We start from the raw sequence: 70,189 nt of genomic DNA, 5'->3' as shown, positions 1-70,189 counted from the left end.
ACCTGAGGGAGGATATACTGGCATTGGAGGGAGTGCAGTGTCGGTTTACTGGATTGGTTCCTGGATGCCAGGGGTTAAATTACCTGAAGAGATCACACAAACTGGGGTTGGATTCCCTGCAATTTGCAAGGTGAAGAGGGCGATTTGATTGCGGGTTGTGAAATATTAAGGTGAAGCGATAGGTTAGAGAGAGAGAGGAAATATTCCCGCTGGTTGGGGAAGGCTAGGACTAGGGGTGCAGTCTAAAAAATTGGAGCCATACCTTTCAGGAAAGAAATTAGGAAGCACCTTTTACACACCAAGGGTGGGGGAAGTTTAGAATTCTGTCCTGCAAAGTGATGTTAGGCCAATTATTAATGTGAAATCTGACATTGAGAGGTTTTTTTGTTCACTAAGGGATATGGGGGCGAATGTGGGTCAATGGAGTCAGGTCACAGGTCAGCCATGATCTCTAGGACGGTGGAGCGGGCTCGAGGGGCTGAATGGCCTCCTTCTGTTCCTGTACTCCCGGGCTCAACTGGACGTCTTGGGCAGCTCACCTTCCCAAGGGCAATTACGGACGGGCAGTCAGTGCCGACATGCCCCGCATCCCGTTAAAGAATACGGAGCAGTTGGTGTGGGAGAGGCCCTTGCTTGTCGAGTGCTACAACGTCCGCCGTCAAAGACAGGGATTTGGCTCTTCCTCCCCTGCCCCCCAACTGCTGAGGCTCCCCCCACCACACACCCACCCCTTCCCAAATCCCAACCTCCCCCCTCCCACCCCAGTTATTTCTCCTCTGCAGGCACATTCCCAAACAGTGAGAGCACCATGAACCAGCCTTTTGCAAACCAGACTGGCTCTACTCTTCCTGTTGACTTAAACCTTGTTTGATTTTTTTTCTGCCTCTGTTTGTTCCTCTCCAGAAGAGGCGCCTGTCACACCCCCACCCCCACCCCCACCACCAGCTCCGTTCCGTTTTCACACGGAGAGTCAGTCCCCACGGTGTTGGTCCGGGTGGGGGGGGTGGGCAGAGATTAGATAGAGAGAGAGAAAGGGAGACAGTCTGGTGATGTCAGGCCTACAAGGTCAGCCGAGTTCAGATTATTTTTTTTTTCATTCCCTTAACCCTTCGACTGAACACCGGCAACCAGGCGACATTGTCCGTCACAGTGGCTTGGCTCGGGCAGTCACATCACCCTCCCCGTAACTCACTGCCCATTTGGCCACCCACCCCCCAACCTGGCTGTGAAAGGAAAGATCTTGCATTTGTATAGCGCCCTTCGCAGCCTGAGGGCTTCAGAGCTTTTTTCGGGTGCCTTCCCTGCTGTAAGTGCTGCAGTTCATTTACATGCAGCGAACGCCCACAAACAGCAATGTGGTGCTGACCCAAATCGCCTGTTTTTTTTTCCAGTGATGCTGGTTAATGGAAAAATATGGGGCCCCGGGACACCGGGGAGAAATCCCCGCCCTGCCCGGTTTTCTTCCAAAAGGGCCCACGGGACCTGTTCCGTTCACCCAAGACCAGGCCTGGGTTCGACGTCTCACCCAAATGATGCCACTTCTGACAGTGCAGCACTCCCTCAGTACTGGCAGTGGGAGCGTCGGCCTGTGTTGTGGGCTCTCGAGGAGTTGGACTTGAGCCCCGGACCTTCTGAAGAGGGTCGGTACTGAGGGAGCGCCGCACTGTCGGAGGGTCAGTACTGAGGGAGTGCCGCACTGTCGGAGGGTCAGTACTGAGGGAGTGTCACACTGTCGGAGGGTCGGTACTGAAGGAGTGCCACACTGTTAGAGGATCAATACTGAGGGACTGTCGCACTGTTGGAAGGTCAGTACTGAGGGAGCGCCGGATTGTCGGAGGGTCAGTACTGAGGGAACGCCACACTATCAGAGGGTCAGTACTGAGGGAGTGCTGCACTGTTGGAGGGTCAGTATTGAGGGAGTGCTGCACTGTTGGAGGGTTAGTACTGAGGAAGCGCCGCACTGTCAGAGGGTCAGTACTGAGGGAGTGCCGCACTGTTGGAGGGTCAGAACTGAGGGAGTGCTGCACTGTTGGAGGGTCAGTACTGAGGGAGCACCACACTGTCGGAGGGTCAGTACTGAGGGAGTGCTGCTCTGTCGGAGGGTCAGTACTGAGGGAGCGCCGCACTGTCGGAGGGTCAGTACTGAGGGAGTGCCGCACTGTCGGAGGGTCAGTACTGAAGGGGTGCCGCACTGTCAGAGGGTCAGTACTGAGGGAGCGCTGCTCTGTCGGAGGGTCAGTACTGAGGGAGTGTCACACTGTCAGCGGGTCAGTACTGAGGGAGTGCTGCACTGTCGGAGGGGTTGTCTTTCAGGATGAGACGTCAAACCGAGGCCCCCTGTCCACCTGTTGGCTGGATCTAAAGGATCCCATGGTGCTCCCTGGTGTCCTGGGGCCAGTATTTATCCCTCAATCCACATCACAAAAAAACGATGATCTGGGTCATTGTCACATTGTTGTTTGTGTGATCTTCCCGTGCGCAAATTGGCTACCGCATTCCTTGCCTGAGAGCAGTGACCACACTTCATTGCCTGTGAAAGGAGGTGTCTGATGGCCGTGAAAGGTGCTATATAAATGAAGGCCTTGCTTTTCTGTTTGAACTATGAAGACCGGAAAGTGGCCTGGTTTGCCTCTCGTGGTTGCCAAGCGTTCAGTCCCGCCTCCAACTGCCCGACCCTTCCCTCAATGGCTGCCTGACATGTCCATCCCCGCCTTTGGCCAATTGGAAAGCCAGTGGACTCTTGGTTACCCAATTGGACGAGGCTTGACCTCATCTGTCCCAGGAGTTCTTGGTTGGTGGGGGGGCGTTCACCATCAAGGCTCGTCCACGGGGAGAGGTCACTGGGGCCGGGGGGAGGCCCCAGATGTGACGTGTGGGATCCCAACCCCTCCCAAATTTAGCCCATTGATGACCTCCAGCTCCTGCTTTAAGCCCAGGAACTCCTGTCACGTCGCCATGCAACCCCCTCATCCCCCGACCTCTCACCTGCCGACAGGTGGGGACAGGAATCTTCGGGCTCAGGGATCCGGAACTAATCGGGGGAAGACTTGCATTCCTCTAGCCCCTTTTGCCACCACGGGGCATCCCCAAAGCGCTTCACAGCCAGTGGCGTACGTTAGAAGTGTCGTAACGTCGGAAACGCGGCAGCCATTTTGTGCACAGCAGGATCCCTCCAACAGTCGTGTGATAGTGACCCAGATCAGATATTCTCAGTGTTGACTGAGGGATAAATATTGGGCCCCAGGGCACAAGCGAGAAGGCCCCATCTGCTCCACTCATGGCTGTGGGATTTTCTACTTCTACCCAAGAGGGCAAATATGGGCCTCGGTTTAATGTCTCATCCTGAAAGAAAGCATCTTCAACGGTGCGGCACTCCCTGGAGCCATCCATCCCTGTCACTTTGTTGCCCCTTCTGAGCAGGGCTCACGGGAAGAGTCTGGGAAGAGTGTCCTGCAGTCAGCATCGCGGTGAAGCAGCCCGGGAAGAGTGTCCTGCAGTCAGCATCGCGGTGAAGCAGCCTGGGAAGAGCGTCTTGCAGTCAGCATCGCGGTGAAGCAGCCCGGGAAGAGTGTCCTGCAGTCAGCATCACGGTGAAGCAGCCCGGGAAGAGCGTCCTGCAGTCAGCATCGCGGTGAAGCTGCCCGGGAAGAATGTCCTGCAGTCAGCATCGTGGTGAAGCAGCCCGGGAAGAGTGTCCTGCAGTCAACATCACGGTGAAGCAGCCTGGGAAGAGTGTCCTGCAGTCAGCATCGCGGTGAAGCAGCCCGGGAAGAGTGTCCTGTAGTCAGCATCGCTGTGAAGCAGTCTGGGAAGAGTGTCCTGCAGTCAGTTCTTGTTGAAAATAACAAGAGTGACAACATAAGGCAGTGTGAGGGAACGGCAGAGATATCAGAGCTAGCAAGAGTGCAGGGGAGCTTCAAAAAGTGACGTTGGCACAAAGGTGAGAGCTGATTGGTGAGTAGAGGGTAAGTGTTTTTCTCCAGTTTTTTTTCCTCCAGTTTAAAATAGATTAAGTTAAGGAAAGGTAAGAGTTCTAGGTTTTATTTAAAGTACATAAATAATTTAACTTTTTTTACTGTATTTGACTTAAAGTAAGGGTTTTTTTTTCAACTAGAGGCATGGCAAGGCAGCTTAGTGTTATGCACCGCCTGCAACATGTGGGAAGTCCTAGACACTCCTTGCGCTCTGCCCGACCACGTGTCTAGGAAGTGCCACCAGCTGCAGCTACTTGAGCTCCGAGTTTCGGAGCTTGAGCGGCAGCTGGAGGCACTGAGGTGCATCCTCGAGGCTGAGAGTTTCGTGGAGAGCACGTTTTTAGATGTGGTCACCCCACAGTTTACATAAGTGCAGACAGAGAGGGAATGGGTGACCACCAGTCAGAAGAAAGGCGTCAGGCAGGTGGTCAGGAAATCCCCAGGGTGCATCTCGCTCGAGAACCGTTTTTCTGTGTTGGAAAATGGTCAGAGTGACGGTTCCTCTGGGGAGTGCAGCCACGCTCATGGCACTGTGAGTGGCTCAGCTGAACGGGAAGGGAGGGGGAAGAAAAAGAGGGAGAGAGCAATTGTAGTAGGAGACTCGACAGTAAGGGGAACAGACAGGCATTTCTGCGGCCATAGACGTGACTCCAGGATGGTATGTTGCCTCCCTGGTGCCAGGGTCAAGGATGTCCGACTGCAGGGCATTCTAAAGGGGGAGGATCATGGACATATCGGTACCAACGACATAGGTAGAAAGAGGGATGAGGTCCTGCAAGCAGAATTTAGGGAACTGGGAAGCAGATTAAAAAACAGGACCTCAAAGGTAGTAATCTCTGGATTACTTCTGGTGCCAGGCGCTAGTGAGTATAGAAATAAGAGGTTAGTCCAGATGAAAGCATGGCTGGAGAGATGGTGCAGGAGGGAGGGCTTTAGATTTCTGGGACATCGGGACCGTTTCTGGGGGTGGTGGGACCTGTACAAGGCGGACGGGACCTGAACCGGAACGGGACCAACATCCTTGTGGGGAGGTTTGCTAGTGCTGTTGGGGAGTGTTTAAACTAACTTGGCAGGGGGGTGGGATCCTGAGAGGAGGTTCAGCAGGGGGAGATGCACAGCCAAAATTAGAAGAGAGAGCAAGTGAGTCTGGAAGGCATAGAAATTATAGGCCAGTTAAGGCACAAGGGCGTTTGGCAAGGTTGGGTGGTATTTATTTTAATGCAAGGAGTCTGACAAATAAGGCAGATGGGTTGAGGGCACAAATTAACACATGGAAGTATGATGTCATTTCTGTCACAGAGACATGGTTGAGAGAGGGGCAGGATTGGCAGCTCAATATTCCAGGATATAGGGTCTTCAGGTGAGACAGGGAAGGAGGTAAAAGAGGAGGGTGTATCGTGATATTGTTCAAGAAATCAATTACAGCAGTAAGGAGGGATGACATCTTAGAAGGCTCCTCAAATGAAGCCATATGGATAGAACTTAAAAACAAAAAAGGAGCAATCACATTGCTGAGAGTGTACTATAGGCCCCCATACAGTTAGAGAGAAATAGAAGAGCAAATATAGAGGCAAATTTCAGAGAAGTGTAAAAATAATAGGTTAGTAATAGTGGGGGATTTAAACTTCCCCAACATTAAATGGGTTAGTCATAGTGTGATAGGTTTAGAGGGAGCGGAATTCTTAAAATGCATCCAGGAGAGCTTTTTAAACCAGGACGTAGAAGGTCCTACAAGAGAGGGGGCAGTCCTGGACTTAATTTTAGGGAATGAAGCCGGGCAAGTGATAGAGTAATCAGTAGGGGAGCATTTTGCAGATAGTGATCATAACTCCTTTAGATTCAAGGTTGTTATGGAAAAGGACAAGGATGGGCCAGAAATCAAAGTTCTAAATTGGGGGAAGGCTGATTTTAATAAGATCAGACATGATTTGGCCAGAGTGGACTGGGAGCAGCTACTTTTAGGTAAATTTGCGTCAGAGCAGTGGGACTCATTCAAGAAGGAAATAGGAAGAGTACATGACCAACCTATTCCAGTAAAGATAAAGGGCGGGACCAACAAACCCAGGGAACCCTGGATGTCACGGGATATACAGGATTGGATAAAGAGAAAAAGGGAGGCTTATGGCAGATACTAAGGGTTCAAAACAGCGGAAGCCCTAGAGGAGTATAGAATGTATAGTGGGGAACTTAAAAAGGAAATGAGGAGAGCAAAAAGGGGGCATGAAAAAACATTGGCAGGTAAAATAAAGGATAATCCAAAGTTATTTTACAAGTACATTAAGAGTAAGAGGATAACTGGGGAAAGATAAGGGCCCATTAAGGACCTTAGTGGTAATTTGTGTGTGGAGTCGGAAGACATAGGTAGGGTTCTAAATTAATACTTTGTGTCGGTGTTCACAAGTGAGAGGGACGACGTGGGTATGGAAATCAGGCAGAAGGACTGTGATATAATTAAAGAAATTCGCATAGAAAGGGAGGAGGTTCTAAGTGGTCTGGCAGGCTTAAAAGTAGATAAACCTCCAGGCCCGGATGAAACATATCCCAGGCTGTTGAGTGAGGCAAGGGAGGAGATAGCAGGGGCGCTGGCAATAATTTTCAATACCTCTCTGGCCACAGGAGAGGTGCCAGAGGCCTGGAGGACAGCCAATGTGGTACTGTCATTCAAGAAGGGGGGGAAGGGATAAATCAGGGAACTACAGGCCAGTCAGTCTAACCTCAGTGGTGGGGAAACTATTGGAAACAATTCTGAGGGACAGAATTAATCTACACTTGGAGAGGCAGGGATTAATCAAGGACAGTCAGCATGGTTTTGTTAAGGAGAGGTCATGTCTGACCAATTTGATTGAATTTTTCGAAGAGGCGACCAGGTGTGTAGATGAGGGCAATGTATTTGACGTAGTCTACTTGGACTTCAGCAAGGCTTTTGATAAGGTCCCACATGGGAGACTGATAATGAAGTTAGGAGCCCATGGGATCCAAGGCAATTTGGCAAATTGGATCCAGAATTGGCTGAGTGGCAGGAAGCAGAGGGTGATGGTCAAGGGGTGTTTTTGTGACTGGATGCCTGTGTACAGTGGGGTTCCACAGGGATCGGTGTTGGGTCCCTTGCTGTTTGTGGTATATATAAATGATTTAGACTTGAATGTAGGAGGGTTCATCAGTAAGTTTGCGGATGACACGAAAATTGGTGGGGTGGTAAATAGTGAGGAGGATAGCCTTAGGTTACAGGATTACAGGAGGATATAGACGGGCTGGTCAGATGGGCTGGTCAGTGGCAAATGGAATTTAATCCGGATAAGTGTGAGGTGATGCACTTGGGCAGGACAAAGAAGGCACAGGAATACACGATGAATGGTAGGACCCTGGGAAGTACCGAGGATCAAAGGGACCTTGGTGTGCATGTCCACTGGTCCCTTAAGGTAGCAGGGCAAGTAGATAAGGTGGTTAAGAAGGCATATGGGATACTTGCCTTTATTAGCCGAGGCATAGAATATAAGAGCAGGGAGGTTATGTTGGAACTGTATAAAACGCTGGTTAGGCCACAGCTAGAGTATTGCGTGCAGTTCTGGAATCCGCGTTATAGGAAGGATGTGATTGCACTAGAGAGAGTGCAGAGGAGATTTACCAGGATGTTGCCAGGGCTGGAGAGTTTTAGTTATGAGGAGAGATTGGACACACTGGGGTTATTTTCCCTGGAGCAGAGGAGATTGAGGGGGGACATGATTGAGGTGTATAAAGTTATGAGGGGCATAGATAGGGTAGACAGGAAGGAACTTTTCCCCTTGGTGGAGGGATCAATAACCAGGGGGCATAGATTTAAGGTAAGGGACAGGAGGTTTAGAGGGGATGTGAGGAAGAATTTTTTCACCCAGAGGGTGGTGGGAATCTGGAACTCACTGCCTGAAAGGGTGGTAGAGGCAGAAACCCTCATAACATTTAAGAAGTATTTGGATGTGCACTTGCGATGCCTTGGCATAGAAGGCTATGGGCCGAGTGCTGGAGAATGGGATTAGGATAGTTAGGTACTTGTTTGACCGGCCCAGGCGCGATGGGCCGAAGGGCCTTTTCTGTGCCGTAGACCTCGATGACTCTATGATGCCTTGTCCAAGGAGGGCAGCACAGGCACGATTGTCCAATCGGAATCGAGGGGGCCGGCCCCTTTCCAATCAGCATGAGGGGGCGGGGCCTGAAGGTGGACATTTTGGCCAAGCAATGGCGGGAGCCAGCGGAGGTGGGAGATCGTGTGATGGGGCCACCTGGAACGCGGTGAATCACGGTTGGCCCTCTTGGGTCAGAGGTTTGCCATCTACTGAAGGAAGGAGGAAATAAAAACGTGTGTTTCTCTGGTGCCTTGAACCATATGAGGATGTCCCAAGGTGCCTCACAGCCAATTGAGTCCATTTTCTTCTCAAAGTGTGTTGAGTGTTGCAAAGGCGGCAGCCATTTTGCGCATAGGAAGCTTCCACAGACGTCTGAGTGTGTTTTCGGAGTCCGGGCATCGCTGACATTTGCTGCCCGTCCTCCTGCCCTCCCTGAAGAGGGGCCGAAACATCTGAATGCCTTGCGAGGCTGCTGAGCAGGGCAAGTAGTCAAGTTCCGGCCACACTCGGGGTGTGGGACTGGAGTCACGTGGCGCACCCGCACCGGGCAACGGGCCCTACAGGGGGCAGCAGTGAACACCAGCTGGGGCTGCCCCCTTTTTGTTTTGGAGGGTGGTCTCTGTCAAAGTTCGATTGGTTCGTGCAAGTGGCTCCCGGAGAGTTAAACTGAACAGAGGGAGAGATGCAATGTGCCAACTGCTTTCATATAAGCAGCACCCTGGCCACTCACCACCCACCCCATTCCCCACCCCCACTCCCCACCCCTCCCCATTCCCCATCCCCATTCCCCACCACCACTCCCCACCCTCACTCCCAGTCCCCTCCCCCCCCATTTCCCACCCCCACTCCCCAACCCCCCATTCCCCACCCCGACTCCCCATCCCCTCTCCCCATCCCCCCCATTCCCCACCCCCCATTCCCCACCACCACTCCCCACCTCCCACTCCCCACCCCCACTCCCAACTGCCATCCCCCATCCCCCACATTCCCCACTCCCACTCCCCACCCCTCCTCCCCACCCCCATCCCCCACTCCCACTCCCCACCCCCACTCCCCAACCCCCATCCCCCATCCCCCACATTCCCCACTCCCACTCCCCACCCCCATTCCCCAACCCCCATTCCCCATCCCCCACATTCCCCATTCCCACTCCCCACACCCACTCCCTACCCCCATTCCCCATCCCCCCTCCCCTACGCCCCCTTCCCCCCCACTCCCCAACCCCCATTCCCCATCCCCCCTCCCCACCCCCCCATTCCCCACCCCCTCATTCCCCATCGCCCCTCACCCACACCTCCATCCCCACTCCCCACGCCCCCATCCCCACTCCCCCATCCCCATTCCCCCATCCCCACTCCCCCATCCCCATTCCCCCATCCCCACTCCCCCACTCCCCCATCCCCACTCCTCAATCCCCCACCCCACTCCTCACGCCCCCTTCACCCCTCCCCATGCCCCAATACCCCGCACCCACCCACCCTTCACCTCCCCCACACCCACGGCCCCATCCCCCCCCACCCACATCCCATTCCCCCTCCCCATGCCCCACCTTTCCCCCACTCACACACCCTCATCCTCCCCCCACCCTTCCCCTGACCCCCCCCACCCCCATTCCCAACCCCCTGACACCCCCCACCGCCTTCACCCCCCCAACCCACATCCCATTCCCTCTCCCCCCTCCCCCCGCTCCCCCTCCCCTCCCCCCCACTCCTCCCCCCCCGGCGCCCTGGAAATGACCAATTGCTGTGAATCGCGGGCAATCTAGGGATTCAGACGTCAGTCGAGTTCGGATGTGTTTCCGCTCCCGCTCAGCTCGCTGAGCACTTCCTTCCTGACTCCTTTTCCTGGTCATTCCTGGCTTTGCCAGCGACTCCAGCCCCACCCCCACAACCCCCCCACCACCAACCCCCACCCCCCTCCCCCACCCCACCCACCCAACCCCGGCCTCCTCCGGCGAGGATACTAAACTAAACACAGGATTTTAATTCGCAAACAACAACAACAGCAACCAGCGCCAGCTGATAGCAGAGAGAGAAAGAAAAGATATGCCTGGGGGGGTGGTGGGTGGATAAGGCCCAGGGTCAGCCTTAAATCCACTGGAGTAAGGAACAGGCCTTTATTTTCAATAAAAGCAACAGACTTATCGCTCCTGGGAACTCCTTCCCTCCAGCTAACGGTTGGATTTCCAACGGGGGCCCGGGCTCGGGGTTGTGGGCGAAGCTGGGGGAGAGAGCCCGGGGCTGCTCGGCCAAGCGGGGCATCGTAGCTGAAGCCCGGTCCCGCCCTCGCCCGTGCCAGCCGCTGGCCTGGGCGAGGGGCTGCGCACCCGCAGCACGGCTCGGCGCCTGGCAGCCAGGGGCGGGTGGTTCCGTGGCGTCGTCGCTGTGGGAACCCAATTTGTGCACAGCAAGATCCCACAGCGGTGTGCTCATGAGCCAGATCGCTCGTTTTTTTTTTTAGTGACGTCAGCTGAGGGATAAATATTGGCTAAGCCATCGGGGAGAACCCCAAACCCGCTCTTCCCCAATCTCGCCCGTGGCGTGGAATCTTTAGAATCCACCTGAGGGGGCAGGCGGGGGCTTTGGTTTAACGTCTCATCCGAAAGGTGGCGCCACTGACAGTGCGGCACTCCCTCAGTACTGACCCTCCGACAGTGCGGCGCTCCCTCAGTACTGACCCTCCGACAGTGCGGCGCTCCCTCAGTACTGACCTTCCAATAGTGCGGCACTCACTCAGTACTGTCCCTCCGACAGTGCGGCGCTCCCTCAGTACTGACCCTCCGACAGTGCGGCACTCCCTCAGTACTGACCCTCCGACAATGCGGCACTCCCTCAGTACTGCCTCTCCGACAGTGCGGTGCTCCCTCAGTACTGACCCTCCGACAGTGCGGCACTCCCTCAGCACTGACCCTCTGACAGTGCGGCACTCCCTCAGCACTGACCCTCTGACAGTGTGGTGCTCCCTCAGTACTGACCCTCCGACAATGCTGCGCTCCCTCAGTACTGACCCTCCAACAGTGCAGCACTCCCTCAGTACTGACCCTCCAACAGTGTGGCGCTCCCTCAGTACTGACCCTCCGACAGTGCAGCGCTCCCTCAGCACTGACCCTCTGACAGTGGGCACTCCCTCAGTACTGACCCTCTGACAGTGCGGTGCTCCCTCAGTACTGACCCTCCAACAGTGCGGTGCTCCCTCAGTGCTGACCCTCCGACAGTGCGGCGCTCCCTCAGCACTGACCCTCCAACAGTGCTGCGCTCCCTCAGTACTGACCCTCCGACAGTGCAGCACTCCCTCAGTACTGACCCTCCAACAGTGTGGCGCTCCCTCAGTACTGACCCTCCGACAGTGCAGCACTCCCTCAGTACTGACCCTCCAACAGTGTGGCGCTCCCTCAGTACTGACCCTCCGACAGTGTGGCACTCCCTCAGTATTGACCCTCCGACAGTGTGGCACTCCCTCAGCACTGACCCTCTGACGGTGCGGCGCTCCCTCAGTACTGACCCTCCGACAGTGCGGCACTCCCTCAGTACTGACTCTCCGACAGTGCAGCGCTCCCTCAGTACTGACCCTCCGACAGTGCAGCACTCCCTCAGTACTGACTCTCCGACAGTGCGGCGTTCCCTCAGTACTGATCCTCCGACAGTGCGGCACTCCCTCAGTACTGACCCTCCGACAGTGCGGCGCTCCCTCAGTACTGACCCTCCGACAGTGCGGCGCTCCCTCAGTACTGACCCTCCGACAGTGTTGCACTCTCTCAGCACTGACCCTCCAACAGTGTGGCGCTCCCTCAGCTTTGACCCTCCGACAGTGCGGCACTCCCTCAGCACTGACCCTCTGACAGTGCGGCGCTCCCTCAGTACTGACCCTCCGACAGTGCGGCGCTCCCTCAGTACTGACCCTCTGACAGTGTGGCGCTCCCTCAGTACTGACCCTCCGACAGTGCTGCACTCTCTCAGCACTGACCCTCCAACAGTGTGGCGTTCCCTCAGCTTTGACCCTCTGACAGTGCGACGCTCCCTCAGTACTGACCCTCCGACAGTGCGGCGCTCCCTCAGTACTGACCCTCCGACAGTGCGGCACTCCCTCAGCACTGACCCTCTGACAGTGCAGCACTCCCTCAATAGAGGCACTGGTAGGGTCAGCCTCGGTTTTGTGCTGGAGCCTCTGGAGGTGCACTCGAACCCATGACCCTCTCAGTCAGAGGCAGCCATGGTATGCACCGAGCCATGCCTGACACAATACTCTATTGAGAAGGCAGCTCAGAGTCAACTCATCAAAGTCCATAGAATGTCTCAAAGTAGTTCCAGATAGACTTGAAAGGATTGGGTTTGTCGATGGGTTCGGTGATGCCTGCACCCCAGGTTACACTAGATAAACACGCCTCGGGCAAAGCAGCAATTTGGGATCCTCCCATCTCTCTAGCAGGCCTGGGTTAGTGAGCTGGTGGGAAAGTCAACCAGCTTTGCTTCACCCGCTTGCAACCGAGGGTGTACTTGTGGGATTGTCAACACTCCCTGGGTGTGCTAGAGAGAGAGGTGAGCTCGTAGCCCATGGTTTAATTAACATTAATGGAGAGAATATTCATGTGAAAATCCCTGACAGCACAACTCGCCACAGAGTGCACGCTGCTGGGGGCAATGGATTGGCGAATCAGTCACTGTGTGTCAAGGAGATTAGGATGCCCCATCCAAAGTGGGTGACTTATACAGAGAGGGTGCATATTATATAGCGAGGGTGTGTGATAGATAGAGAGGTTCGATAATTTACCGAGGCAGAGGGTGCATCTTATATAGAGAGGGTGCATATTATTTAGAGAAGTTGGGTGTTATATAGTGAGAGGGTGCATGTTATTTCGAGAGGGTGTGTGTTTTACGCGAGGGAATATGCCATATATCCATGTTATATAGGCGGGGTGTGTTACATGAAGAGAGGATGTGTGTTATACAGGGGTTTGTGCTGTATAGAGATAGTGTGTATGATATAGAGAGAGAGGGTGTGTGTTATATAGAGAGAGGGTGTGTGTTCTATAGAGAGAGGGTGCGTGTTATATAGGGAGAGGGTGTGTGTTAGAGGGAGGGTGTGTGTTATATAGGGAGGGGGTGTGTTATATAGGGAGAGGGTGTGTGTTAGAGGGAGGGTGTGTGTTATATAGGGAGGGGGTGTGTTATATAGGGAGAGGGTGTGTGTTAGAGGGAGGGTGTGTGTTATATAGAGAAAGAGTGTGTGTTAGAGGGAGGGTGTGTGACATAAAGAGAAAGAGTGTGTGTTGTATGGGGAGAGGGTGTGTGTTATATAGGGAGAGGGTGTGTGTTATATAGGGAGAGGGTGTGTGTTATATAGGGAGAGGGTGTGTGTTATATAGGAAGAGGGTGTGTGTTATATAGGGAGAGGGTGTGTGTTATATAGGGAGTGGGTGTGTGTTTTATCGGGAGAGGGTGTGTGTTAGATGGAGAGAGGGTGCATATTATTCAGGAGGGGTGCGTGTGTGTATATATAATATATATATGTAATCTATTATATGAAAGAGCAGGGTTGCAAAGTGACAGTCTATGATCGAGTCGAAGGGAGAGTTAGACAACAAGAGGGATGATAGTTCAAGGCGAAAAGGAAGTGATAAAAAAGGATGGGTACAGAAGAGGTTTAAATAGCAAATGAGAGGCAGCAACAACTATCTGCATTTATATAGTACCTTTAACATCCCAAGACGCTTCACAAGGGCATAAATCAGACAAAATCTGACCCCAAGCCACATAAGGAGATATTAGGGCCAGGTGACTGAAAGCTCAGTCAAAGAGGTCAGCTTTAAGGAGCATCTTAAAGGAGGAGAGATAGAGAGAGATAGAGAGAGAGAGAGAGAGAGAGAGAGAGAGAGGCGGAGAGGCTTAGGGAGGAAATTCCAGAGCTTAGGGCCCCCAGGCAGCTGAAGGCACGTCCACCAATGGTGGAGCGATGGGAATCGGGGGATGGGCAAGAGGCCGGAATTGGAGGAGCGCAGAGATCTCGGAGGGTTGTAGGGGCTGGAGGATGTTACAAATATAGGGAAGGGTGTAGGGGCTGGAAGAGATTACAAAGATAGGGAGGAGTGTAGGAGCTGGAGGAGGTTACAGAGATAGGGAGGGGTGTAGGGGCTGGAGGAGGTTATAGAGATAGGGAGGGGTGTAGGGGCTGGAGGAGGTTATAGAGATAGGGAGAGGTGTAGGGGCTGGAGGAGGTTACAGAGGTAGGGAGGGGTGTAGGGGCTGGAGGAGGTTACAGAGGTAGGGAGGGGTGTAGGGGCTGGAGGAGGTTACAGAGATAGGGAGGGGTGTAGGGGCTGGAGAAGGTGACAGAGATAGGGAGGGGTGTAGTGGCTGGAGGAGGTTACAGAGATAGAGAGAGGTGTAGGGGCTGGAGGAGTTTACAGAGATAGGGAGGGGTGTAGGGGTTGGAGAAGGTTACAGAGATAGGGAGGGGTGTAGGGGCTGGAGAAGGTTACAGAGATAGGGAGGGGTGTAGGGGCTGGAGGAGGTTACGGAGATAGGGAGGGTGTACGGGCTGGAAGTGATTACAAAGATAGGGAGGGGTGTAGGGGCTGGAGGAGGTTACAGAGATAGGGAGGAGTGTAGGAGCTGGAGGAGGTTACAGAGATAGGGAGGGGTGTAGGGGCTGGAGGAGGTTACAGAGATAGAGTGGGGTGTAGGGGCTGGAGGGGGTTACAGAGATAGGGAGGGGTGTAGTGGCTGGAGGAGGTTATAGAGATAGGGAGGGGTGTAGGGGCTGGAGGAGGTTACAGAGACTGGGAGGGGTGTAGGTGCTGGAGAAGGTTACAGAGATAGGGAGGGGTGTAGGGGCTGGATGAGGTTACAGAGATAGGGAAGGGTGTAGGGGCTGGAGGAGGTTACAGAGATAGGGAGGGGTGTAGGGGCTGGAGGAGGGTTACAGAGATAGGGAGGGGTGTAGGGGCTGGAGGAGGGTTACAGAGATAGGGAGGGGTGTAGGGGCTGGAGGAGGTTACAGAGATAGGGAGGGATGTAGGGGCTGGAGAAGGTTACAGAGATAGGGAGGGGTGTAGGGGCTGGAGGAGGGTTACAGAGATAGGGAGGGGTGTAGGGGTTGGAGGAGGTTACAGAGGTAGGGAGGGGGTGTAGGGGCTGGAGGAGGTTACAGAAATAGGGAGGGCTGTGGGCCATGGAGAGATTTGAAGATGAGAATGTTAAAATTGAGGCGTTGTTGGTCTGGGAACCAGGGAAGGTCAGAGGAGGAGAGAAGTGAGGAGGTCTGTGGGCCTGTGATTGTCAGGGGAGAAGATCAGGTGGACCCCAGGGTGTGAACACTACCACCAGGTCTGGACTAAGAAGGGGTCCCACCCAAGCTTACACATCTTCCACCTACACCAGGTTGTGGGTGCAGCAATCGTCCATTCGGGCTGTCTGTTGTTAAAGAGAGAGTGGGAGTGGTGGTGAATGTCTCAAATCATTCAAACCAACGTTGGAAGTGTGGACTGTGACTGGGGAACAAATAGAAGGCTTTCCTCTGGCTCCCAAACTTTTCGTTGTCTGATTCCATTCTCCTAACTGACGTTAATCGATCCCCAGCCAGTTGACAAGTGAAACTAGAGACTAATCTTTTTCTTGATAATACATTCAGTTATATGTGTCTGCGTCTCACCCCCACGTCACTCTTTTAAAGCAACATTAATCGAAAATAAACTAATCAACAGGGAAACAGCCCCTTAAAGGGACATTGCAGCAAAAGACAAAGAGTTAAAGGAAACGTATTCAGCTAAAATGTTGCTTTTTGGGGGTGGATGAATCACTCCAGCCCCCGCAGTGCCCACCAGTTGTGGAAGGCCTTAAGCATTCCAGCGGACACCGCGTGCTCCCTCTCAAACAACACCCGGGTGTGTACTAGTCATGGGAAAGGGGCAGGCAATCGGTCCGGATGCCCGCTTCGGCTCCCTGCTGCCTGGAGCTGTTAATGGCCGCTTTGGCCAGGCCCCAGCAGCAGGTTCACGAGGAGGTCCTCCTCCCTGCCCGTCTCCCTCCGCACCGGGAGGCAAAGGTCAGGGGCGGACCCCTCCCAAAAAGCCAAAAGGGGGATCCGTGCAAGCATGGACACCTCAAGGTGTCGGGGCTTTGAACCAACGTGAAAGTCCATCCAAATGGGGTTTTGCGGGGGTGGTGGGCTCGGAGGGGGGGGGTCAGCTCCGATGGGTATTTGCCGCGTGGCTTGAGACGTCTCAACACCACGGGTGCAGTCAGGGCCGCGCACCGTGGTTTTGAGGCCACGGGCGATGTTGGCCTGTTCATATGGCGTCACCCGGCCCCCTCCTCCGCCGTCCAGCGCGCCTCCAAATCGGTGCCCCAGCAGCCCCGAGAGCCCTCCTTCCCTCCCGCCAAGCCACGGGGACCCTGCGCAGCCGCCGCGGCCCTCGGACGATTGCCGCCAACTCCTGACGGGCGAGCGCTCGGGCAGCCGCACCCCAGACTTTGATCAGGGTCCTGGCGGAAGGCGGGCAGCTGCTTCAGCGAGGTGCCGAGGCCCCTCAGGCCTATGAGCAGGAGGCTGCAGGGCGTAGCTCAGGCCAGGCACCTGCAGGAAGAAATACATCGCCAGCGCACACCATTGAGGAGGGGGCTCGACGTAGAGATATCACTGCAGGGTCTGGAGACGGAGAGTCACCACTTGGGAGCGAAAGCACACCAGTGCCTGCCCACTCCCTCTCCGAAGCTTCTTACCCCCATGTCACTCTTTTAACTCTTTTTGGAGTCCGCCACATAAACTAAATTAACAAAATGAGGGATAAAATAAACACAGCCCCTAAATTAGGGAAACTGGCAAAAAAAAACAAAGACAAAATTTAAAGGAAACTTGCAAACATCAATCCAAAATGTGATTAAGGGGGTCGATAAAGCACCCCAGCCCCCACGGTGCCCACCGGGCATGGAAGGCCTCAAGCATTCCAGCGGGCATCGCAATCTCCCTCTCAAGGGGCAGGCGGGTGCGAACTAGCCGTGGAAAAGGGTCAGGCAATTGGGCTGGATGACTACCTCAGCTGCCTGCTGCCTGGAGCTGTTAATGGCCGCCTTGGCCAGGCCCCAGCTGCAGGTTCGCGAGGAGAAGCGGGAGATGCAGAACCCCAGCAGCGACCCAGTGTGTCCTTTAGTCCCAGAAGAAGTCACTGAGCCTCTTCTGTATCTTCGTGACAAAGTCCGGGGGGGGGGGGTGCCAGGAAAAAGTGACCAGCCGCTGCCACAGCTTGGCAGCGATCAGCTGGTTAATGACCAGCACTCGACCCCTCCTGTCCAGCGCCCTGGGCGAGTGGCGACTTTGGCCTCCAGCTCTTACCAGTTCGTCGACCAGTATCCCTCAGCAGGACTGAGATAGGCTCCCAGGTAAAGGAGGTGGGGTGGTGCTTCAGGCGAAAGGCCTGAGCTCCGCCAGTAGGGAGTCCATCCACCACTGACAGACCAGGAGTCCGGAACCCAGTTGATCCTAGTGGAGGGCGCGCTGAGTCGATGTGTTGACACTCGCGCACCCTCCGCAGGTCAGCCGGGTCCGTGAACATGAGGAGCACGTCATCGGACGTGCAGATGCAATATAACATGGGAAAATGTGAGGTTCTGCACTTTGCAGGAAGAATAGAGGAGCTGAATATTATTTAAATGGAGAAAGACTGCAGAAAGTTGCAACACAGAGGGATTTGGGGGTCCTCGTGCGTGAATCCCAAAAAGCTAACATACAAGTTCAGCAGGTAATGAGATCGAGAGATTTTTGGTATCTCACAGGGGATATGGGGCAAAGGCTGGAACTCAGATGGAGCTGGTTGACAGCAGCCATGTTCTCATGGAACAGCAGAGCAAGCTCTGAGGGGCTGAATGGCCTCCTCCTGTCCCTATCGTTGCCCTTCAAAGGGGCTCGGCAAGCCACTCGTTGGTATTGCGAAGCCTGTAATCCACATGGGCTCCAAGGAGGTGGCTCACCACATTCTCCACAAGGGGCAGTTAGGGACGGGCAATACACGCTCGCCTCACCAGCGATGCCCAACATCTGGCTAACGGAGGAAAAGAACAGTCCCTGCCTGAATCCCACACTACCCAGCGAAAGGTTGACCACAGTGATCAGGAGCAGGGAGCCTGGCTGAGATTTCTAGCCTTATCACCCAACCCGCCCACACCCACCACCCCACTCAACGCCCTCCACAAACCCCTACACAGCCCAGAAGTACCCCCCCCTCATTGTTCTGGACCTCCCCCTCCCCCACCCCCACCCCCTCCCCAATACCCTTTCGAACCTGAAAACTTTCAACACGCCAAACATCTCAGCGAGCTTTCCCCTCTAATCGAGCAGGCCCCCGATCGCAAGGTAAAAGGGAAATACCGCGGAGGCCGGAAGTCTGAAACAAATGCAGAAAGCGCCGGCGAAACTCCGCCGCTCAGGCAGGGTCCGCGGAGAGGGAAAACGTTTCGGGGTCCGTGTCCCCCTCCGAAGAAGGGCCATCCAGACTCGGAATGTGGGCTCCGTCCCCCTCTCCACGGACGTTGCCGGTCCTGCTACTTTATTCCCATCGTTTTCTGTTATGTTTCAGGCCCCGATTGTCATGCGTCCCCGCACCGCCCCACAGCACACAGAGACAAAGGAATCAGTAGCTTAAAGGCTGAATGGTATTTCCCCTCTTCAACAGACAGCACGTTTGCGGAGGCCCGCTTTTTCCAGAACATTCCTTTATCTTGTTTCCCGGCTCTGTGCAATGTCACGTTTCTTGTAGCTATCGGCCGAGAGGGAGGCCAGATTCGGACGAGTTGCACATCTCTGATAAATCATAAACCTGTCCAATTAGTGTGCTAATTGATCTGGTAAATGATAACAGACAGGGTCAAGGTCCTCGCCCATCAGCCTGCCCTGCAGCTGAGTTGTGTAGCACGGTATACACACTCCCCGTGCAATCCAGAACCCCCACTGATATCAGGCTCTTGGCCGTGGCTGAGTGGGTCACTCCATCTCCCCTCTGAGTCAGAGGGTCCTGGGTTCGAGACGCCACTCCAGAGACTCAAGCCCGTAACTGGGGGAGTGCCGCACTGTCGGAGGGTCAGTACTGAGGGAGTGCTGCACTGTCAGAGGGTCAGTGCTGAGGGAGTGCTGCACTGTCGGAGGGTCAGTACTGAGGGAGTGCAGCAGTATCGGAGGGTCAGTACTGAGGGAGTGACGCACTGTTGGAGGGTCAGTACTGAAGGAGTGCCGCACTGTCGGAGGGTCAGTACTGAGGGAGTGCTGCACTGTCGGAGGGTCAGTACTGAGGGAGCGCTGCACTGTTGGAGGGGCAGTACTGAGGGAGTGCCGCACTGTCAGAGGGTCATTACTAAGGGACTGCAGCACTATCAGAGGATCAATGCTGAGAGAGTGCAGCACTGTCAGAAGGTCAGTACTGAGGGAGTGCCGCACTGTCAGAGGGTCAGTACTGAGGGAGCGCCGCACTGTCAGAAGGTCAGTACTGAGGGAACGCCGCACTGTCGGAGGGTCAGTACTGAGGGAACGCCGCACTGTCGGAGGGTCAGTACTGAGGGAGTGCCGCACTGTCAGAAGGTCAGTACTGAGGGAACGCTGCACTGTCGGAGGGTCAGTACTGAGGGAGTGCCGCACTGTCGGAGGGTCAGTATTGAGGGAGCACCGCACTATCGGAGGATCAGTACTGAGGGTGTGCCGCACTGTCGGAGGGTCTGTATTGAGTGCTGTCCTGTCAGAGGGCGGGGAGTGCGAGTTCGGAGAAAATATCAATGGAGGGAGATCGGCTTTGCTGGTGACCTTTGACCCTAACGTTGGCCAACCTGCCCCCACCCCCCACCCATCCCGAAAGGTCAGGTCATCACCGTGGCGCCCAGCAGACACTGAGTAAACACTGCGGCTGGATCCTTGTCATGGCTTGTCACTGGGTCAAAGCAGTAGACAGGATGTAAGCTTGGGCTGGAGATGAATCTGTTTATAAATTTCCCAAAAAAAAAAATCACCACATTGAGAAAAAAAATTGGCACCAATTTTTCTTAAAGGTCGAACGCCACACTGAGGTCATTCGATGGAGCTTGTTCTGTTACAGGGACCCATCTCCTCCTGCCCGAGGGCATAGTGAACGGCACATTGCTGTGACTATGATGTGCCTGTCCAGGATAACCAAGGGAAGTTGTCCAGATGTTGTTGGGGTGGGGGGTCAGAAAAAATCTCCCACGAAACTTGCATTCACATAGTGCCTTTCACGACTGCCAGACGTCGCAAGGTGTTTCACGGCCACAGCCAATGAAGTGTGGTCACTGTTTGCAATGTAGGAAACAGGGCAGCCAATTTGCGCACAGCAAGCTCCTACGAAGTTTCCGACAGTGCGGCACTCCCTCAGTACTGACCCTCCGACAGTGCGGCACTCCCTCAGTACCGACCCTCTGACAGTGCGGCACTCCCTCAGTACTGACCCTCCGACAGTGCGGCACTCCCTCAGCACTGACCTTCCGACAGTGCGGCACTCCCTCAGCACTGACCCTCCGACAGTGCGGCACTCCCTCAGTACTGACCCTCCGACAGTGCAGCGCTCCCTCAGTACTGACCCTCCAACAGTGCGGCGCTCCCTCAGTACTGACCCTCCGACAGTGCGGCGCTCCCTCAGCACTGACCCTCCGACAGTGCGGCACTCCCTCAGCACTGACCCTCCAACAGTGCGGCACTCCCTCGGTACTGACCCTCCGACAGTGCGGCGCTCCCTCAGTACCGACCCTCCGACAGTGCGGCGCTCCCTCAGTACTGACCCTCTGACAGTGCGGCTCTCCCTCAGTACTGACCCTCCGACAGTGCGGCACTCCCTCAGTACTGACCCTCCGACAGTGCGGCACTCCCTCAATAGTGACCCTCCGACACTCATCCAGGCAAGTGGGGAGTATTCCATCACACTCCTGATTTGTGCCTTGTAGATCCGTGGACAGGCTTTGGGGAGTCAGGAGGTGAGTTACTCTCTGCAGGATTCCCAGCCTCTAACCTGCTCTTGTAGCCACAGTATTTATATGGCTGGTCCAGTTCAGTTTCTGGTCAATGGTAACCCCCAGGTTGTTGGCAGTTTGGGATTCAGCAATGGTAATGCCATTGAATGTCAAGGGGCGATGGTTAGATTCTCTCTTGTTGGAGATGGTCATTGCCTGGCACTTGTGTGGTGCGAATGTGACTTGCCACTTGTCAGCTCAAGCCTGGATATTGTCCAGGTCTTGCTGCATTTGGACATGGACTGCTTCAGTATCTGAGGAGTCGCGAATGGTGCTGAACATTGTGCAATCATCAGCGAACATCCCCACTTCTGACCTTATGACGGAGGGAAGGTCAGTGATAAAGCAGCTGAAGATGAGGAACTCCTGCAGCGATGCCCTGGGACTGAGAAAGTTGATCTTCCAATAACCACAACCATCTTCTCTTATGCCAGGCATGACTCCAACCACTTAACTTGAATGATATATAAAGGGAGACTTGGGTTTCTCTAGCGCCTTTCACAACCTCAGGACATCCCAAAGTGTTTCACAGCCAATGGAGTGCTAGTTCTTGAAGTCTAGTCACTGTTGTAATGTAGGAAATTTGGCAAGCTCCCACAAATGTGACAATGACTCAGATCACCTGTTTTTTTAATCACGTTGGTTGAGGAATAAATATTGGGCCAAGGACACCGGGGAGAACTGCCTCCCTGCTCTACTTCTGTGGGAGAAGAGAGAGAGGCAGGGTGGTTTAGGGAGAGAATTCCAGAGCTTAGGGCCCCCTGGCAGCTGAAGGCACGGCCGCCAATGGTGGAGCGATGAGAATCGGGGGAGGGATGCTCAAGAGGCTGGATTGGAGGAGCTCAGAGAACTCGGAGGGCTGTAGGGGATCTGGAGGAGGTTACAGAGATAGGGAGGGTTGTAGGGGCTCAAGGAGTTTACAGAGATAGGGAGGGTTGTAGGGGCTGGAGGAGGTTACAGAGATAGGGAGGGGTGTAGGGGATCTGGAGGAGGTTACAGAGATAGGGAGGGTTGTAGGGGCTCAAGGAGTTTACAGAGATAGGGAGGGTTGTAGGGGCTGGAGGAGGTTACAGAGATAGGGAGGGGTGTAGGGGATCTGGAGGAGGTTACAGAGATAGGGAGGGTTGTAGGGGCTGGAGGAGGTTACAGAGATAGGGAGGGGTGTAGGGGTTGGAGGAGGTTACAGAGATAGGGAGGGTTGTAGGGGCTCAAGGAGTTTACAGAGATAGGGGGGGTTGTAGGGGCTGGAGGAGGTTACAGAGATAGGGAGGGGTGTAGGGGCTGGAGGAGGTTACAGAGATAGGGAGGGTTTTAGGATGCCAAATTTCAAACTCCAACAACAATTTATACTACAGCAGAAAAGGTGCTGATTGGTTGGCTTGTTGATTCTGATTGGCTGAGGCATTGCCCTGGGGAAAGCAATGGGCAACCATAGGCTCCCCAAGCTCCCGGATAATTCAAAAATGGCACAAGACTTGAACATATTCCTTTTGTTTGCAGAGAATGAGTCCCTGCGGATCCCGAGTTCACTAATAGCTACACTAACGAACAATTTAAGATAATCAGTGGAACTGTAACGTGGCTCCTTTATGCTTACTAGAAGTGACATACATTCGTACACAGGGACCTGTTTTCTGTAAATAAAACGTCACTATCCACTCAAAAAGCTGGTGGGCATCTGGGGAGGGTGGGGTGAGACACAGCTGTCACTCATGCCCTCTGCAGTCGAATAGTTGGGGCAATACTCACTGCCTAGGCAGTGGATGCTGTACCCATAGAAAGGAATCAGCGCCATCAGGACAGGATCGAGCTACACCGGAATTAAAAAGTATTTTGAGAGGGGTCTTTTCCCCAGGAAACAGCACTGCTCAGCACCCAGCGTGTGTCACAGATTGAGCTTCAGGCAGAAAGAAAACCCAGAGCGAGAGCGAAGAAACTGAGAAACATTTGTTAGGTGGAAAAATCTAGACAAACATGTACAGTAAATATGAAGATCAACAACACTTCAGTCAAATCCAGTACTCCGCATGTGTGTGTGTCTCTGTGTGTGTGTGTGTGTGTGTCTCAGTGTCAGCTCCTGTACTCTGCATGTGTGTGTGTCTCTGTGTGTCTCTGTTTGTGTGTCTCAGTGTCAGCTCCTGTACTGTGTGTGTGTGTGTCTCAGTGTCAGCTCCTGTACTCTGCATGTGTGTGTGTCTGTGTCTCAGTGTCAGCTCCTGTACTCTGCATGTGTGTGTGTCTCTGTGTGTGTGTCTCAGTGTCAGCTCCTGTACTCTGCATATGTGTGTGTGCGTCTCAGTGTCAGCTCCTGTACTCTGCATGTGTGTGTGTGTGTGTGTGTTTGTGTGTGTCTCAGTGTCAGCTCCTGTACTCTGCATGTGTGTGTGTGTCTGTTTGTGTGTGTCTCAGTGTCAGCTCCTGTACTCTGCATGTGTGTGTGTGTCTGTGTATGTGTCTCAGTGTCAACTCCTGTACTCTGCATGTGTGTGTGTGTCTGTTTGTGTGTGTCTCAGTGTCAGCTCCTGTACTCTGCATGTGTGTGTGTCTCTGTGTATGTGTCTCAGTGTCAACTCCTGTACTCTGCATGTGTGTGTGTCTCTGTGTATGTGTCTCAGTGTCAACTCCTGTACTCTGCATGTGTGTGTGTCTGTGTCTGTTTGTGTGTGTCTCTGTGTCAGCTCCTGTACTCTGCATGTGTGTGTGTCTCTGTGTATGTGTCTCAGTGTCAACTCCTGTACTCTGCATGTGTGTGTGTATCTGTGTCTGTTTGTGTGTGTCTCTGTGTCAACTCCTGTACTCTGCATGTGTGTGTTTGTCTTGTTTGTGTGTGTCTCAGTGTCAGCTCCTGTACTCTGCACGTGTGCGTGTCTCTGTGTGTGTGTCTCAGTGTCAGCTCCTGTACTCTGCATGTGTGTGTCTCTGTGTGTGTGTCTCAGTGTCAGCTCCTGTACTCTGCATGTGTGTGTGTCTCTGTGTGTGTGTCTCAGTGTCAGCTCCTGTACTCTGCATGGGTGTGTGTCTGTGTGTGTGTGTCTCAGTGTCAGCTCCTGTACTGCGTATGTGTGTGTCTCTGTGTGTGTGTGTCCCAGGGTCAGCTCCTGTACTGCGCATGTGTGTGTGTCTGTGTGTGTGTCTCAGGGTCAGCTCCTGTACTCCGCATGGGTGTGTGTCTGTGTGTGTGTGTCTCAGTGTCAGCTCCTGTACTGCGTATGTGTGTGTGTCTGTGTCCCAGGGTCAGCTCCTGTACTCCGCATGGGTGTGTGTCTGTGTGTGTGTGTCCCAGGGTCAGCTCCTGTACTCCGCATGTGTGTGTGTCTGTGTGTGTGTGTCCCAGGGTCAGCTCCTGTACAGTGCACACAGTGAGTAAGAGGGGAACCATTCACTCCTGTTTAAATGAAAGATCAGGCAACGCGGGCTCACATTTTCCTGGACCATGTCTCCACTCTGAGAGTCGCAGACTGTGGGACCAGCCCGGAGATGCATACGCTTGCTGATTTCACCCTGAAGCTAAATTAATTCCCATGTGTCGACTGGTGCTGCTGAACTGTCTCCCTGGCGTTTACACTATTAAATCCATCTCCCCAGACTGGCTGCAACTCAAAGAGCCGGGAGAGGCTGTCTCTGTGTGTCTGGCGCCGGGCTTGGGGAATCTGATTTAGCAGTGTAAATGCTGGGAGCTGACTCCCAGTCGCAGGTCTCCAGGAATCTGAACTAAATAAGCACCAATAGAAAAGGAGGCTTATGTGTGTCTCTGAGTGTCAGTGTATGTACGGGTGCCTTAGTGCCTGGTTTTTTGTAGTGCATCTCTGCATCTGTTTGTCTCTCTGTGTTGCATGGTGCCTGTTTTTCTCTGACTCTGTCTGTGTGTCTGTGCATGACTTGGTCTCCAATTCTGTGTGCCCCTGTGCATGCATCTCTGCATGTGTTTGTATCTTTGCACGCGTGTCCCTGTGTGTGTGCACGTCTCTGCATGTGTGTCCCCATGTGTGCGTCTGTATCTGTGCATGCGTGTCCCTGTGTGTGCGTTTGTGTCCATGTGTGCATGTCTCTGCATGTGTGTCTCTGCATATGCATGCGACTGCATGTGACTGTATGTGCATCTGTACCTTAATGTGCATGTGTTTTTCAGCATGTGTGCATTTCTGCATCTAATTGAATATGTGCCTTGTGTGTATCTCTGTGTGTGTCATTGTGTGTGTGTATGTGCGTGTGTCTCTGTATGTGTCTCTGCCTGTGTGTATCTGTGTGTGTCACTGTATCTGTGTATCTGCATGTATGTCTTGTGTCTGTCTTTGCATGTGTATCTGTTGCTGTCTGTGTGTATCTGTGTGTGTGTGTGTATGTGTGTATTTGGGTGCGTGTGCGCGCATGTGTCAGTGTGTCAATTTGGGTGTGTCCGTGTGTGTGTCTGTGTGTGTGTGTATTTGGGTGTGTCCATATGTGTGTATGTCTGTGTGTGCATGTGTCAGTGTGTGTATGCCCAAGTGTGTGTGTGTGTGTTTGGGTGTGTCCATATGTATGTGTCAGTGTGCGTGTGTGTGTGTGTGTATGCCTGAGTGTGTGTATGCCTGAGTGTGTGTCTGTATGTGTGTATTTGGGTGTGTCCATGTTTGTGTGTGTGTGTGTGTCTGTATGTGTGTATTTGGGTGTGTCCGTGTGTGTGTGTGTATGTCCATGTGTGCGTGTGTGTGTTTCTTTGTGTGTGTTTGGGTGTGTCCATGTGTGTGTGTGTGTGTCTGTGTGTGTTTATTTGGGGGTGTGTGTGTGTATTTGGGTGTGTGTGTGTGTGTCTGTGTGTGTGTATTTGGGTGTGTGTGTGTGTCTGTGTATTTGGTGTGTGTGTGTGTGTGTGTGTGTGTCTGTACCTGCTTTCCTGTGCGTGGGGAGTTCCTGAGATTCCCCTTATCCTTCCCAAGTTCCTCACTTGGGGTAAGGTGACATCCTTTCTTGTGTGGCCGTCCAAAAGCCCTTTCCGCATGAGGTGAGGAATGCAAATCGCTCCTTTCAAAAAAACGGCACCGATGCCGCAGCGACTGAGACACTGGCCTCTTCCCTACGGCAGCTATTACAAGTTTGCCACACAACATTTTTTTTGGGGGTGGGGGGGAGGAAAGTTTGAGGGAGGCGCTGGCCCTTTAAGAGGCCGTGCTGTCTCCCTGCCCCCGCCTCTGGCTGAGCATTCCTTCCCTGTACACACTCAGTATTTCCAGTCTCCATCAGCTCTCCACTGGCGCCACACACCAGACCTTAACAATAGCAGCTTGACTTAATACACAACGCACAGTCTCTCCTCTCCACGCCACCCCCAGCAAGTAATTCATACAGGATTGTTCAAAAAAAGTCGGGGGGGGGGCAGAGAGAGGTTTTAAATCCAACACCCTCTCCTATTGATATATATACATATTTTTAAAATCTCATTATCGCTCGCTCCTTTCAAAGCTCCGGCTTTTTTAGAAAAAAAAAACCCTCTGATGAATGAAATTCAATTGCCTCCTGGCAGGCGCCACTTTATCACAGTGGGAAGTTTAGAACAAGGAAGCTCTCAGCACTGGCTACAGAGGGGGGTGGACAGGGAGATAGTGGGAAGGGAGCCCAGAGCAGACTGCTCCCTATTTATCAGAGCAGAGGGAACACAGACGTGACTTTAAGTCAACACCTCCCCCTCTCTCTTTCTCTCCCTTTCTCTCTCTCCCCCTCTCTCCCTTTCTATTCCCCCCTCTCTCTCTCTCCCTCTCTCTCCCTTTCTATTCCCCTCTCCCTTTCTCTCCCTCTCTCCCTCTTTCCCTTTCTCTCCCCTTCTCTTCCTTTCTATTCCCCCTCTCTCTCCCTCTCTCTCTCCCTTTCTATTCTCCTCTCTCTCTCCCCCTCTCTCCCTTTCTATTCCCCTCTCTCTTTCTCTCTCTCCCTTTCTCTCCCCCTCTGTCCCTTTCTATTCCTCTCTCTCTCTCCCTCTCTCTCTCTCACTCTCTCCCTTTCTCTCTCCTCCTCTCTCCCTTTCTATTCCCCTCTTTCTCGCACCCTCCCTCTCACTCTCTCCCTTTCTCTCTCACCCTCCCTCTCTCCCTTTCTCTCTTTCTCACTCTCTCCCTCCCTCTGTCTCCGTTTCTCTCTCCCTCCTTCTTCCCCTTTCTCTCTTTCTCACCGTCTCTTCCTTTCTCTGTCTCTCCCTCCCTCCTTCTCCCCATTTCTCGCTCCCTCTCTCCCTTTTTCTCTTCCTTTCTCTCTCCCCCTCTCTCTCTCCCTCCCTCTCTCATACACACCCTCTCACCCTTTCTTTCTCCCCCTCCCTCTTTCTCTCCCCTCTCTCTCTCGTACACTCCCTCCCTCTCTCCTTTTCTCTCTCCCTCTCTCTCTTTGCTTCGCTTCCGCTCTCCCCTCTCCTCTCACCTCCATTTTGTCTCTCTCTTTTCACCCTGCACTTTCCTTGTTTTCTCTCCAGCTCCAACCACATTCCACCCCCTTCAGCATCTTTCTTCATTGCTCCTTTCCTCGCTATGTCTTTCTTTCTTGTCCCACCTCCCTGTTTCTCTCTCAGTCTCTTGCTTTCTCTCACTTAATTCTCTTACACTTTCCCCACTTAACCTCTGTTTTTTGCCCTCTCTCTCTCTCTCCCTCTCTCTGTTATTCTCCCTCATTCCTCTTCTCTCCCCCCATCTCCTCTCAGCGCCCATCCTCTTCCTTCATTTCCCACCTCCTCCCCTCCCTTTCTCTCTCTCCCTCCCTCCTTTCCCACCCTGTCTCTCCTTCTCCTTTTCCTCCACCTCTCCCCTCCAACTTTCTCGCCTTTCCTCCTTCACTCCGTTCTCTCTCATTTAGTCCTCCCCGATTGAATGTTGCATCGTAGAATGGTTCCAGCACAGGAGGAGGCCATTCGGTCTCTCCTATCCACGCTGGCCCTCTTGCAAGAGCAGCTTGACAGACCCGCTCCCCCGCCCTTTCCCTGCAAATTATTCTTCCCTTCCAGGGAGTTATCCGATTCAGGGAAATCTGCTTCCACTGCACTCTCAGGCAGTGCATTCCAGGCCCTTGACATCACTTGCAACACTACCCCCTCTGTGAGGATCAGTTAATGGGGGGAGGAAGGTGGTGGTGCAGTGGTAGTGTTAGTGGACTAGTATTCCCAGAGACCTGGGCCAGAATTTTTCGCTTGTTGGGAGGGCACATGCCCGACACAAACGAGCGTGACGTGAAATGACGCGCGCCCGCCGACAATCAACAGGCCCATTAAGCCCACTAAAGTACCAATTAAATGCAACTTTTCGCTACCCGTCCAACCTTATGGTTGGCGGATGGGCAAAAAAAGCGGCTTTTGGATTTTTTTTTCGGAAACCTCATCCATGGGCGGGATGAGGTTTCCAACAGCAAATAAAAATGAATAAAAATGCTAACATTTCATTGATACCATGTTCCTGTGACTGTGTCACGTGAGCGGAGGGCATGTCTGTTTTTAACATTTCGAAATTACTTATTTATTTATTTTGCAAAATCTTCATCGCCCTGAGGCGTCTCCGTGCCTCGGGGAGCTTTCACTGCGCGCACCCACGCGTATGTGCGGACTTCTGCGCTCACCCTCCTCCCCACCCTGACACAGGCAGCGCTGAGCGCTGTAGCGGACGCTTCACGCTGGGTGGGCCTTAATTGGGCCGCCCCAGCGTGAATCACGTTCGTGGCCCGATCGCGGGCAGCGGTCAGCTTCCCCGCCGTTCCCCTGCCGAGGGCCAAATCCTGCCCCTGGGGTAACGCTCTGGGGACCTGGGTTCGAATCCCGCCAGGGTAGATGGTGCAGTTTGAATTCAATAAGAACCTGGAATCAAAAGTCTGATGGTGACCACGAACTCATTGCCGATTGTTGTAAAAACCCTCATCTGGTTCACTAATGTCCCTTTAGGGAGGGGAAATCTGCCGTCCTTACCCGGTCTGGCCCTACATGTGACTCCAGACCCACAGCCATGTGGTTGACTCTTAACTGCCTCTCTGAGCAAGGGCACTTGGGGTTGGGGCAATAAATGCTGGCCTCACCAGCGACGCCCACATCCCACGAGCAAATGGTTGTGTCATAAACCAATAACTATTAACCCAGCACCTAAGCCATGAGAGAACAGGTATTGTTTGACTGGACCTCTCTTTACGTGGGGCTTTCAGCTCTCCTCTATCGCAATGTCCCTTGTCTCCCAACTGCTTCCCTAAACTTCCCGTTCCCGTTCTTTCTAAGCCCCGATCTCCCCATCCTGCACGTTCTTCCTCCTGCAATAAAGTGCATTTGTATAGTGCCTTCGACAGGGTAAGGCATCCCGAGCCAACTCGCAGGAGGCGCAGTCAGATGTCACGGGCGGGACCAGGAAAGATATCCTGGCATCGGAGGCAGTCCAGAGAAGGTTCACTAGGTTGATCCCGGGTATGGAGGGATTTTCTTATGAGGAGAGGTTGAGTAGGTTGGGCCTGTACTCATTGGAGTTTAGAAGAGAGGAGACCTTAATGAAACGTCTCAGATTCTTAGGAGGCTTGACAGGGTAGATGCTGAGAGGTTGTTTCCCCTTGAGGGAGAGTCTAGGACCAGAGGGCATAATCTCAGAGTAAGGGGTCACCCATTTAAAACAGAGATGAGGAGGAATTTCTTCTCTCAGAGGGTGGTCAATCTGTGGAATTCTTTACCACAGAGGTCTGTAGAGGCTGGGCCATTAAGTATATTCAGGGCTGAGGTAGACAGATTTTTAATCAGAAAGGGAATCAAGGGTTATGGGGAAAAGGCAGGAAAGTGGAGTTGAGGATTATCAGATCAGCCATGATCTCACTGAATGGCGGAGCAGACTCGATGGGCCGAATGGCCTACTTCTGCTCCTACATCTTATGGTCTAAGTCCCTGCCTGCTCTCTCTGTAGATCAACCCAGTCAGTCCCATTCCGCCCCCCACCCCCCCTTATCCCTGTAGCCCTATGAGTTTATTTCCCTCAAGTACCTGTCCAATTTCCTTTTGAAATCACTCATCGTCCCTCTTCCACACCCTCCCCCTCCCTTCGTGGGCAGCGAGTTCCAGGTCATTATCACTCACTACGCAAAAAAAGTTCTTCCTCACATTCCCCCCCCACCCCCCTCTCTTACCTAAAAACTTTAAATCTGTGCTTCCCCCCCACCCACCCCGGTCCCTGTGCCATCAGCCAATAGGAACAGCTTTCCTTCGTCTACCTTATCTAAGCCTGCCATACTCTTGTACCCCTCTATCAACTCTCCCCTCAATCTCCTTTGCTCCAAAATGGAGGGGTTTAGGGAGGGGGTTCCGGAGCCCAGGGCCCAAGCAGTTGAAGGCACGGCCGCCGATGGTGGGGTGAAGGAAGTAGGAGGTGGGGAAAGAGGCCGGAATTATAGGAACGCCGATTCCTCGGTGGGCTGATTTAACCTTTCCCAGGACTTCACTCGTTTCCCTCACCTCCCTCTTCGTTCTCTTGTGCCCAGTCTGGGGGCTACCTGACTTAATCTCCTTTCCTCTTCTAGTTTTATCAAACTTGACAGTGCCCTGCCTAGCAAGCTGTTGAAGAGGGGAGGGCTCCTATCTGGAACTTCCTTCTGCAAACTGCTCCGTCAATTGTTCATTTTAAATCCGAGATGGATACATTTTTTTTTAACCAATGGTAGTAAGGAATGCAATTCAGAGGCTGGCCTATGGTGTTAGGTCGCAGATCAGCCATTATCCCACTGAATGGTGGAAGGCTAGAGGGGCTGAGTGGCCTCCTCCTGATCTGATGATCCTGTGTTCAGTGGGGCTTCCATCGAAAGGGGACGCTGAAGTTGCGGAGACAGCGTCGAGTGCCACAGTGGTTGAACAATTCTCTCAGAGGCTACCTGGCTCACGCCATTTCCACTGATGCTACATTACGAGGTTTTATACCGTTGAGTATCTAGAATTTGAATATTCCTGAGAAAAGAGATTTTATTTTTCGCTGTTGAAGCTTTCCATCTTGCTCTCATCAGGGCAATTCACAGGAATACCGAATGTGAAGAGAACAACAATTTGTACTGTATGAGAAGAGAGTGCTGATTGGTTGGGCAAGCAGATCAGCACTCTCTCCATACAGTATAAATTGTTGTTCCCTGTATATGCCATTTGCCAACCAATCAGCACTGTCTTCTCATACAGTATAAATTGTTGTTCCCTGTATATGCTACTTGCCAACCAATCAGCACTGTCTTCTCATACAGTATAAATTGTTGTTCCCTGTATATGCTACTTGCCAACCAATCAGCACTGTCTTCTCATACAGTATAAATTGTTGATCCCTGTATATGCCACTTGCCAATCAATCAGCATTGTCTTCCCATACAGTATAAATTGTTGTTCCCTGTATATGCTACTTGCCAACCAATCAGCACTGTCTTCTCATACAGTATAAATTGTTGTTGCCTTTACATTTGGCAAATTGTCCTGATGAGTGCAAGGCGTAAGACTTCGACAAAAAAAGTCTCTTTTTTCAGCAATACTCAAGCTCTGTACTATCAAACGATTATTTATTTAGAATTTCAGCCTAAAAATATCCATATCGGTTATTTTCTTAAGGCTGGTTTCTTGTCATGAAGGACTAGATAGAACACTGGGTGAGTGTGTTGGCCTTTCACATTTGGGATTCAGGTTTGTGACCAGCGCAGACTGATGGTCTGAAACTCTTCCCTGTCTTTGAGGATGAGAGGTCAGCCAGAGGCCCCAGCTGCTCTATCAAGTGGGTTGTACCAGATTCCACGGTCCCCTTTGGGAGAGAAACAGGGTGGGGGTGGGGGTGTGGTTTCCCCGGTGTCCTCTGACCAGTATTGATTCCTCAGTCAACGCTACTGAAAAAAAAAACCCCCAGACGATCGAATCATTAGCGCTTTGCTGTTTGTGGGATCTTGCTGTGCGCAAAGTGGTTGCTCCTACATCACGACGGTGACCCGCGCCTCAGAAAAAAAAAGTTTTGTGATGCACTTTGGGAGGCCCTGAGGTCATGAAAGGCACCAGTGAAATGCAGTCTTTTTTCTGATAACTCCCTGGTGTGGAGTTTGAACTGACAAATGTGTCGGCGGAGAGTCGAGAATGTGGATAACGGAGTTTTTGTTAGAGCGAGACACGCCACATGATAGCGTGAGAAGCTTCAGATTTTTCTCCCCCCCACACCGCATCACCTTGGCCACTCACCCTACCGACTCCCAGTCTGAGTCAAAACTGGCCTTAACGTTTTGACCGATACTCTGGTCTCAGAATGAAAGGAATGGGTGAGAAGGGAATGGGGCATGTTTGGGGGGGGGGGGGGGTGTGCTGTGCCCACTGAGCTACATGGGCTCACACGCCACCAACACCTCAAGTTTGAAGATCTCACCTTCATGATCCAATCGCTCCTTGCCCTCTCCCTATCTTTGCAACCTCTTCTAGCCCCTACAACGCACCCTATCTCTGTAATCTCCTCCAGCCCCAACAAACCTCCCTATCTCTGTAACCTCCTCCAGCCCCTACACCCCTCCCTATCTCTGTAACCTCCTCCAGCCCCCTACACCCCTCCCTATCTCTGTAACCTCCTCCAGCCCCTACACCCCTCCCTATCTCTGTAACCTCCTCCAGCCCCTACACCCCTCCCTATCTCTGTAACCTCCTCCGGCCCCTACACCCCTCCGTATCACTGTAACCCCCTCCAGAACCTACACCCCTCCCTATCTCTGTAACCTCCTCCAGCCCCTACACCCCTCCCTATCTCTGTAATCTCCTCCAGCCCCTACACCCCTCCCTATCTCTGTAACCTCCTCTGGCCCCTACACCCCTCCGTATCACTGTAACCTCCTCCAGAACCTACACCCCTCCCTATCTCTGTAACCTCCTCCAGCCCCTACACCCCTCCCTATCTCTGTAATCTCCTCCAGCCCCTGCACCCCTCCCTATCTCTGTAACCTCCTCCAGCCCCTACACCCCTCCCTATCTCTCTAACCTCCTCCAGAATCTACGCCCCTCCCTATCTCTGTAACCTCCTCCAGCCCCTATGGCCCTCTAAGATCCCTGCGCTCCTCCAATTCTGGCCTCTTGCGCACCCCCGATTCCCATCACTCCACCATTGGCGGCCGTGCCTTCAGCTGCCTGGGGGGCCCTGAGCTCTGGAAATTGCTCCCTAAACCTCTCTACCCCTCTCTCTCTCTCTCTCTCTGTCTCTCACTCCTCCTTTAAGACACTCCTTAAAACCGACCTCTTTGACCAAGCTTTTGGTCATCTGTCCCTAATAGCTCCTTATGTGGCTCGGTGTCAGAGGTTGTCTGATAACACTCCTGTGAAGCACTTGGGGATGTTTTATAACGTTAAAGGGGCTATATAGATGCAAGTTGTTGTTGATGAGGGACTTCAAACTTGGAGTTGAAAATCCTGTTGACTTGTTCAAGACTGGAAATACTATAGAAGGGGAGGAATTCCACAGTTTTAAAGTTCTAGGACAGGATGAGTTAGTCTTGGCAGTGTCATCGCTTACAGCGTCCTAGGCTTTATTAATAGGGGCATAGAGTACAAGAGCAAGGAGGTTACGTTAAACATGTATAAAACATGTCTCAACTCGAGTATTGTGTCCAGTTCTGGGTGCCACACATTCGGAAGGAAGTGAAGGCATTGGAGAGAGCATAGAAAAGATTCATGAGAATGGTTCCAGGGATGAGGAACTTCAGTTACATGGATAGTTTGGAGCAGTTCGGACTGTTCTCCTTGGAGAAGAGAAGGTTGAGAGGGGATTTGGTAGAGGTAACTGTTCCCATTGGTGGAAGGATTGAGAACCAGAGGGCCACAGATTTAAGATGGTCGGAGAAGGCGGCAATGGCCACACGGGGAGAAACGTTTTCACGCAGCGAGTGGTTAGGGCCTGGGATGTGCTGCCCGAGAGTGTGGGTGGAGGCAGGTTCAGCCGGGGCACTCAGGAGGAATTAGACTGCAATTGGAAAAGGAAGAATGTGCAGGGTTACGGGGAGAAGGCGGGGTGGGGGTGGGGGGGTGGGGGTAACTAAGTGGACGTCTCATTTGGAGAGCCGGCGCAGACACAATGGGCCGAGTGGCCTCTTCCTGTGCTGCAGCCATTTTACAATCCTGTACGCACCTCGGTTGACAATCCTCTGCTGTGCAACCCGTAAACAAATGCCAACGCGGAGACGGGGATAATTTGCAGGCGACATGTACGCCGGAGACAACATTGTGCATCACGCGTGAGTGTGTATTTTTAAAAAGCAGTCCCACAAAATATTATAAAAATACCTGTTCTGAATGAAACGCCAAACAATTAACAGTTTAGGAAATGGGAGGGTAGGACGGACAACAAGTTTCTTCAATGAACTATAAATAATTCCAACTGGATTTCTTTTCTTCAACAAACGAAGGAAATCGTGGCGCACAGGCCCTGAATGGCCTGAATTCTGACATAATTGGACAAATAAATATTTAGGAGCATTACATCACTCCCGGGCAAAGTTCCTCTCATTCCTCGCTTGGCAAATGCCCTCACACTGAGAAAATAAACAAACAGTCCACCCAATGGCTCAGTGGGTAAAGGCACCCACCAAATGTAACTTTGAGCCTCGCAACAGCTTATATTTAAGGCAGAAGGAGGTCAAGTGGCCCATTGAGTCACACGCTTATCATGATAAAATGCCCTGAAGTGATTCACAAGTTTGTTATGAAGCAGAATTTGACCCCGGGCCACTTAAAGAGATATTAGGGACAGGCGACCAAAGGTTTAGTCAAAGAGGTCGGTTTTAAGGAGTGTCTTAAAGGAGGAGACAGAGAGAGAGGGGCGGAGAGGTTTAGGGAGGGAATTCCAGAGCTCAGGGCTCCCCCCAGGCAGCTGAAGGCACGGCCGCCAAAGGTGGAGCGATGGGAATCGGGGGATGCGCAAGAGGCCGGAATGGGAGGAGCGCAGGGATCTCGGAGGGTTGTAGAGGCTGGAGGAGGTTACAGAGATAGGGGTGGTTGTCGGGGCTGGAAGATGGTATAGAGATAGGGAGGACTGCAGGGGCTTAAGGAAGTTATAGAGAAAGGGTAGTTTGCAGGTGCTGGAGGAGGTTACAGAGATAGTGAGGATTATAGGGGCTGCAGGAGGTTAGAGATAGGTAGGGTTGAAGGGGCTGGAGGAGGTTACAGAGATAGGGAGGGGTGTAGGGGCTGGAGGAGGTTTCACAGATAGGGAGGGTTGTAGGGGTTGGAGGAGGTTACAGAGGTGGGGATGGTTGTAGGGGCTGGAGGGGGTTACAGAGATAGGGAGGGGTGTAGGGGCTGGAGGAGGTTACAGAGATAGGGAGGGCTGTAGGGGCTGGAGGAAGTTACAGGGACAGGGAGGGGTGTAGGGGCTGGAGGAGGTTACAGAGATAGGGAGGGGTGTAGGGGCTGGAGGAGGTTAGAGAGATAGGGAGGGGTGTAGGGGCTGGAGGAGGTTATTGAGCGGAGGGGTGTAGGGGCTGGAGGAGGTTATTGAGGGGAGGGTGCACGAGGGCCACAGAGGGATTGGAAAATAGCGACGGAAAATTTGAAATGAAGGTTCTTGACCAGGAACCGTTAAGCACAGGGGAGAGATGGGTGAAAGTGACCTGGTGCGAGTGAAGACTCAGGCAGCAGGGTTTTGGATGACCTGAAGTTTATGGAGGGTAGAATGTGAGAGACTGACCAGAAGTTTGTTGGAATAGTCCGGTCGACAGGTAACAAGGGTATGATTGAGGGTTACAGCAGCACAGAGATAGGTGGTGTGTGTATCTGGTTGAAAGGTCCTTTCGGGGTCAAACCTGACACCCAAAGTGTAAAATGCCGGGTTTAGCCTCAGACAGGTGCCACGGAGAGGGATGGGGTTGGCAGCCAGGGAACGAGGTTCGGAGCAGGGAACATAGACAATGTCTTCAGTGTTCCCAACTGGGGGAAATCTCCGCTCATTCAGTACTGGATGTCAGATAAGCAGGTCCGATAACTTAGCAACAGTGGAGGAGTTCAGAGAGATACTGAATTCCTGGTCTGTGCTGCCTTGGGACCGGAACTGAAGGCAAAGGCCCCAGTTGCTGCCTGGTCTCGGCTGAGTCCCTGGCCGTCTGATGACTAAACGGTTATGGTGCCTCTGAGCTTCTTCGGTTTTGGCTTTGTTGATATCTGTGGTCTGTGGTCAGCCTGGAACAGGGTGTGACTTATACTGGCTGCGTCTGACTGTCTGACCCTGCCCTTTGTGATTCAGCTCACCTGGCATTTTGAGAATTGGGAGGCCAGGGTGAAGGCCCAAGGCCTCTGGTGAGGGGGGCCACCAAGTCTGACAAGCAGCTGCAGAGGTTGGCCAAATGAGGAAGGAATGGCTAGATCCACGTATGCATTTGTTGGAGGTGAGGAGTTCCAAAGCCTGGGAATGGAATGTGTAGGAGATAATGAGACTTGATTTCAACAATTGGAAGATACATGGAGGAGGAAATATTTGTAGGGCAGGGCGTTCGGAGGTCAGGAACATTGGGTAGGTTGCGAAACAGGGTGAAATTCTGTTTGAGAACATGAAGCAAAATAGATGTATCTCTGCATGCTATCTCTGTAACCTCCTCCAGCCCCGACACCCCTCCCTATCTCTGTAACCTCCTCCAGCCTCGACAACCCTCCCTATCTCTGTAACCTACTCCAGCCCCTACGCCCCTCCCTATCTCTGACCTCATCCAACCCCTACAACCCCCCTGAACTCTGTAACATCCTCCAGCCCCTACACCCCTCCCTATCTCTGTAACCTACATCAGCCCCTACAACCCTCCCTATCTCTGTAACCTCCTCCAGCCCCTACAACCCTCCTAATCTCTGTAACGTCCTCCAGCCCCTACATCCCTCCCTATATCTGTAACCTCCTCCAGCCCCTAGAACCCTCCATATCTCTGTAGGCCCTTCCAGAACCTACACCCCTCCCTATCTCTGTAATCTCCTCCAGCCCCTACACCCCTCCCTAACTCTGTAACCTCCCCCAGCCCCTACACCCCTCCCTATCTCTGTAACCTCCTCCAGCTCCTATACCCCTCCCTATCTCTGTAGCTTCCTCCAGCCCCTACACTCCTCCCTATCTCTGACCTCATCCAACCCCTACAACCCTCCTGAACTCTGTAACCTCCTCCAGCCCCTACACCCCTCCCTATCTCTGTAACCTCCTCCAGCTCCTATACCCCTCCCTATCTCTGTAACCTCCTCCAGCCCCTACACCCCTCCCTATTTCTGTAACCTCCTCCAGCTCCTACACCCCTCCCTATCTCTGTAACCTCCTCCAGCTCCTATACCCCTCCCTATCTCTGTAACCTCCTCCAGCCCCTACACCCCTCTGTATCTCTTTAACTTCCTCCAGCCCCTACACTCCTCGCTATCTCTGACCTCATCCAACCCCTACAACCCTCCTGAACTCTGTAACGTCCTCCAGCCCCTACACCCCTCCCTATTTCTGTAACCTCCTCCAGCCCCTACACCCCTCCCTATCTCTGTAACCTCCTCCAGCCCCTACATCCCTCCGAGATCTCTGCGCTCCTCCAATTCCGGCCTCTTGTGCATCCCCCGATTCCCATCGCTCCACCATTGGCAGCCGTGCCTTCAGCTGACTGGAATTCCCTCCAGGAATCTCTCTGCCCCTCTCTCTCTCTCCTCCTTTAGGAAAAGGAGGCGGCCATTCAGTCCCTTGAGCCTGTCCCGCTATTCAGTGGCTGATCTGTGACCTGACTTCATCAACCTGCCTTTGCCCCACATCCCTTAATTCGTTAACAAAAATCTATTGATCTCAGGTTTAAAATTAATGGATCCAGCATCGACTGCCATTTGCGGAAGAAGATTCAACACTTCCAACACCCTTTGTGCGTCGATGTGTTTCCTCATTTCACTTCTGAAATTATGCTCCTTCAAACCGACCTCTTTGACCAAGCTTTTGGTCACCTGTCCCTAATATCTCCTCACGTGGCTCGGGGTCAAATTTAAGTCTAATAATGTTCCTGTGAAGCACCGAGGGACATCTTACTGCACGAACGGTGCTACACAATCATAGATTTCCAGAATGGTTACAGAACAATAGGAAAGTTAAGGCAGAAAGAGGCCATTCAGCCCATCATTCAGCCGGCCAGAAAAAGATGAAAAGGAAACTAGCCGCTCATTTTAATCCCACTTACCAGAACCTGGTCCGAAGCTTTGCCGATGCAGATCCAAGTCCCTTTTAAAGGAGTTGAACATTTCAGCCTTAACCGCTGAGTTGGGCAGTCATTTCCAGTCACCTACCACCCTGCTGTGTTCTTTAGAAATTCATTCATGGGATGTGAGCGTCACTGCTAGGCCAGCGTTTATTGCTGTGGGTCTGGAGTCACATGTAGGCCAGACCAGGTAAGGATGGCAGATTTCCTTCCCTAAAGGACATTAGTGAACCAGATGGTTTGTTTTTTTTATGACAATGGCTTTGTGGTCATCATCAGACTTTTAATTCCAGGTTTTTATTGAATTCAAATTTCACCATCTGCCGTGGTGGGATTTAAACCTAGGTCCCCAGAGAATTACCCTGGAATGCTAGACAATATCATTATGCCACCACCTCCCCCAGGAAAAGGTTTTTCCTCATGTCCCCTCTAATCCTTCTACCTATCACCTTAAATCTATGCCCCCTGGTAACTGACCCTCAACTAGGGGAAACAAACCTTTCCTGCTTACCTTATCTAGGCACTTCATAATTTTATACACCTCAACTAGGTCACCCCTCAGCCTCCTCTGTTCTAAGGAAAACAACCCCAGCCTGTCCGATCTTTCCTTATCGCTGCAATTTTCAAGCCCTGGCAGCATTCTTGTAAATCTCCTCTGTACTGTCTCCAAAGCAATTATGTACTTCCTGTAATGTGGTGGACAGAACTGTTCACAAAATTCCAGCTGTGGCCTAACCAGCGTTTTAAGCAGTCCCAGCATCGCATCCCTGCTCTTGTATTCAATGCCCCGTCCAATAAAGGAAAGCATTCCACATGCTTTCTTTACCACCTTGTCCACCTGTCCTGCCACCTTCAGGGACCTGTGGACATGCACTCCAAGCTCTTTCACTTACTCAGCCTCTCTCAATATCCTCCCGTTTATTGAGTACTCCTTTGCTTTGTTTGCCCTCCCCAAATGCATTACCTCACACTTTTCCGGATTGAATTCCATCTCCCACTTTCCTGCCCACTCAGCCAAACCATTGATATCGTTCTGGAGACAACAGCTATCCTCTTCACCATCAAGTACACGGCCAATTTTTGTGTCATCTGCAAATTTCCCAATCATGCCTCCCACATTTATGCCCAAATCATTAACATACACAACAAACATAAAGGGCCCTAAACACTGATCTCTGTGGAATTGATTTCCATTTGCAAAAACATCCATTGACCCTTACCCTTTGTTTCCTGTTGCTGAGTCAATTTTGGATCCAACTTGCCACCTTCTCCTGTATCTCACCTCATGGGATCTCACTTTTCTGACCAGTCTGCCATGTGGAACCTTGTCAAATGCCTTCCTGAAGTCCACGTGGACAACATCCACCGCACTACCCTCATCAGTCAAAACAGAAGGCAACTCAGCCCATCGTGTCCATGCCGACTCGCTGCAAGAGCAACTCACCTCGTCCCACCCACCCCCCCACGTTTTCCCTGTAGCCCTGAAACCTTTTTCTCTTCAGAAATGATCCAATTCCCTCTTGAAAGCCTCAACTGACCCTCCCTCCCCCACGCCCTCAAGCAGCGCATTCCAGATCCTAACGGCTCGCGGCGTGTGGGAAATTTCTCCTCATGTCGCCATTGCCTCTTTTGCCAGTCATCTGAAACCTGTGTCCCCCTGGTTCTCGATCCTTCCGCCAATGGGAGCAGTTTCTCCCTGTCTACTCTATCCAGGCCCCTCCTGATTCTGAACGCCTCTATCAAACCTCCTTTCAGCCTTCTCTTCCCCAAGGAGAACAGTCCCAACTTTTCCAACCTATCCACATGACTGAACTTCCTCATGCTCAGGAATAATGTCAAGGGAGGACATTCTGCTATTCATACCTTTATGCCACTATCAACACCTTCTTTAGTCTTTAACGTTATCATTAACACTCCTTTTGTCCAGTGTCCATGACATCTTTGTCAATCTCTCTTGAGCTCCCATCTATCTCTGACCTTCTATTTTACTGGATCCCCTCTTAAATAGTATAAAATCCATCACATTTCCACTTCTCTTTAGCTCTGAAGGAGTGTCATACGGACTCGAAACGTTAACTCTGTTCCTCTCTCCACAGATGCTGCCAGACCTGCTGAGTTTTTTCCCAGCATTTGCTGTTCTTATTTCAGATTTCCAGCAGCTGCAGCATTTTGCTTTTGTCAAGGGAGGAGACGGTTTCAAAGGGTTCCTCCAATTTGATCGGAAGAAGGGGTTAACACAGAGAAAAGAGTGAAATGCCAAGCTGTTGCCTTTAATCCTAACCTGAAAGGGTTAAAGGGAAATTCTTTTTCCCCATTCAATCCCTTGTCCCGCCTTCTTCCCTCTGACTGTAGCCAAGTCTGACCAATGGGTTCTCAAAAGATGAGCAGGGGGTGGTGCAAGAGGAAAGGAGAATGTTTGTAAGATGAGGAGGGTTGCCTTTTGAGCTCTCTCTCTCTCCCAACTTTTCATCAATCTTATGTAAACTGCAGAAAAGTAAGAGGTGAAGTCCCTGCTATCCCAGACTTTGGGAGACCACAGATACATCGAGAGGGATTGTAGTAACCAGGAGAAGAGTGGAGGCTGCCACTCGCCTTAGTTTTAAAGGGCATTACTCGGAGAACACTTTGGAGGTGAGTTGATGTTTATATTTTTGGAGGGTTGGGGAGAGGGGAGGTCAAGTCAAAGTGACGTTTGTCAAATTGTAAACTTGGAGAGGAATTAAAACGCCCCCTTTTATCGTGGCTTTTTTAATGGAACAAAAAAGGCGAGAGAGGATGGGAGTATTTCTGAAAGTTTTTTTTTGTCTTTAAGCAGGTCGATTATAAACTTTGGAAATCAACCTGGGATTTTAACATGTGTCACTTTCACGTTACTTTTCAAAGGGGGCGTCGGTTTCAAGAGTTTGTAAACTTTGGGAAAAATGGACTGAAAGAAGATTGTTAAAAAGAAATGTTTGAAAGGACCATGTAAAAACTTGAAAGAAATTTGTTTAAAAAAAAATTAAAGATTATTAAAAAGTTTGAAAGATTATTTGAAAGTTTGAGAGAAGATTGTAAAATAGTTTGAAAGATTATTTTAAAAAAGTTGGAAGGAAGGTTATAAAGTTTGAAAGGACTTTGTAAAATGTTTGAGAGAAGATTGTTAAAAAAATGTTTGAAAGATTATTTGAAAAGTTTGAAAGAAGATTATAAAATAGTTTGAAAGGTTATTAAAAAAGTTTGAAGGAAGGTTATAAAGTTTGAAAGGACTTTGTAAAAAGTTTGAGAGAAGATTGTAAAAAAAAGTTTGAAAGATTATTTGAAAAGTTTGAAAGAAGATTATAAAATAGTTTGAAAGATTATTTAAAAAAGTTTGAAGGAAGGTTATAAAGTTTGAGAGAAGATTGTAAAAAAAAGTTTGAAAGATTATTTGAAAAGTTTGAGAGAAGATTGTCAAAAAAAGTTTGAAAGATTATTTGAAAAGTTTGAAAGAAGATTATAAAATAGTTTGAAAGATTGTAAAAAAAAGTTTGAAGGAAGGTTATAAAGTTTGAGAGAAGATTGTCAAAAAAAGTTTGAAAGACTATTTGAAAAGTTTGAAAGAAGATTATAAAATAGTTTGAAAGATTATTAAAAAAGTTTGAAAAGTTATAAAGTTTGAAAGGACTTTGTAAAAAGTTTGAGAGAAGATTGTTAAGAGTTTGAAAGAACCTTTTTACATTAGTTACTAGTTTTCTTTCTGTTTTGTCTCCCTTCACCTCTCATTTCTTTAGCTTAACTTTTATCCCCCCACCAAATTCTCTTTCCCCGACCTCCAGCCTGCTGGTTCTCAATACTCTCTCTCTCTCTCTAGTTTGAATGCCTGTTTCTTGAGTTGTGGGCGTCGCATGTTTGGGTCCAGACGCTCGGGGGTTTTGCGGAGACTGTGGAGGAGTCGTTGCTCCAAGGCGGGCGGGGAGAGCGGCCAGAATGCGGACCAGGACCCGCAGAGCGGACTGAAGCTGGCTACCCACTCCCTCCTGAAGAGGCTGAAGGACGATCAGCTGGAGCTGCTGGCCCGGGCGCTGGAAGCCAGGGGCACCGGCGACCGCACCCACTGCGTGTCCTTCCCCAGGAGCGAGCTGCGGATCGGGAGGCAGCACTACTGGCCGCAGGTGCTGACCTGCAAACTCTTCCGCTGGCCGGACCTCAAGCACCTCCACCAGCTCAAGCGCCTGTGCATCTGTGACTGCTTCTGGAGGATGTCTGAAGACCACCCCACCGTCTGCTGCAACCCTTACCACTTCAGCAGGCTGTGTGAGCCAGGTAACCCGTGGGGAAAGTGCCCTTTCCGCACTCCTTTAGCGAAAAGAGCAAGCAAATCTGCGGGAATAACCCCGAATGTCTCCTCTCAGTGTGTTCTGTTAGTTTTTTAAAAAGTTGCATTTGTATAGCGCCTAAAGCACTTTACAATGCACTGCTTTTATTTTTTTTAAAGTGTTGTAAGTTGTTTCTTACTTTTGCATATGTTAAGCCCGGGGTTTATTGCCCTGTCCCTAATTGCCCCTTGAGAAGGTGGTGGTGGTGGTGGTGGTGAATCTCCGCAGTCCATGTGGTGTGGCAGCACCCACAGTGCTCGCCCTGAAAGGTCCCAGGGCCACTACTGGAAGAACAGCGGGGTAGTAGGGGGGGAAAAGTGTGTCCCCCACCCCCCAAGCTCCTGCCCCCATCCCCTCCTCGGGTCCTGGGACCCAATATTTATCCCTCAACCAACTTCGCTAAAAATGGATGGTTTATGTCACATTGCTGTTTGTGGGAGCTTGCTGTGCGCATATTGGCTGCAGGGTGGAATCGCAGGGTGGTTACAGCACAAGGGGGAGGCCATTCAGCCCCATCGTGTCCCTGCCAGCTCACCCCAAGGGCAACTCTCCTCGCCCCGCTCCCCCACATTTCCCCGTACCTCTTCCTCTTCCGATAATGACCCGATCCCCTTTTGAAATCCTCGATTGGATCTTCCTCCTCCCCACCCAACGCTCTCGGGCAGCGCATCCCAGATCCTAACCGCTCGCCACGTGAAAATTGTTTCTCCTCGTGCCTCCGTTGCTTCTTTTTCCAGTCACCTTTAAACCTGTGCCCTTCTGGTTCTCGATCTTCCTGCCAATGGGAACCGTTTCTCCCGATCTACTCCGTCCAGAGCCCCCTCCTGGTTTTGAACGCCCCTATCAAATCTCCTCTCGCCTTCTCCTTCTCCAGGGACAACAGCCCCGAATTCTCCAATCTATTCACGGGAACTGAAGTTCCTCGTCCCTGGAACCATTCTCGTGAATCTTTTCTGCACCCACTCTATAAAGTCTTGGCGTTGGAGGCTTTGACAGGATAGATCCTGAGAGGCTGTTTTTCAACAGCCCCCAATGCAAACCCCCCACCCCACCCAAACCTCCCCCCCCCCCCCCCCCCCACGCCTACCCCCCCCTGAACACGGGGTCTTGGTTTCAGGATAAGGGGTTGGCCATTTTGGATTGGGATGAAGAGAAATTTCTTCACTCAAGAGGGTGGTGAATCTTTGGGATTCTCTACCCCAGGAGACCTGTGGCGGCTCACCGTGTCGAGGGCAGTTAGGGATGGGCAAGAAATGCTGGCCTAGCCAGCGACACCCACATCCCGTGAAGGAACAATACAAAATGTAGTCGAGTAGATTCAAGATGGAGGTGGATAGGCTTCTGGAATTCAGATAGGGCAGAAAAGTGAAGTTCACTTAGAAGATCAGCTGTGATCTTACTGAATAGCAGATCAAACTTGAGAGGCCAACTATTTCTAATGTCCCGTGGGAAATGCGGGGACAATTTGCGCACAGCAAGCTCCCACAACCAGCAATACAACAATTGACCAGCTAGTCGATTCTCCCAGTACTTCTGGAGGCCCAGGTTTCTACCAAGACCCTTCAATGGCAGTCAGTATCCCTGCCTGAGCTCATCTAGCTCCCCGTGAAGTTAAATATCAAGCTGGGGGACTTCCCCAGTCAGTTCCGCAGCAGGTAGTATATTTACTGGTGGGGAAGTGGTTCTACTGATATGATAAACGTCGTTGAGTCTGATTTGTTTGGACAATTCCTTCTTCTTCCCCTCTGCTCACTATGCCCAGACTCAAACTGGCACCAGCAACAGCAACCACGCGGATTTATACAACACCTGTAGGGAGGGAAGGTTGTAGGGGCTGGAGGAGGTGACACAGATGGGGAGGGTTGTTGGAGCTGGAGGAGGTGATTGAGATGGGGAGGATTGTAGGGGCTGGAGGAGGTTACAGAGATAGGGAGGGGTGTAGGGGGCTGGAGGAGGTTACAGAGATAGGGAGCGGTGTAGTGGCTGGAGGGAGTTTCAGAGATAGGGAGGGGTGTAGGGGCTGGAGGAAGTTACAGAGATCGGGAGGGGTGCAGGGGCTGGAAGAGATTACAGAGATAGGGAGGGGTGTATTGCCTGGAGGAGGTTACAGAGATAGGGAGGAGTGCAGGGACTGGAGGAGGTTACAGAGATAGGGAGGGGTATAGGGGTTGGAGGAGCTTACAGAGATAGGGAGGGGTGTAGGGGCTGGAGGAGGTTACAGAGATAGGGAGGGGTGTAGGGGCTGGAGGAGGTTAGAGACAGGGAGGGGTGAAGGGGCTGGAGGGGTTTACAGAGATAGGGAGGGGTGCAGAGGCTGGAGGAGGTTACAGAGATAGGGAGGGGTGTAGGGGCTGGAGGAGGTTACAGAGATAGGGAGGGGTGTAGGGGCTGGAGGAGGTTACAGAGATAGGGAGGGGTGTAGGGGCTGGAGGAGGTTACAGAGATAGGGAGGGGTGTAGGGGCTGGAGGAGGTTACAGAGATAGGGAGGGGTGTAGGGGCTGGAGGAGGTTACAGAGATAGGGAGGGGTGTAGGGACTGGAGGAGGTTACAGAGATAGGGAGGGGTGTAGGGGCCGGAGGAAGTTACAGAGATAGGGAGGGTTGTAGAGGCCGGAGGAGGTTACAGAGATAGGGAGGGCTGTAGGGGCCGGAGGAGGTTATGGAGATAGGGAGGGGTGTAGGGGCCGGAGGAGGTTACGGAGATAGGGAGGGGTGTAGGGGCCGGAGGAGGTTACGGAGATAGGGAGGGGTTTAGGGGCCGGAGGAGGTTACGGAGATAGGGAGGGGTGTAGGGGCCGGAGGAGGTTACGGAGATAGGGAGGGGTGTAGGGGCCGGAGGAGGTTACGGAGGTAGGGAGGGGTGTAGGGGCCGGAGGAGGTTACGGAGATAGGGAGGGGTGTAGGGGCTGGAGGAGGTTACAGAGATAGGGAGGGGTGTAGGGGCTGGAGGAGGTTACGGAGATAGGGAGGAGTGTAGGGGCTGGAGGAGGTTACAGAAATAGGGAGGGGTGTAGGGGCCGGTGGAGGTTACAGAGATAGGGAGGGGTGTAGGGGCTGGAGGAGGTTACAGAGATAGGGAGGGGTGTAGGGGCTGGAGGAGGTTACGGAGATAGGGAGGAGTGTAGGGGCCGGAGGAGGTTACGGAGATAGGGAGGGGTGTAGGGGCCGGAGGAGGTTACGGAGATAGGGAGTGGCTGAGGACCATGGACGGATTTGAAAACAAGGATGAGAATCTTGAAATACATTTGCTGCTGGACCAGAAAGCGGTGTCGGGCAGTGAGCACAAGACAGGAGCTTTATTAATTCGTCTGTGTCTTCTGATCTTCCCTCCCTGGTTGGTGGAGGTGCCAGTCACGAGGTAAGTCTCTTGCATTCTCACCTTGCCCCTACCGCACTTCACGCCTGTTGTGACACAGGCTGAGCGTCAGTGGAAAGGAGTGCACGTACCCAACCATCCACCCACAAATGCAAAAAAAACATGGCAGCCCTGCACTCCCGCATTCCTCCAGTCCACTCCTGACTGGCCTGATGGCACCAGCTACTTCCCAAGTCATCATTTTGCACAACCAGGAGCGGAGTGTAGGGAGGCGTTTCCCGCATGGATGTCCCATCTGACCCCGAGTTTGTTAAACTGCTGACTGCCAGTTGAAGTAGGAGACCAGAAGCCCATCTTGACATTTATTCACAGAGCTCAACATTACAAGCATGTAGGTCCTAACGCTACTCCCACACCAGTGTCACTAAGGGATGTGGGTGTCACTGGCTAATTGCCCTTGTTTTCAGAGGGCATTTTTAAGAGTCAACCACATTGCTGTGGGTCTGGAGTCACACGTAGGCCAGACCCAGGTAAGGACGGTAGATCTTCCCCTCCTTAAAGGACATTAGTGAACCAGATGGGTTTTTACGACAATGGTTTCATGGTGATGACCAGGCTTTTAATTCCAAATTTTTATTGGATTCAAATTTCACCATCTGCCGTTGGTGGGATCGGAGCCCAGGTCCCCAGAGCATTACCCTGGGTCTCTGGAATACTAGTCCAGTGACAATACCACCATGCCACCACCTCCCCTTCAGCACATATAATGAGGAGGTCTTGTGGCACAGCGGGTACCATCCCTTCCTCTAAGCTAGCGACTCCGGGTTTGAGTCGCACCCCAGGATTTGATGGACCAGGTAGTTGCTTCTGTCACGCGGCCAAACAGGTTGCATATCAGCCTGTAAATCCTTCCAACACACACACACACCCAATGGCCGACAGTCAGAGCGGGAGAGATTGCTGGTCAGCCTTGTGGTGGGAAGACTGTTGGAATCTCTACCATCGCTGCCCACAGCTCCAGACTATAACACGCATATAACAAGTGCAGGGTGCTACAGCAACTCGGACTCCCTGAGTGAACGGTCACACAGCACTAATCATCCAATCGATGCACCTCCACCCGTCGATACTTAACCTGAGTTTATACAATTAACGCAGTCTCTCAGCATCTGCGCGTCTGGAACTCGTGACCGGGGACCGAAAACATAAGCTCATGACCTCCGTCAACTCTGCCCTCCCAATCCCTGGCAGTGCCACTTATAGAGGCCCCCTCGCTGCCTATCAATTCATCTTTTGTTTGCATGAGAAAATACTTGGCGAAGAGAACGTTCGCAAAGAGCATAAGGCTAGCTTTCCGGGAAAGTGATAGATTTGAAGAGAAAACTCAAAGGCCTGGAAAGGTGATGTAGACCGGTCAGTTTACACATGGAAACAAACGTGGTGATGGCTTAATTCATCTCACTCATTGAAAGAGTATGGTTGGACAAATCCCTTTTTCTTTTTCCAATAGCCCCGTGCGCCCACATTCTCATTCGCCTGAATAAGCAGACCAGGTCTCTGTTAGAGTTTCAGGTGTCTGCTGTAGCTCAAGTCAGCAGCAGTCCCCTCTTAGGGGAGTTATAAAGGTTGCTGGTTCAAGACCTGCTCCAGAAACTCAAGGCTGGTGCCTCCTGAGGAGTGCTGCATTGTCGCAGGTGCTACCTTCTAGGTGGTGTGTTACAGTTCACTCAGGGTTAGGAGCTAAGGCAACATGCACTTTTTGTTGTAGCCTGGAGCTGTGGATAGTGATGGTAGAGGCTCCAATGTTCTTCCCATCCCATGGTTGACCAGGAATCTGCCCCACTCTTACCTTCTGCCATTGGCATGTGTCGGAAGGATTGGCAGGCTGATACTCAACTGATACCGGCACTGATTGATTGATTGGTATCGGGGTTGCGATAAGAAATAGGAACAGTAGACCATTCGGCCCCTCGAGCCTGCTCTGCCATTCAATAAGGTCATGGCTGATCTTCTTGTGTTTCGATTTCCACATTCCCATCTAACCCCGATAACCTTCGATTCCCTTGCCTAACAAGAATCCATCCACCTCTGCCTTAAGAATATTCACTGACCCCACCTCCACCACCTTCTGAGGCAGAGAGTTCCAAAGTCGCACAACCCTCACAGAGAAAAAAATTTCTCCTCATCTCTGTCCTAAAAGGGCGACCCCTAATTTTAAAACAGTGGCCCCCCTAGCTCTGGACTCAACTAGAAGAGGAAATATCCTTTTGACGTCCAACTTGTCAAGGCCATTCAGGATCTTGTATATTTCAATCAAGTCACCCCTCACTCTTCTAAACTCCAGTGGAAACAAGCCCAGTCTGTCCAACCTTTCCTCATAAGACAACCCACTCAATTCCAGGGATGGCCTTTGCCTTTGTGGTTGGTGCTAATGTCCGAACACCTCGATTTTCTGTTTACGCCAATAGGAAAATTAGTATCTAACTTCACAGTCATTGTGCAGGCCTGGCCACATTTATATCTGAAAGCTGAGGGGAACTCCCACCACCAAAAAATAAACCTTTTTTTGTTCTCTCTTTCTTGTTTCCAGAAACTCCACCACCACCCTACTCCAAACTGTTGCCCAGCAACAATCGGAAGACCATCGATGGTAAGTTCATCTCCTGGCTCCCATATATTTAAGCGCGTGCGTGCGCTTAACTCTGCATCCTGAAAGGATCTATCTTGGTTCAGGTGGGGAAAATGCAATTTCTAATTTTGCTTAAAGGGTACTGGAAATCTCAAACTCCCTGAGTCTGAGGAAGCTTGGTCTAGTTTTCAAACCTGACCAATGGATGATCGATAGATTCTATAAGGATGCGGAGTTGAGGTACGTGTGATCTAATTGAATGGAAGAACTGATTTAAAATGGCACATCCTGTCCCTATAGATGAGCACGTGTATGTCTTCCAGCATCATAAAAATCCTTTTCCTTTAAGTTGACTGGGATGCAGCTGACCGTCTCTTGTCCACATTCAGTTTGTTCATCACCTCCTGCTCAATACAGACCTCCCAATTTCCACTTGCCTGGATGAATGCAGCTAAGACTCCTGTGGCAAGTCACTCACTTCCTGGCTCCCCATAGTCTGCCCATCATCTACAAGGCACTAGTCAGGAGTGTGGGTGGGACTTGCCTGGATGGGTGTGGCTCCCACAACAGTCAAGAAGCTTGGCACCATCCAGGACAAAGCAGCTCTCTTGATCGGCACCCCATCCACAAACCTTCATTCCCTCCACCACCGATGCACAGTGGCAGCAGTGTGTATACCATCTACAAGATGCACTGCAGCAACTCATCAAGCCTCCTTAGACAGCACATTCCAAACCCAAGGAGGACAAGGGCACAGACACATGGGAACACCACCACCTGGAAGTTCCCCTCTGAGCCACTCACCATCCTGACTTGGAAATATATCGGCCGCTCCTTCACTGTCGCTGGGTCAAAATCCTGGAGCTCCCGCCCTAACAGTGCTGGGGGTGTACCTACACCACAGGGACTGCAGCGGCTCAAGAAGGCGGCTCACCCACCACCTTCTCAAGGGGCAATTAGAGATGGGTAATAAATGCTGGGCCCAGCCAGCGACACACTCATCCCATGAATGAATAAAAAGAAAGGTCTGTACGATACAGTCTGATTATTTGGGATCTGACATTCTGTGCCCCACCTACACCCCCATGGGGGCCACATGCCAGTTATACCATCCAAAAATGGCAGCTGAAGTGGCTGACTGAATCCCCCACGCACCCCACCCCCACCGCCACCCAATGTTTCAGGCGAGCCGATGACTTTTTCCCCCCCTCCTTGTTCCGATCTGTTTATATTTCTCCAAGATTGGGTTTCCTCTTGTGTGTCTGTGGGGGGTCCTCCCTCCCATGTTTGTGAGGATATGGTTTCACACAAGCTGCTCAGACAATCTTTCTTTTCTTGCCCAAGTTGGGGGTGGGTGGGTGGGGTGGGGTGGGGGTGCTGCCCGCTGGAGCTCAAGGTGCGGAGTATTGCCTATGATGGGGGCATCGTGGCCAAGCTTGGTCCTTTTGCCCTCGAGTGCGCACATTTTCCAAGGTGTGACACTGACTGGCTTACTTCCCCCACCCAATGGCCTTGTGATCATTTGTGGTGGGGTGGGGAGGGGAAAGCACGTGCATTTATATAGCCGCCTACGCCAACTTCGGGACAATCCAAAGGCAGTTGGGAGCCAATGAAGTACCTTGGCTGTGTGATGCAGGGTCAGATGCCTCCCTACCCGCTCCTCATGACTGCCTGAGATCCGATTGAGGATGGGTCGGGGATTGGATCCGTGGGTCTTCCGGAACCACGGAGTGGTTACGGTGCGGGAGGAGGCCCTTCGGCCCTTCGTGTCCGTGCCAGGGCTCCTGCTAGCCCCATCCCTCGCCCATTCCCCCATGTCCCTGCACCGGGTGGTGATTGTGCTGCCCGGCGTCTAATTGCTCAAGGGCTAGAGTAAATGATTTTTTTTCCCCCCTTCTCTCCCCTAGGCCTGTTTGAACACGAGGCTGCACATGAACACAGGGCAACTGAGCCTTCCAGCAACACAAATGGAGACTGGCCAGGTCAGAATGGCCGCTCACATTCCCAGTAGGCGGAGATGTTGACTCAGTGTTTGGGCAGTTAGGGGAGGGGGTGGTGGTGGTTAGGTTGGGTCAGGGGAGGTGGCCGTTGGGGGGTGTGGAGGGCAGAGGTGTGGTGTGGCACACTTATCCTGTTCGTACTGTCCTTCAGGACCTGATGGGAGCGAGGGCCTGACTCTGTTTCAAAACACTCCCACCTGCTCGTCTTTTGATGCATTTTACTGCCATTGAAGTCAGGGTTTTCTGTGGTGGAGGGAGAATGTGTTTTCATTCTGGGTCAGGTACAGCACGGGGTTAGATACAGAGTAAAGCTCCCTCTACACTGTCCCCATCAAACACTCCCAGGACAGGTACAGCACGGGGTTAGATACAGAGTAAAGCTCCCTCTACACTGTCCCCATCAAACACTCCCAGGACAGGTACAGCACGGGGTTAGATACAGAGTAAAGCTCCCTCTACACTGTCCCCATCAAACACTCCCAGGACAAGATAAAAATAAAAATACCTGGAAAAACTCAGCAGGTCTGGCAGCATCTGTGGAGTGGAGCACAGTTAACGTTTCGAGTCCGTATGACTCTTCAACAGAACTAAGTAAAAATAGAAAAGAGGTGAAATATAAGCTGGTTTAAGTGGGGGTAGGGGGAACAGGTAGAGCTGGATAGAGGGCCAGTGATAGGTGGAGATAACCAAAAGGTGTCACAGACAAAAGGACAAAGAGGTGTTGAAGGTGGTGATATTATCTAAGGAATGTGCTAATTAAGGGTAGAAAGCAGAACAAGCAAGGTACAGATAGACCTAGTGGGGGTGGGGTGAAGGGAAGGGATCGAAATAGGCTAAAAGGCAAAGATAAAACAAGGGATGGAAATACATTTAAAAATAATGGAAATAGGTGGGAAAAGAAAAATCTATATAAATTATTGGGAAAAAAAAGGGTGGGGGGATCGGAAAGGGGGTGGGGATGGAGGAGAGAGTTCATGATCTAAAATTGTTGAACTCAATATTCAGTCCGGAAGGCTGTAAAGTGCCTAGTCGGAAGATGAGGTGCTGTTCCTCCAGTTTGTATTGAGCTTCACTGGAACATTGCAACAGGCCAAGGACAGACATGTGGGCATGAGAGCAGGGTGGAGTGTTGAAATGGCAAGCGACAGGGAGGTCTGGGTCATGCTTGCGGACAAACCGAAGGTGTTCCGCAAAGCGGTCACCCAGTCTGCGTTTGGTCTCCCCAATGTAGAGGAAACCGCATTGGGAGCAGCGAATGCACTCGACTAAGTTGAGGGAAGTGCAAGTGAAAAGCTGCTTCACTTGAAAGGAGTTTTTGGGCCCTTGGATGGCGAGGAGGGGGGAAGTAAAGGGGCAGGTGTTGCACCTTCTGCGGTTGCATGGGAAGGTGCCGTGGGAGGGGGTTGAGGTGTGGGGAGTGATGGAGGAGTTGACCAGGGTGTCCCGGAGGGAATGATCCCTACGGAATGCCGCTGGGGGGGGGTGAAGGGAAGATGTGTTTGGTGGTGGCATCATGCTGGAGTTGGCGGAAATGGCAGAGGATGATCCTTTGAATGCGGAGACTGGTGGGGTGATAAGTGAGGACAAGGGGGACCCTATCATGTTTCTGGGAGGGAGGAGAAGGTGTGAGGGTGGATGTGCGGGAGATGGGCCGGACACGGTTGAGGGCCCTGACAACGACCGTGGGTGGAAAATCTCGGTTATGGAAGAAGGAGGACATGTCAGAGGAACTGTTTTTGAAAGTGGCATCATCAGAACAGATGCGACGGAGGCGAAGGAACTGAGAGAATGGGATGGAGTCCTTACAGGAAGCGGGGTGTGAGGAGCTGTTGTCGAGGTAGCTGTGGGAGTCGGTAGGCTTGTAATGGATATTGGTGGACAGTCTATCACCAGAAATTGAGACAGAGAGGTCAAGGAAGGGAAAGGAGGTGTCAGAGATGGACCATGTGAAAATGATGGAGGGGTGGAAATTGGAAGCAAAATTAATAAATTTTTCCAGGTCCAGACGAGAGCATGAAGCAGCACCGAAGTAATGATCGATGTACCGGAGAAAGAGTTGTGGGAGGGGGCCGGAGTAGGACTGGAACAAGGAATGTTCCACATACCCCATAAAGAGACAGGCATAGCTGGGACCCATAGCCACACCTTTTATTTGGAGGAAGTGAGAGGAGTTTAAGGAAAATTGTTCAGTGTGAGAACAAGTTCAGCCAGACGGAGGAGAGTAGTGGTGGATGGGGATTGTTTGTATAGGACAGGGTACAGACTGCAAATCTGCTTTTCCCATACCCCAGTCACAACCAAATATGGTACAAATATCCAGGCTGACTCTCCCAGTGCCAGTACTGAGGGAGTGCCACACTGTCGGAGGGTCAGCACTGAGGGAGTGCTGCACTGTCGGAGGGTCAGTACTGAGGGAGCGCCGCATATTCGGGGGGTCAGTACTGAGGGAGCGCCGCACTGTCGGAGGATCATTGCTGAGGGAGTGCCGCACTGTCGGAGGGTCAGTGCTGAGGGAGTGCCGCACTGTCGGAGGGTCAGTGCTGAGGGAGCGCCGCACTGTCAGAGGGTCAGTACTGAGGGAGCGCCGCACTGTCGGAGGGTCAGTGCTGAGGGAGTGCCGCACTGTCGGAGGGTCAGTGCTGAGGGAGCGCCGCACTGTCGGAGGGTCGGTACTGAGGGAGAGCCGCACTGTCGGAGGGTCAGTACTGAGGGAGTGCCGCACTGTCGGAATGTCAGTGCTGAGGGAGTGCCGCGCTGTCGGAGGGTCAGTGCTGAGGGAGCGCCGCACTGTCAGAGGGTCGGTACTGAGGGAGAGCCGCACTGTCGGAGGGTCAGTACTGAGGGAGTGCCGCACTGTCGGAATGTCAGTGCTGAGGGAGCGCCGCGCTGTTGGAGGGTCAGTGCTGAGGGAGCGCCGCGCTGTCGGAGGGTCAGTACTGAGGGAGTGCCGCACTGTCGGAATGTCAGTGCTGAGGGAGCGCCGCACTGTCGGAGGGTCAGTGCTGAGGGAGTGCCGCGCTGTCGGAGGGTCAGTACTGAGGGAGCGCCGCGCTGTCGGAGGGTCAGTACTGAGGGAGCGCCGCGCTGTCGGAGGGTCAGTACTGAGGGAGCGCCGCGCTGTCGGAGGGTCAGTACTGAGGGAGTGCCGCACTGTCGGAGGGTCAGTACTGAGGGAGTGCCGCACTGTCGGAGGGTCAGTACTGAGGGAGTGCCGCGCTGTCGGAGGTGCTGTCTTTCGGATGAGAAGTTAAAACAGGCCCTGTTTGTCCTCTCGGGCGGATGTAGAAGAACTTATGGTTGCTCTTGGGAGAAGAGTTGGGTGGGGGAGAACCCTCTGGCGTCCTGGGGCCTATTATAAATCCCTCAACCAACATTGCTAAAGGAAAAAAAAATGGCTGCTTGTGGGATCTTGCAGTGCAAAACCTGGCTGCTGTGTTTTGTACATTCCATCAGTGCCTACAACTGGCTGGCAGCGCCTTAGGACAGCCTCAGGAGCTGAAAGGCACTATAGAAATGCAATTTGTTAGTGCTGTTAAATAGTTAGAGAGATGGTGGTGTAGTGGTAGTGTCACTAGACCAGCGGCCCAGATTAATTCTTTGGCAGGGGGGGACACAGATTCAAATCTCACCATGGTAACTGGTTTAATTTTAAATCCAATGAATAAATCTGGAATATTAACTAGTTTCAGTGATGGTGTTGTAAAAACCCATCTGGGTTCATGAATGTCCCTTTAGGGAAGGGAAATCTGCCGACCTTACCCGGCCTGGCCTACACGTGACTCCAGCAACGTGGTTGACTCTTTAATGCCCTCTGCAAATGGCTGAGCGAGACACTCAGTTCCAAGCGCTATTCGGGTTGGGTAAGAAATGGCAGCGATGTCCATATCCCATTGAAGAATTAAAAAAAAAATACTCTGGCCACTACTCCCTGACAGAGGTGAGAGTGATACTCGCGAGCTAAACTCACACTCAAAGTGGTAAGATGTGAAGCTGCCATATCAGGTGCTGAAGGGTCCTGTGATGCCTTCACAGAGAGAGCTCTTGAGCTGAGAGCTGTTGTGCCTGGAAACGTAGTGTGTTCACATTTTAAAAAGTGCAACTGACTGCAGACATAGAAAAGGATGATCGCTGGGATGGAACGTCCTCCTTCTTGCCCAGGAGACTCTCAGCTGCTCACGCCTTATTGTCGGAGCAGGAACAGCTTTATTTTTAGGTCTGGGGATTGTGGGCAGAAGTCCTGTCAAGTCTGACTTGGGACAAACAATGAGAGCGAGAGAGAGAGAGAGAGAGAGAGAATGGGCCAGCCAGGGAGAGAGAGAGAGAGAGAGAGAGAGAGAAAGAGGGAGAGCGAGCCAGAGAGAGTGGGCCAGCCAGGGAGGGAGGGATAGAGAGAGAGAGAGAAAGACAGAGAGAGAGAGAGAGAGAGAGCCCAGCGAGCCAATGAGAGAGAGGGAGTGAGTGAGCCAGAGGGAGCGAGCAAGGCAGAGAGAGAGGGAGCGAGGCAGAGAGAGAGAGAGAGAAAGAAAGAGCGAGAGAGCCAGGGAGAGAGAGAGAGCGTGAGCGAGCCAGACAGAAAGAGAGAGAGGGACAGGGTATGAGCAGGCCAGAGAGAGAGCGAGCGAACCAGAGAGAGAGAGAGAGAGAGTGTGAGTGAGCCAGCGAGAGGGAGTGAGCCACAGAGAGAGAGGGGGGGAGAGAGAGAGAGAGAGAGCCAGACAGAGCGAGCGAACTAGAAAGAGAAAGCGAATGAACCAGAGCTAGAGTGAGCAAACCAGAGAGAGAGAGAGAGAGAGCGCACGAGTGAGCCAGGGGGAGAGAGAGAGAGAGAGAGAGAGCGAGCAAGCCAGGGAGAGAGGGAGAGAGAGAGAGCCAGACAGAGCGAGTGAACTAGAAAGAGAGAAAGCAAATGAACCAGAGAGAGAGTGAGCAAACTAGAGAGAAAGAGAGAGAGAGAGAGGGAGAGAGAGAGAGTGCGCAAGTGAGCCAGGGAGAGAGAGAACGAGAGAGAGCAAGTGAGCCAAAGAGAGAGAGTGAGAGCATGAGCAAGCCAGAGAGAGCACAGGAGTGTGAGAGAGCCAGACAGACAGAGAGAGAGAAAGAGAGAGAGAGAGAGAGTCAGAGACACAGAGAGAGAGAGAGAGAGAGAAAGCCAGAGGAAGGACAGGCAACCCTGAAATCTGCTTCCCTTTTCACTTATAAAAAGGCAGAAAGTGAATTCTCCAATCGCACCCCCTCCCATTTGAAAACAGAATGGCCCATTGAAGAGGAGAAGCTTTTCCCGCTTCTCACTTGCTGCCCCCGCCACCCCCCACACTGGAGCAGTTGGCTTGCTGTTATTTTTGGACTCCCCCCTCGGACCCTGCCAAAGGAAATCGCAAATCACACACAGGACAGTGAGGACAATGTGCCTTGACGCACGTTTTTAGGAATCCTGATCCAGCTCCTTGGCTGCTTTCCCGGGAGCAGTGTGCTGGCTTCCGTCCTCCCTGGGGCCCATGTGACCACAACAAAGTAGCCAGAATGTCTGGCCCGCTTTTTGTGTGGGCCTCAGTGGCGGCTCCTGGCGCTGGACTCACTCGGGCCTGGCCTTATGCCCCTTGTGACCGATCGGTCCACCTCTTAACTCCTCCATTAATTCCAGCCCGCTCCCCCATTATGTTAATCACGGGCGATCCCGTATCATAACTCCACCCACCTTTGGTTTCCGTGACCCTTTTAATCTCCGAGGGAACGTGGGCCTCATCTCTACAACCTGTCCATGTGTACTTTAACCCTTCCTATGCCAGTTGGAGAATTGGCTGCAGTTCCAGTCAGGGCGCAGTGAGACCTGAGGAGCTTTAGCTGGGAGGAGGAGATTAATCTGGGTTCCCGCTCCTGATTGTGGTGAAGGTGTGCCTCCCCCCATTGGGATGTACTCATTTCGGTTTTTTTTTAAAATTTTCATTCATGGGGGGACGTGGACATCGCTGAAAGCAAGCACGCAGGTGCAGCAAGCAGTTAAGAAGGCAAATGGGTAGGTTGGCCTTCTTTGCGAGAGGACTGGAGTACAGGAGCAGGCCGCACAGGGCCTTGATGAGACCTAACCCGGAGTATCGTGTGCAGTTTTGGTCTCCTTGCCCAAGGAAGGATATACCGGCCATAGAGGGAGTGCAGCGAAGGTTCACCAGACTGATTCCTGGGATGGCGGGATTGTCGTATGAGGAGAGATTAGGCCGACTAGGCCCTGTATTCACTGGAGTTTAGAATAATGAGAGGGGATCCCATTGAAACATATAACATTCTGACAGGGCTGGACAGACTGGATGCAGGGATGTTGTTTCCTCTGGCTAAGAGGGAGGGTCTAGAACGAGGGGTCACAGTCTCAGGATACAGGGTAGGCCATTTAGGACCGAGATAAGGAGAAACTTCCTCACTCGAGGGTGGTGAACCCATGGAATTCCCTCCTGCAGAGGGGTGTGGAGGCCAAGTTACTGAATATATTGAAGAAGGAAATAGATAGATTTCTGGGCTGTCAAGGTATCAAGGGGTGTGAGGAGAGAGCGTGAGCACAGCGTTGAGATAGAGGATCAGCCATGATCGTATTGAATGGCGGAGCAGGCTCGAAGGGCCGAATAAGACCATAAGACATAAGACAAAGGAGCAGAAATTAGGCCATTCGGCCCATCGAGTCTGCTCCGCCATTCAATCATGGCTGATAAGTTTCTCAACCCCATTCTCCCGCCTTCTCCCCGTAACCTTTGATCCCCTTACCAATCAAGAACCTATCTCTCTCGGTCTTAAATACACTCAATGACCTGGCCTCCACAGCCTTCTGTGGCAATGAATTCCATAGATTCACCACTCTCTGGCTAAAGAAGTTTCTCCTCATCTCTGTTCTAAAAGGTCTTCCCTTTACTCTGAGGCTGTGCCCTCGGGTCCTAGTCTCTCCTACTAATGGAAACATCTTCCCCACGTCCACCTCTATCCAGGCCTTTCAGTATTCTGTAAGTTTCAATCAGATCCCCCCTCATCCTTCTAAACTCCATTGAGTATAGACCCAGAGCCCTCAAACGTTCCTCATATGTTAAGCCTTTCATTCCTGGGATCGTTTTCGTGAACCTCCTCTGGCCTACTCCTGCTTCCTATGTTGCGATTCCAGCATTTGTTGCCCATCCCTTGAGGGCTATCAAGAGTCAACCACACTTTGGGCATGGAGGCAAGATCAGGTAAAGATGGCGGACTTCCCAAAGTGGGTTAGTGGGATTGATCATTTTGAATGTTTACTATTGCTGAGGGCCCAACTTTCAACTTCAGGTTTTTTAAAATTGAATTTAGATTGCTGGGATTTGAACCACGGAGAATTAACCTGCGCTACTTGCCCAGTGACATTACCTCTGCACCACCATCTCTCCCTCACACTCCCTTCTATCCCTGTGTACTTCTCTAGTCGCTATGACCCTCCGTGATCTCTAAGCCCCTCCAATTCCAGCCTCTTGCGCATCCCCTGATGTCCACTGGCGGTGCCATATAAATGCAAGTAAATACTGCGTGCAGTCCTGCTGACCACACTATAGGAAGGATGTCATTGCGTTGCAGAGGGTGCAGAGGAGATTTACCAGGATGCTGCCTGGGCTGGAGGGTCCGAGCTAGGAGGAAAGATTGGGTAGGCTGGGGTTGTTTTCCTTGGAGCAGCGAAGGTTGAGAGGGGAACTGATAGAGGCGTACAAGATTATGAGGGACATAGGGTGGATAGGAAGGCACTTTTTCCATTAGTGGAGGGGTCAAGAGCTAGGGGGCATAGATTTAAGGTAAGGGGTAGAAGGCAAAGAGGGGAGTTGAAGAGAATTTTGGGTTTTGGGAATCTGGAACTCACTGCCTGAAAGGGTGGTTGAGTCAGAAACTCTCGTAACATTTAAGAAGTATTTAGATATTCATTTGTTTTGGCGCCGGGGCTATGGGTCAAGCGCTAGAAAATGGGATTAGTGTAGTCAGATCTTTGTTGACCGGCATGCACAGGATGGGCCGAATGGCCTCTTTCTGTGCTGTCAACGTTGATGATTTTGTTTGGCGGAAGTGTGAATCTTTGCTTTTCTGGGTGGTGGCCTTATTTTTCTCCCTCTTGCAGATTTCAGCTTGTCCCCACACACGGTTAGGGACGGACACTGGTGCAGTGTGGCATACTGGGAGTACCGGACCAGAGTGGGCCGCCTCTACGCGGTGCACGAGCCTTCGGTCGGCGTCTTCTGCGACCTGCCTCGCGGCACGGGCTTCTGCCTGGGCCACCTCCACGTGGACAACCGTCACGAGCTGGTGAGGCGGACGCGCGGCAAAATCGGCAGCGGGATCCTGCTGAGCCAGGAGCGGGACGGGGTTTGGGCCTACAACCGCAGCGAGCACCCGGTCTTCGTCAACTCGCCCACCCTGGGCCCGCCCGGTGCCCGGGCGCTCTCCGTTCACAAAGTGCTGCCCGGCTACTCCGCCAAGGTCTTCGACTACGACAGGTCGCGTGCCCTGCAGCGAGCGGCGGGCTCCGAGTTCCCCGATGGGCCCTCCGATCCCAACAGCATCCGGATCAGCTTTGCGAAAGGCTGGGGGCCTTGTTACTCCAGGCAGTTCATCACCTCCTGCCCGTGTTGGCTGGAGATACTGTTGAATCACACTTGATGGATCGGCCCTTTTAACCGAAAAGAAATGCCCCACCCCCCACCCCTCTCTCCCCCACCCCCCCCAAGCACTTACTGAACAATACTGAGTGCGTTGGTCATTCCACCCCACAGGGGCACACCTTCTCCAATCCATGGTCAGAACCATTCAAACCTTCACTGGAAGCTGCGGGCACAGGAGATGGGTCTCGTTGCCCCATCTCAACGCTCAGTGGGTGCCTCGGACTGATGACACGCATCGTTACAGTACAGGAGGAGGCCATTCAGCCCGTCATGAATGCCTCTCCAAATGTGAAATTCACCTGGTTCCCTTCCCCCACCTTCACCCCCCCCACCCCACCCCCCACCCACCACCCCCCACCGCCCCCCCCAAGCCCTGCGCATTCTTACTTTCCAGGTAACAATCCCAATTCCCTCTCGAAAGCCTAGACTGACCCTCCCTCCGCCACACTGCCCCTAAGTCCTGCGCATTCTACCTTTCCAGGTAACAATCCCAATTCCCTCGCGACCGACCCTCCCTCCGCCACACTCTCGGGCAGCGCTCTCCAGATCCTAACCGCTCGCTGCGTGAAAAAGGATCTCCTTACGCCGCCATTGCTTCTCTTGTTGACCCGTACCGGCCATGCCCGTAGCCTCCTGCTATTCAATACCCGCCCTGCTGATTGATTCCCATGGCAAGAGAGGTTGGTGAGTGAAGCCCCCTGTTTTCCCTAACCCCCACCCCCCCCTCCCCGACACCCCAACCCCCAACCCCAGTCTGAAAAGCCAAACCTGGGAGCCCATGCCCACGAAAGTATTCCCCGTGGCTATGAGCCGGTCAACGTACACGTGCAAGGATTCCTGCCTGCACGACTGGAAAAGACGTTTTTGGGCAGTGTTCTCTGGTTGTGTATTGGCGCTGAACATACACGCCAGTGCCTCGACTATTTTCGCGGAGGTTTAAGTCCTGCAGAGGGTGGAGTATGCAGTTCACATTGGCAGTTGCCTCCCACCCCTTAAAAACACTCGCTTGTGGCTCTCCAGCCCCTCCTTTCCCCCATCCCACTCCCACTATCGCCACGAGATGGTGGTCACTTAAAAAATAAAACTGCCTTGCCTCCCCGCCACCCCCCGCTATAGTTTTGGTATTAAATCAGTTTTGGTAGCACAGAATTAAATATCGCTGTAAAGGTAGACTTGTTGCTTTTCAACTTGCACTCATCTGAACAAATTCAAGAAAGCAATCAGCCCGCACTCACGAAACCTAAATCAAAACGTGTACCGGTTAGATGTGATTGCGCAATTGGGCAGCACTCACTGGACAATACTGAGTGCGTTGATCGTTGCACCTAACAATCAATTTAAGACAATCGGTTGAGCTCATAATGTGGCTCATTTATACTTGCTAGCAGTGACATACATTCATACTCAGGGACCCCTGCAAACAAATGGAATCTGCTCAAGCCATGCACCTTTTCCTGAATTGCTCTGGAGATTGGGGGAGCCCATTATTCCCCGTTGCATTCTCCAGGGTCAATCAGAGTTGACTTGCCAACCAATCGGCACCCTTCTCTCCTGCAGTATAAATTGTTGTTGTTTGAAATTTGGCATTCCTGTGTTTGTCCTGATGAGTGCAAGACGAAAAGCTTCAGCAACGTGTCTCCCGTATCGGCAAGATTCAAGTTTTGGAATTGGAAGCATTTTGAGTTTGCCTCCCTCAGCGCAGGAATTTCACCAGCTTGATTTGGGCAGGATATTCCCACTATGGCGGGACCCAACGCGGTGCTGGAGGGTTGGCGGGGGGTGTGGCAAGCGAGCCAAAAGTCCATTGAATTTCGGCAGGGCAGGACTGGAAGATTCTGGTGGTGGGTGGGACCATAAAATCTCGGCCTCGGTCTCGTAAGGGTGGTTTAATGATCATCGGGCCTCCACACTGCTCCACCCCCTCTGCGACCTCTACCATCTAGAAGGACAAGAGCAGCAGACGCAGGGGAACCACCACCACCTGCAAGTTCCCCTCCGAGCCACTCACCCTCCTGACTTGGAATACATCGGCCGTTCCTTCACTGCCGCTGGGTCCAAATCCTGGAACTCCCTCCCTAATGGCGCTGTGGGTGTAGCTACACCACAGGGACTGCAGCGGCTCAAGAAGGCGGGATGGGTTTTTACCACAATGGATGACAGTATCCCGGCCGCCATTACTGAGAGGAGCTTTCAATTCCAGATTTTATTAATTGAATTTAGGTTCAGCCAGCTGCAGGGGTGGGATTTGGACCCTTATCCTCAGGGCCCCTGGATTGTCCAGTGACATGACCACTACGCCACTTTCTTCCCACTTTGTTGAAGGGCGCACTTCCTCTGTTAGGGTCTGTCTTCTTCCCCCTTTTTAACACTGCTCCAAGCATCAGTCTCCTCCTGGATCCTGGATTGTGCCAGTGGCTTGCTCCTTCCGCCCCTTGCAGAAGGTCCAGGGTTTACGGGTTGCACACTTGCCTTTTACACCATGGGGCAACTGGTCTATGTGAACGTGTTGGATTTGTGTTAGTCACGTTCGCAAGCTGGTACTGGTGTTTATCGATGTGCTAGCAAGTCATTTGGGGGAGTTCCGGGGGAAATTACAGCCTGACACTTTAACATGTGATAACATTGCTCATGCAGCGCTCCAAATCTATCACCTGAAAACACTCACTCACTATTGACTTGCCCAAAAGCACCAGCACAGTTGCCCTATTCTCGAGCGAGGGCCAGGTTTGGAACGGCGGAATTCAGAGTTGTGTTGTTGCTTTTTTTTAGCCGCCCATCGTTGGAACCGGGCGTATCGAGGAACCTTCATCGTTTGCCAGAATGGATGGGAACCCAGGTCCGGGGAGGGTGACAAATAAAAACCCAGGGGCCGGTGAGATTTTGACAACCGCAGCGAGTTGTTGTGATCTGGAGGGCACCGGGAAGCAGATTCAATAGCAACTTTCAGCGAGGAGGGGGTGGAATCGGATAAACACTTGAAGGGGAAACATTGGCAGGGCGATGGGGGTGCGGTGAGGGGGGAATGAGTAGAGGGAGGGTCTTTTGGACAAATTGGATAACTCTTTCAAAGCTAACTGAATGGTTGTCTGCTGTACAATTCTAAATTGAGAAACCCCTGACTTCCTTTTGTCTCGTTGTCCGAGGGCACAGGGTCCTGAATGCTCAAGAAGCTTCCATTGAAAGGGGTGTTGTAATTGTGAAATAGAATCACGGAACGGTTACAGCACAGTCACCCTGCTGAGCAGCCAGAGCCCGTGTTTGGCTGTTCCAGTGTGGATTGTTCCCTCTTAAACAGCCTCCCCTCCCCGGCCGGCCGACCATGCTCTCTGTAACGGATCAGCCAAGTCCCTTCCTCAATGAGAAGTACGTGTGTCCCCAGGAGCATCGTTTTCAGTCTTTCGTGAGGGTGTGGACGTCGCTGGCAAGGCCAACGTCTGTTACCCATCCCTAATTGCCCCTTGAGCTCACTGGCTTGCTCGGCCATTTCAGGGGGGCATTGCTGTGGGGCCTGGAGCCACCATGTAGGCCAGACCGGGTAAGGGGGGGCAGATTTCCTTCCTGAAAGGGGGCGTTAGCGAACCAAATGGGTTTTTACCATAATGGATGACAGTATCCCGGCCGCCATTACTGAGAGGAGCTTTCAATTCCAGATTTTATTAATCGAATTTAGGTTCCGCCAACTGCAGGGGTGGGATTTGGACCCTTATCCTCAGGGCATTAGCCTGGGGCCCCTGAATTGTCCAGTGACATGACCACTACGCCACTTCCTTCCCACTTTGTTGAAGGGCGCGCTTCCTCTGTTAGGGTCTGTCTTCTCCCCCCTTTTCAACACTGCTCCAAGCATCAGTCTCCTCCTGGATCCTGGATTGTGCCAGTGGCTTGCTCCTTCCGCCCCTTGCAGAAGGTCCAGGGTTGCACACTCGCCTTTTACACATTCTGTAAGATTCCATTAACAACCCTGCCTCTGTCTGCTTTGTAGGAGCCTGTGTGTATGTGACGTGGAAACCACGAGAAACTATCTAACAGAACCTTAGACGCCAACGTACAGGAGAAACCTCCTTGGATTTAGAGAGTTCATCAATCTTAAACATAAAGAAAAATCTTATCTCGCTATATATGCTCAGATTTAATATAAAGTTTTATATATTAAAATATTATAATTGTAAATATGGAGGTGTTTTTACATAGTAATTATTTATGTACTTTGCAGCATATACGAAGATTACAGAGGTGACTAATGCACTTTGTTAAATGTTGGTATATCACCATCTAGCTACCCTGAAAGATGTTAACGTGAATGTACACTAGTAAACTCACATTTTATCCACTGCTCTTCTCGAGGGTCTCTGTGTTACTCTGTCTTGCGGAAAGAAATAGGAGAGTTGGTGGACACTCCCTTCCTCTGCCTGTGTGGATCAAGCAAAAGTCCACGGGTTAAGAGGTGTTGCAGCTCCTCATGAAGCTAAAATTCTCGCCCTCTGCTCAAACGTGTCCCCCCCACCCACCCACCCCCAATAGCCTCCTCCGCCCTGATAAAATCTCTGCTCCACCGTTGCTGGTTCTGCTCCTTCAGCTTTCTCGGCTGGAAGAGACGAGGTTCCCTTCCTAAACCATCGGGTGGTGGGTGGGGGGGAAACGGGTTTTTGCTTCAAGTGGTGCCGTGGTAATCGCCGCCGTTTAGGATCTGGGGTCCACCGCAGACGCTGTCTTCAGTCCGTCTGCCCTCTCCTGTGAGAAGGGGTCTGGCGTCCCTTTACTGTGAGGAGTTCGCTTTTGGTGCCTGGTGCCTAGATATGCGTTAGTGTAGCTTGAGATTTGTCGCCGTGAAGCCCCTCGTCTGGGACACTGACTTTAGTCCGTTTGTCTTAGCTTTTGGAATTCAGACTGAAACATTTGAGGCAGGTTGTGGCTGACTCTAAATCAACAGATGGATTTAGTTTACAATATAGGAATGAAAAGATATCAGTTTAGCGTATTTTAATCCACTGCAAAGTGTGTTCCCTGTAACATACAAAGCACACCAGGCAATCTTCCAGAGAATTCCCAGCACACAAACAAGCCATTCGGCCCCTCTGCTCCGTGCTAGTATTTCAGTTCCACACGAGCTTCCTCCTACCCGCCCTCCTCATCTCCCTCCATCAGCATGTCCTTCTATTCCTTTCTCCCTCGTGTGTTTATCCAGCTTCCTCCCCCACACCCCTTCGATCCATCTCTGCGATTCACCTCGACCACTCCCTGTGGGAGCCGGTCCCACCATCTCCCCGCTCTCTTGGGTAAAGAAGTTCCTCCTGAATTCCCCGATTGGATTTGTCAGGGACTCTCTTGTATTGATGGCCCCCGATTTTGTATTCCCCCCGCCACCTACAAGCATTTACCCTAGCAGACCCCCTTCAGCATTTTGAAAGCCTCTATCGGGACACTGCTTGGCTTTTTCCTTTTTAGAGGAATAGCCCCCAGCCTCTTAACTTGTTAAATTGAGGCCCATGACTTCTGCGGAGTGGCGATCAGAGTCGGATTGTCACTCCGCTCCTAGGTTCTTGCCTGGGAATCCAGCCCCTCCTGTCTCGCTTGACCTTCCGACTCAGGTTGGGTGAAAACAGTGTAGTGCAGCGGGAGCCTGAGGGCAGGGGAGTTGGAGGTAAGGAAACCACGCCTGCCCCCTTTTTTATATACAGGTGAGGCTGCAGTAAAGCGGGTTAAGTTTAAAGGTCCAGCCACTCTGAGAAGCTGGGGAGCAGGTACATTTGTAAGGTAAGTGGGTAGGTCGGGGGACGTTGGGGGGTTGGTCAGTTGGTCTGAGGGGTTTTGGGTGGTCAGTGGTGGTGCGAGGGGAGGGGTGGTTGGGTGGTCAGTAGTGGGGGTTGGGTGGTCATTGTTGGGGGGGAGAATCGGGTGGTCAGTAGAGGGGGCGTCAGGTTGTCAGTAGGGGAGTTGGTTGGGTAGGTGGAGGGGGTTGGGTGGCCATTGTTGGGGTCAGTAGGGAGGAGATCAGGTGGTCAGTGGGGGAGGTGGGGTTCAGGTGGTCGGGGAGGTGTTGGGGGATGGTCGGGTGGTCAATGAGGGGGTGGGGGAAGGGTGGTCAGGGGGGATGGTCAGCGAGGTGGGGAGAGGTGAGGGCATTTGGGTGGTAGTCGGGGTGTACAGGGGTTGTTGAGGTAGGGGTGTGGGGAGTCTTCTAGTGGGCCGGGGATGAGGTGAGGCGAGTCCTGTGTTGGGGGGGCAAGGGGAGTCCCGTGGGGGGTTGGGGGGGTCATCGTGGGGGACCAGTGGGGGAAGTACCTTGGGGCTAGGGGTGGGTCCGTACTATTATTACCCAGAAGTTAGAAGTGGTTTCAATTCTTCCCATTTTTTTCTGGGTTGCTATCGATGTAAGACGGTCGGAACCATCTGACGTTTGCGACTTAACTCATAGTTTTGGATGGTTCCCAGTGCAGGGGAAGTTAGAATTTCCTGGGCAATTGCCAGGCAATCCATACGTGGGGACCCCTGGTGGGGGAGGGGTGAGGAGGGGGGCATTCCCCAGCATTTCTTTGGGGCACCCCTCCTCAAGCTATGATGGAAACTGGTCGGCTCTAAACCTTAGGAAACTCCCTGTGGCTTTCTTACCCACCCGCCCCCTGAAAAATCCTCGCTCTATCCAGGGATTGGCCAGTTGACCTATCAGCTGATTCAGCAACATCCTGCTGGGTTCAGCTAAGACTTGGTCAAATGAACGAAAGTATTTCGAAACCTGTGCACAGTCACTGGACTCTCCAGTAAACATTGTCTTAAACTCCGGCTCTGACGACACTCAAGAAGCTCGACACCACCCAGGACAAAGCAGCCCCCGCTTGATCGGCACCCCAACATTCACTCACTCCACCACCGACACACACTGGTAGCAGTGCATACCACCTACAAGGTGCACTACTGCAACCCGCCAAGGCCCCCTAGACAGCACCTTCCAAACCCACGACCGCTACCACCTAGAAGGACAAGGGCAGCAGACACGTGGGGAACACCACCACCTGGAAGTTCCCCTCCAAGCCACTCACCATCCTGACTTGGAAATATATCGGCCGTTCCTTCACTGTCGCTGGGTCAAAACCCTGGAACTCCCTCCCTAACAGCACGGTGGGTGTACCTACACCACACGGACTGCAACGGTTCAAGAAGGCGGCTCACCCACCACCTTCTCAAGGGGGCAATAAATGCTGGCCCAGCCAGCGACGCCCACATCCAATGAATGAATAAATAAGAAACTTGACCTTTAAAAGATGCCAGGGCTCCCATCACTTGGTCTGAATCTAGCCCATGTTTCTCAGAGATAATGGCAGGTTGTCTGGAGCCAGGTTGACACTTTCATCTCCGAGTGTTCAAGCCCCACTCCAGCTGCCTTGGCACAAAACCTAGGCTGACACTCCCAGTACACTGCCGAGGGAGGGCCAGGCTGTCAGAGAGGTGTCACCTTGCAGATGTAAAGTTAAACTGAGGCCTCGACTGACCCCTTTGGGGTATCAAATAATCCCATAACACTGTTGGAAGAGCGGAGTGGGATGGGGTGGCAGAGTTTTCCCCCCATGTCCTGCGCCAATATTTATCCCTTAAGCAGCATCTCTGAAAACACCATGGTCACGTTGCTGTTTGTGGGATCTTGCTGTGTGCAAAGTGGCTGCTGTGTTTCTCGCACTACAACATAGTGACTACACTTCAAAAAAAGCATGTCATTGGTTGCAAAGCACTTTGGGACGTCCTGAGGCCACGAAAGGAATTCCATATAAATGCGGGCCTTATTTTTAATCTTTCTTGCTAGTGGTAGCTTAATAAAAATTGATCAGAAACCCTTCTCTCTGTGCCCAATGGTTGCGCATCAGGAGACTCCCTGACTCCTGAGGTTACCTGGTTTATCATTGTGCGGTAAAGTGAGGTACCCTGTCCCTTTAAGAGAATGCAAGGGTGCTGATCATGTGACAGCACTGATGAATCACTGCACAGCGCGGGCAGCTGGGAACTGTAAGTCGAGCTCTGGAGGTTTCTGAGTGAGCACGTATGACCTGGTGCTCTGCCCTATGTCTCAATAAACCATCACTGTTTATTCTTAAATCAGTCTCTCCCCGTTATTGATTGCAAGCAGCAATTGATGAGAATATAGGAAGGCGTGCAGTTAGAGTTTGACTGGCCCATGAACTCATTTACCCAAGACATAAAACATTGCAATCTACACTGCCCCATTACAGCTGACTGTAATGTTGCCCCATGTTGGAGCAGTGAGTGATTGACCAACTTTTTCCATAATCGCCCCTGTGAAGGCATTCACTCCCTCCAATTCCTTTGGGTTTGGTTGCCCTTTTGATATCATGCCCATCTGGTAGTCCTGTGTAAGTCTTTTCAGACATATGTTGACTCCGCGGGGGGAACATAGCCCTGCCTCTCTCTCTCTCTCTCTCCCTTGCCTTTGTCAGAAGGTGCACCCAAGTACGGTTCGAACAAGGCCATCGAGCTGGAGTCGGAGCACCGACATCACCACAACCCAACTGGGGAGCTGAGGCCAACTGGGACGCACTCTCCCTCCGTGCCCCCTTTTCCCTCCCCCCACCCCCGTAGCTCCTCGAGCTATGCTGCCCAACAGAGCCAAGGTCAAACCTGGGACCGCCTGGTCCATATGGCTGGGAAACTTTGTGGAGTTGTGCCCTTTTCAAAGGGGTCACCAGAACGGTCTGATTTTACCGATGCTAGACTCCTACATCACTGCAGGGGGCCATTCAGCCCGCTGAGTCTGTGCTACCTCTTTGAAAGAGCTATCCAATTAGTCCAATTCTGCCCCCCTCTTACCCCCCATAGCCCTGCAAATTGTCTTCCCTTCAAATATTACCCCTCTGCTCATTCCTCATATTCCTGCAAACCTTTCCCCCTTCAAGTATTTATCCAATTCCCCTTGTGAAAGTTCCCCTTGAATCTGCTTCCACCGCTCTTTCAGGCAGCGCCTTCCAGATCACAGTAAGATGTCGGCGGGTAGAAATTCTAATCTCCAGTCTTTGGGTGGGACGTGTTATTTTTTCCTTTGGATTTAGCCCCAATGTTTTCCTCATTTTGTCCCATTCCTTTCCCGAAGCTTGGCTCATATTGGGAAAAGCTCCACAACAGGATTTTACATCTGCTCGCTGGGCTGTGGAAGGATTGGGGCGGTTTTCACGGGATATGAATGTCGCTGGCGATGCCAGCATTTGTTTGTTGCCCACCCCTAATTGCCCTTCGAGGGCACTCGAGAGTCAGCCACACTTCTGTGGGCCTGGAGTCACGTGTAGGCCTGACCGGGTAAGGACAGCAGATTTCCTTACCCACAGGACATTAGTGGGCCTGGAGTCACATGTAGGCCAGACCGGGTAAGGGCAGCAGATTTCCTTCCCTAAAGGGACGTCAGTGAACCAGATGGGTCTTTATAACAATCTGGTAGTTTCACAGTCACGATTGCTGAGTCCCAGCTTTCATTCCAGGTTTTTTTGCTTCGATTCGTGAATTGAATTTATTAATTTAGTTTCAATTCCACCGGCTGCTGTGGCTGGATTCGAACCCTTGAGCCTGTGTGTCTGGATTGCTGACTGAAAACAGAAAGCGCTGGGGGAGGCGATGGGACTTTCACGGGAATAACTCTGCCCTCGGTGCCCCATTCCTTGTCAAGCCTTCGTCAAAAAGCAGACATTAAAAAAAGTGGTATAAGATTGGGAGGCGAAGAGGTTTAGCCCCTACTCCCCCCCCTCCACATAAATAAATAAAGAGCATCCCCCTTTTACATCCAGTACGGTGTCGATCGCACTCCAAAGGTCACATGCCGGATGCCAACACATTGGGACAGGGATGGAGCCATCTCAGCGAATGGGGGGGCAAAGAACTCCGACGGGCCGCAGCACCTGTGGTTGGGGTGGTCTAGAAACCCTGGGGTCACGGGTTCCATTCCTGCCACGGTGAATTACAAAACTGAATTCCTCAAATCCACCTGCGCTTTGAAAAGGTGGCTGGAAACATCAGCAACTCGTACCAGTAGGGTATAGGGTCAAGGATCGCCAACCCTCCAGGACTGGGCTAGACCCTCCAGGACTTGAAGATCGACCTCCAAGTCAGAGCTCCCTGCAATCGTGAACATGGGTCGTTGGGACGTTCAGAGAAAGATTGTTTCTTTTTTAGTCATTTCCTTCCAACGTTCCTCTCTGCCAGGTGTAAAAATATTGAAAATGGGGGATAAAGGCTGTGTGGCTGACAGACAACCCTGAAAAGTGTGAGGTGATACCATAAGACGTAGGAGCAGAATTAGGCCAATCGGCCCATCGAGTTTGCTCCGCCATTCAATCATGGCTGATAAGTTTCTCAACCCCATTCTCCCGCCTTCTCCCCGTAACCTTTGATCTCCCTTACCAATCAAGAACCTATCTATCTCGGTCTTAAATACACTCAATGACCTGGCCTCCACAGCCTTCTGTGGCAATGAATTCCATAGATTCACCAACTCTCTGGCTAAAGAAGTTTCTCCTCCTCTCTGTTCTAAAAGGTCTTCCCTTTACTCTGAGGCTGTGCCCTCGGGTCCCAGTCTCTCCTACTAATGGAAACATCTTCCCCATGTCCACCTTTATCCAGGCCTTTCAGTATTCTGTAAGTTTCAATCAGATCCCCCCCCTCATCCTTCTAAACTCCATCGAGTATAGACCCAGAGTCCTCAAACGTTCCTCATTTGTTAAGCCTTTCGTTCCTGGGATCGTTCTCGTGAACCTCCTCTGGACACTCTCCAGGGCCAGCAAATCCTCCCTGAGATACGGGGCCCACAATTGCTCACAATGTTCTAAATGTGGTCTGACCAGAGCCTTATAAAGCCTCAGCAGCACATCCCTGCTTTTATATTCTAGTCCTCTCGAAATAAATGCCAACATTGCATTTGCCTTCATAACTACCGACTCAACCGACAACTGGGCACATTGTACAATCTCCTTACTGAAGCTAGGCCACGGAGCAGTCACTGCTGGAGGTGCTCACAGCCCCCTTGCAATGTCCACATCCCGGTGTGGACCAGTCTCCCCCCATGG

The 70,189-nt window shown here is 52.1% G+C and overlaps 1 protein-coding gene and 1 long non-coding RNA gene across 3 annotated transcripts; both read left to right on the top strand.

The window, feature by feature from the left end:
- Window positions 1–40,614: 40,614 nt before the first annotated feature.
- On the top strand, window positions 40,615–59,193 carry LOC144672229 (mothers against decapentaplegic homolog 6-like). Of its 2 annotated transcripts, none has more exons than XM_078534060.1 (5): window positions 40,615–40,842; window positions 42,044–42,495; window positions 48,455–48,514; window positions 50,401–50,475; window positions 58,598–59,193. In XM_078534060.1, the coding sequence occupies exons 2-5, from the start codon at window positions 42,078–42,080 to the stop codon at window positions 59,134–59,136; spliced, it is 1,092 nt and encodes a 363-aa protein (XP_078390186.1). In that variant the 5' UTR covers window positions 40,615–40,842; window positions 42,044–42,077; the 3' UTR covers window positions 59,137–59,193. The 2 variants fall into 2 exon arrangements, with proteins under 2 accessions (XP_078390186.1, XP_078390183.1); XM_078534057.1 differs by having other exon boundaries at window positions 41,964–42,495.
- A 1,043-nt stretch (window positions 59,194–60,236) lies between these two features.
- Window positions 60,237–63,468, top strand: LOC144672239 (uncharacterized). Its single transcript, XR_013574083.1, has 2 exons — window positions 60,237–61,586; window positions 63,043–63,468. It is a non-coding gene; the product is annotated as an uncharacterized LOC144672239 (long non-coding RNA).
- Window positions 63,469–70,189: the final 6,721 nt, after the last annotated feature.

This window comes from Cetorhinus maximus, chromosome 36 (genome assembly GCF_964194155.1).
Source record: "Cetorhinus maximus chromosome 36, sCetMax3.hap1.1, whole genome shotgun sequence".
Taxonomy (NCBI): Eukaryota; Metazoa; Chordata; class Chondrichthyes; order Lamniformes; family Cetorhinidae; genus Cetorhinus; species Cetorhinus maximus.
Note: the sequence above shows the minus strand (reverse complement) of the source record. Positions and strands in the feature narration are given on the sequence as shown.

What these genes read in the sequence shown, in the direction of transcription:
- LOC144672229 (XM_078534060.1), top strand. Translation starts at nt 42,078, where the DNA reads ATGTTTGGGTCCAGACGCTCGGGGGTTTTGCGGAGACTGTGGAGGAGT. An exon ending in CAATCGGAAGACCATCGATG is followed by an intron (nt 48,515 to 50,400) that starts GTAAGTTCATCT and finishes TCTCTCCCCTAG; the next exon opens with GCCTGTTTGAACACGAGGCT. An exon ending in CACAAATGGAGACTGGCCAG is followed by an intron (nt 50,476 to 58,597) that starts GTCAGAATGGCC and finishes TCCCTCTTGCAG; the next exon opens with ATTTCAGCTTGTCCCCACAC.